The following is a 72089-nucleotide window of genomic DNA, read 5'->3' as shown; positions in this document are numbered from 1 at the left end:
AATGTTGCATTCTAGTATTGGAACCCTAATGTCCAAGCTACGCAAATTTGACAATAAATATAACATAAAGTTGTGTCGTATTCTTCAAGACTGCCTTAAGCTATAGACTATCTACGTAATGCTTAGGTTGGGCCATTATGTGTTTCATGCAAAACGTTATTGCTGCATGGAAACATGCATTCTATGTAATGATCTTGTTATATCACTATACATTTGTCTCAATTAGAGCGTTACATCTTGCATTAGAAAACATACAACATATGGATTACATGATACAGAAGTTCTCTTAGCTCGATATTGTAACACATCTCATTCTCCCTGTTGTTAATCCTGTTGAATGGTAGTATATGATGTTTGAGGAGACTTGTCAGTTGTGGAGTGCTTCTCGAAATGACTCCACGTGACAAATACATCAGATAGGCTATCTCTACATTTCGCAATGTTGCTAGAATCAAGATATATTACATGTTGGCGTTACTCATTATACTAGCACATCTTTTGTTATATACAATAACACTTACTCAATGGATACAAAGGTTTATACGCATTGTTTATACACAAGAATAATCGGTCAACATCTTTGAACATAGCAGCAATTCATCATAGAAATGTAAGAAAAGTAGGGGAGTTGATGAGACTTTCCATCACCTACCGCATAGGTCAATGTCTTGAAGAATAAAGCTAATTTTATGGAAAATAAAATATGAAGTGGCGTAAGCTCTTCCAACTGTGCAAAAGTTTGTTGAATCAAAATTTGAGTTAGTCCATGTGCCACCTTGTTCCATCAAATATTGTTAGACAAATTTCATCCTTTCACAATTATTTTTATTGTTTATTTCAATCAACAGCAGGTTAACCAATGTACTTGATGGTGAATAATATTGAAAGGGGGGCCTTGAATGCTAAAGGCTATAGAACCAAATAATATCTATGAAGATTTTACAGCTAATGCATTCATTTTCGTTTTGTTGCTACAATTCATTGCAACTGCTAGAGATAAGCATATGCAGTCTGCTATAGCTAGACTAATGAAGAGGTTTATAAAATATTGCTAAATTATTGCTACTATTTTTCTATATTCACATATATCTCGTATTCAATTCCTCCAAATAATACACATATATCTAACCAAACTACTATGTCATTGTTTTTCTACGATTCATTGCTTCTTCTTGTAGAGGCTGACATTTATGGTCTGCTATAGCCAGACTAATTGTTATTTTAATTGCTAAAAAGGACTATATAGATTGATGCCATTTAATAGAGATTGACATAAATAGTCTATTAGAGCTGTATAGACTGATGTCATTTAAGTGCTACACAAAAGGACAATCTAAAGAAAGAGAGCTGCATAGAGTAGTGCCAGTATTTATATGTGTTTTTAGCTGCAACATTTAGTTCATTTAAATAAATATACATATATATACAAAGATTTTGCAAATCAAAGCACCACATTTATTTTGTATCACTACTAGAGCTGGGTTTCTTCTACTTGACATAAATTGTCTATTAGAGTTGTATAGACTGATGTCATTTAAGTGCTACAAAAAAGGACAATCTAAAGAAAGAGAGCTGCGTAGAGTAGTTCCAGTATTTGTATGTGTTTTTAGCTGCAACATTTAGTTCATTTAAATAAATATACATATATATACAAAGATTTTGCAAATCAAAGCACCATATTTATTTTGTATCACTACAAGAGCTGGGTTTCTTACTGACAGGAATGGCTAAAAACCTATTAGGAATGTGATTCATGATCAATGGCCGGCTGTCAGGAAATAGCCAATAGGATCGGCTTGTCTGGAAAAGCAATTTACTCCTATCAGATGTTTGTCAGGAAATATTTCCTGATGGCATTTCCTGGCATTTAGATTGATAGGACGATCGACCTAAATGTATATCAATTTTTATCTATCTATCTATCTATAGTTCTATACTATAAAGGAGGGAGTGAATTGGGAAATAAATGTTACCTAAAACCATCTTACCCACCTTGGATTTACATCTAACTCATATAGATTTGGTTAATCTGTGGGCCCAGAACACTTCCTGACATCCTGACATATGGAACATGTGTGTTCCTCTCTTGCCACGCCTCCCTCATCTTGTTCTTTTTTACACAGACGATTCTATACCTGCCCGCGTGTACCCACACCCACCCCTCTCCCCCCGAGCACCCTTTTTCTTCGGTTCCCCAAGCGAGCGGCGCCCACGAGTACCCATCTAGGGCGCCTCGGCAGTTAGGACCATGAAGAGGCCAAGCGGAGACTCCCGCACGCCACCGCATGCTGGATCCTGCAGCGCCCCCGACCACGTGACATTCCCCCACACCGACGCGCGGCCATGGTGGTGGCCCTCCTCCACCCCTACGACAGCAGATTTCCTTTCTGCTGATGAAACTGAATCATGAGGAGGAGGATTAGGCTGCGACATGGAAGAGAGGCCTCCCTTCCCAAGGTTGCCGATAAGTTCATCTCCACTTTCTATGCGATTGTTTTTTTACATGTACTTCTTTCATGTATGTGCTTCAATAATAGATCTACATGTACTTCTTTCTATGTCGATAAGCATGAGGAAGATGTCAGTGATACTGTTGACTGGGGAAGAGATCTACATGTACTTCTTTCATGTATGTGCTTCAATAATAGAAAGCCTTCTTGGGCTCATCTGTTTCATTTTCACATATTATCTTAATGTGTGATCTATAAACATTGTCTTTTCATGTGTTCATGTGAAATTATGATTGCTTTTCTGATTGGCATACATATATAAGTCCTAATAATCTGATTTTTTTTAATTTATATGAAAGGTACTCTGCGACATCTTGTCTACTGGTGGACTTCCTGGGACTGAAAAAGGGGACCAACCTCCTTTGTATTTTGCAGTTGATGATCTTGAATACATGGTAAGATGATATATCAATAATGGATCTACAGGATGGGTGCCTGCAGGATAGCTTTGGAAAGCATCTTCCATCAGTATGTCATTTTTATATTTACAAGTATATTACCTGTGCTAACGCTACGTTGACAGACCACGTTGACATCTTAAAAGAAAGCACTAAAGCAGCACTATGTAAATAACAATATAGTCTCAGTTTAATTCCTAAAATATTTCCAAAAAGAATGCAAAAAATTCAATATCGATACAATTAAGATCTGATGCATCAGGTATGTGTCCGCGTAATGGATGAGTAATTTGCCACATTCCATATCTTGAATCCTACAATGTGTACATGTCAGGTCTTATATAATATGTGCAGGTGAAAAAGTTGTAGATTCTAGCAGTTCTAGAATTGATTGCCTCAGTAGCAGGCGTGTTGCCCCTGATCCATGTCCTCAATAACTGAAAATAGTAACCCGCTATGCAAAAAAAAAACAACGACGGTGACTAAACATGTTGCTGCAAGCGTTACAACCTCGAATATGATCCTCTTGGTGCCTACCTCCGATTGAAAACATGTGGATTTTTAACCTTGGCAATGGTTGCCCCACCCACTTGGCGTCACCTATAGGTGTGACAAAAGGGAAATCTTTAGTAGCATACTAACATCCCACAATTGAGGCATGGACTATCTAGCACAAATGAGAATCCCAAATCACAGAATCTCCACTACCAGGAAGGAGTTAAATGAAACAAAGTGATTACAGAACTGTGTGACGCTCTCATATTGCTGATTGTATAAATTTATTATCTAATAACACAAGCAAACAAGACTCAAATCAGACAACTTATTCAAAATCAGTTGAATACCCCCAGTGAGTTTGATGATCAGTAAAATCTCTAGAGGGGTTCCGTACTGTAACACCCAAAATTTTATTTCCAATAAATAGGATTTAATTTTGATTTATTTAAGTATTTTTGTGAGCATTTCATTTAGTAAATAAATAATTTTATTGAAATTAAAATTTATTGTAAGGTTAGAAACCTGTTTATGCATTCATGCTGGAGCATATTTCATTTTTTTTTTACTGTGTGCACTGTTTTAATTATAGTTGAATTCATTTTCTTCTTTGAAAACTTTGAAAAATAAGTTTGGAAAGAAAAAGAAAAGGGGAAGTCGCCTCCCTAGACTTTTGGCCAAAAGGCCTATCTTCCCCTCGTCGAAGCCCAACTTGGCGCTCAGCTCCCATCCCGGCCCAGACTGGCCCAACAGGCCATGGCGCGTGCGCCCCTCCCCTCTTCCATTTCAGTCAACGACCCAGGCCCGCGTGGCAGCGTCTTCCCCTTTTCTTCCCTGTGAGTTCGTGTCGGTCACGGTTCGGCAGGAACCAAGTTCCGATTTCCACGGGATCACGACCCTCCCCGCGTCGCCTTTTCACTATCACGCGCACTGGGAAACCCTAGAAGTCGTTTTCGTCGTGTTATTGGATCTCGCCGAGCGAAGCTCCTTCAGCTGCCGCTGCGAGGTCTCTTCGCATCTTCTCGGCCTAAGCAAAGCACCTTGGTTGGTTCGTAGTGAGCTTCTCCGTCCCCCGACGTTTTCCCCTGTATTCTAGTGCTCGGAATCGGCTCAGCACGAGTTCCGACGAGGTCCGTCAATGGCACCACTGTGGAGGATCCTGTTTCGGCCGCCGGCGGTCAACTCCCCACCCCGATCGTTTCTGCACCGTCCATCGTGAGATCTATGGTTGAAAACAAAAGATATTGTTTTGTTCGGCAAAATTGTTAGAGACCCTGACATTTTCTAGATTGAAACCCGCAGTCCAAAGCGCTAGTGAAGTTTATGTTTCCTCAGTTTCGGAAACGTAAATGTATTTTCGCTCGGGTTATTTTAAATACGTTTTCCAGTATTTACAAGTTTGCCACTGATTTTAAATTGCTTATAAAATGCTAATTTTAACTCCATTCAAATTGCTTTAGATTCGTCTTGTCGAGATCTACATGCTAGTATTACTGTTTCACCGGTTTACAACTTTTAAATTTTGTGGTATTATTTAATTAATTATATTTGTATAAGAAATCTTAGAAAATCCATAACTTCTATTTCCTAATTCCGATTTTAGTGATCTTTACATTTGTGTGATCATAGCGTTGCGTAGAATGTTTTTTATAAACTTTTATATTTGTTTTACTACTATTGGTGTATTGTTCTAATTATAGTGAAAGCATCTAGGCCTCTAATGAGTTTTGGTGATTAATGACAATGTTGATTACTATGACTAACGTGTGTTTTGCAGAGGCAAAGTTATTTGAGTTAGGTCATGGTAATGGTGATCGATGGACTATGTCGTTTATGTCGACTTAATGGCGAAAATTGTTTCAGTTTTCAAAGAATGGTTGGACATCGTCAAGACTAGACTAGGTCTAGGTGCCATATGGTGAAGAAGGGCACTTCGAATAGTTTAGGACTTTGTTTTTCCTTTGACCGTACTATTAAGGGGGGCATTGAGCGGGTAGCCTGACCTAGGCAAGGCTTTAGGTTTAGGTGTGGTGCACACTTGGTAAACCTACCACTAGGCAGCTTTGAGAAAGTCCTTAGATCGAGAGAACCAAACTTCGTTTTGGAAAGTTTCTGTTTCGATGAAGTTTGGGTGTGCTAAGACAGCACCAAACGCTGGCACCGGACGCTCTGTGAGCGCGTCCGGTGGCTGCTGACTTGTGTCACCCTGTCTGGGTGCCTAGGGTTAGGCACCGAACGCATGCACCGGACTCACCGGAGTGCCTCCGGTCCCATACCCAGAGAGGTATGCAACGTCTTTGCACCGGACGATGCACCGGACCCACTGGGGTGCGTCCGGTCCCTTACCCAAAGAGGTATGAAAGTTTGCCCTCTCACCGGACGCGATCCAAGTGAGTCACCAGACCCACTATTGGTGCGTCTGGTGTGTGGCAGGTGCAAGTACAATTAGCCGTTAATGGGGCACCAAACGCTCTGCGGAGCGCGTCCGGTGCAACATTGAGTGTGTCCGATGCTCCTATTTTCTGAGGAATTCAGGTGGTCGGCCCTTGGACTTGATGGGGAGTATTTATACTCCTCCACCTCATCCATGGGAGATCTCTTGCCCATTTGATCAGCTGAGAAACACCTTGTGGTGCAAGAGAGAAGCAAGAGCCTAGAGAGGATTGAGAATTGAGTGATTTCTTGAGTAAATCCTTCTCTAGTGAGTTCCATGAGTTTAAGTGTGCATCCACCACTCTCTAGAGCCTTGTTTGGATCAAGTGAGAGTTCTTTGCTTGTTACTCTTGGCGATCGCCATCACCAGGACGGTTCGGTGGTGATTTGAGGCACAAAGATCACTCGGAGTTCTTGTGGGTGGCTCGTGTCAAGCTTGTGAGCGGTTTTAGGCGATTCACCACGAGGCAGTGTCGAAGAATCAACCCGAAGAGAGCACTTGGTCCTTGCACAGACCAAGGGCGAGCAAAGCCCTTGCATGGGTGCTCCAACGAGGACTAGTGGAGAGTGGCAACTCTTCGATACCTCAGCAAAACATCATCGCATTCTTCTTGCTCTCATCATTTACATTCTAGCATTTACTTTGAGCACTTTACATTCCTAGAATTGTCATGCTATAATAGGATTGGAACTAGGTTGCAAAACTTTTATCCGGTAGCTCTCTAGGACACACTTAGGCACAATGGGCTGAATTAGATCTTATAGCTTGCTTAAATTTTTAGAGAAACCCAATTCACCCCCCTCTTGGGCATCTTGATCCTTTCATATAGCTTGTTTGCTTTGTTTATGATTATCTCCATTGGAATGCGTGTTGTTGATTGATGATCGATTTTAGATGGTGAACAGTATGTTGGTGAGCAAGGCCAAGCCTTTGACGACCAGCAAGAGTCTCAGGAGAGCTTTGATCAAGGCAAGTATAATTTGGAACCATCCTTGTTATCTATACACTTATAGTTATACATATATCATATGCATATGTCCACCTTGACAACCCTAGTGAAATCATGGATGATTGTTATCTTGGATTCCTTATTACCTATTTGATATGCATTTGGGGTAGTATTTGTTAGTGCTTGATATTAATCCATGATCTTGTAAGATAGTTAATGACTATGCAATTAACACTAAAAGATGACATATGACTATGAGATCTTGTCTGTAAGCGATCAGCGGGATGACAGAGCCATTATGACTAAGCTATAATGGCTCTGGCTTTAGCTCAGTATGAAGACCTTTTTTAGCTTGTTAGAGGTTACCCATAAGGGCGCTAGAGGGGGCTTGCCGACATGGGTATAGTGCGAGCCTCTGTCCTTATGGTATAGGCTGCGTGTCATTGTGCCATTTGGAAGGGGAGCTCTACATCTGCTCGCCAATTGGAAACCTTACGGCCCTAACTTGTTAGACAAACTTTTGAAAGGCTTCATAGTGATTCCTACCGACCTCTCTAGGAAGAAGGTTAAGAGACTTGCAACCTCGGGCTAAATGGTAAATCATGACTCATGGGTAAAGGTGTATAACCTCTGCAGAGTGTTAAAAACTAGTATAATAGCCATGCTCACAGTTATCATGTTCATTTATATTTTGTTTATGTTTAGTATTAGTTATGCCTACATTTGATCATGTGGTTATGGGATTTACTATGCTACCTTGACGTTTGTTATCTAAATATGAACATGCTCTATACATATAAAATCTAATTGCATTCAAACCAGTGTCAGCCAATTGAGCCTTATGAACTCCTGGTTATACTTGTTGAGTATGATATGTGCTCACTCTTGCTATTTCACAACACCTTAAGAGATGCTAATGAAGATGACTGGAATGAGGACTACCGTTATGAGTACTAGGTTTGGAGTCAACCAGTAAACAATTATCCCTATGTGGTGCTTCTGTCGAGAGTATTTTTAGTAGAACTATCTTATTATAAGACTATGTGATTATTATTGTTCCGCTATGTAATAAACAATGTAATGATACTATTTGAGATTTGTCTACTTATGCGTGTGACTATTTCTGGATCGCACATGAGTCTTTTATGCACTCTATTTTGTTCTTGAAATTTGGGTGTGACATGTACCTGGTGGTGGAAGACAACATATGCGATCCCAAAGATCACCAATATGAAAGGAAGCAAGAATGGTGTCACCACAGCATAATAAACAAGGCCACGCAAGAAGTATAGTTGTATTCTAGGTTCGCTTGAGTCAAAGCAGATACTGCTGGATCCATTGTCTCTTCATTGTCCTTTTCAATTTTGGCCAAGAAAAAGTTTTTCAGATGGAAGAATAGCAGTGACTTCAGTCTCAATATTTCACCAGCTATTCCAGCCAACCGTAACAATTACATATATTATATGAAAAAGTTACCTTCATTATTATAGTCACAAATGATCTTGGTATGCTGCAGAAATCATGACCACTATTTATAATTTCATTAAGAGAATGCAAGGAATAGATTATCAGAAACATATGTCAGCAAATGAGATTGTCCTGTGCCACCTGATCTACCGAGTAACAACATTATCCTATACTGTATTAGACGTCATGTTTCAGAGCAAGTCCTGCGATTACGTTCCCCAAAAATATTTTGGAGAGATCGCCTCTCCAGATATGACTGATAGCAATCCACAAAATTTAGACCTAAACACAGTATAGTTGGAAGCACTATAAGGAAGATCATCAAAGCAATACCAGGAAGAAACCTTTGGGTGAGCAAGGTTCTGGAGGCCATTCTTAGGAGTGAAAGGAAACAAAGGCTGCTGGCACAACTGATTTTGGATCCTTCATGACCTTTTTTACTTTCTTTAGCTTCCCTTGTATTGAAAATCTTCATTTTTTGTGATGATTGGAAACATTAATCTAAAGTTACAATGCTTGTTAATCATAAGCAAACAGTAATGAATTTTGGAAATGACGATATGGGATAGCTTACTGTTGACAATAATTAACTCCAATTATAAACTATCAACTAGTGCCCAAGAACCAACTAAAATGAACCAAAGTGCCTTTTCATTTGATTTAAACCTAATGAGTTCCACGAGTTTTGATATTCTCACTTGTTTTGCAGATAAATGGATATTCTATACATAAAAGCATCTCAAATGATGAATTAGAGAACACCATTGCAAGGAGCTCGTCGAGACGATCGATATATCATTCATTATAATTGAGGTCCCAATGAGAGAGTCCACGTTGGATACGTTTTGGAATGCTCTAGGAGACACCGGAACCATCACCAAGCAATAGTTTTAGGGACTAATCTAAATAATTCCACAGCTTTGGTGAATTGTGATTTTTTAGGGATTAAATCACAAACAAACAAGGAAGAGTAGGAGCCAAGGAATCAGATCAAATCACGTTGGAATTCCGCAAGAATTGACGGGAAGGTTCCATAGGACACCGGAAGGCACTAGAACAAAGGAGACGGAGACCTAGACCAGAGCCAGGCTGGCCGGTCTGCCAGGTGGGGCTGGCCGGTCTAGGGTGGCCCCACTTGTCATCTAGCTTTGCAAAACAGTTTCCAGTCGACCTCTACGACGCATCTTGACCATTATTTTAAGTCGGTTTGATCTAAAGGCTACGGTTCATCCCACTAGGCTATATAAGCAAGGGCATACCCCCCAGGCATCTTGAAGACTTCAATTCATTATCTCCAGACAAGATCAAGAGAGGGGTCCCTAGAACCTCTCTAGAGCCTAGCAATCAAGAAGAAGACTAGTACACCTCTAGTTAGGTCGAGATCTAGTCTTAGAATTAGAACTAGAAGAGAGAGAGAGAGAGAAAGAGAGAGAGAGAGAGGTAGAGGATCTAGAGGAAGCTCCAGGCCTATTAGTGCTCCTTCTTCAGCTTGTACCTGTGGATTCAAGTTCTTTAGGAGCTTGGATCAGAGATTTCTTCGGTCATCAACTTCTATTAGTCAGTAAGTTTATTGTTCTTCTGGTTTATGAGTTTCATTTTGAGTATTTTGATCTAGTGCACTAGGTTAGAATATAATTCGTAGTGTAAGCATGGTGCTTAGGCTCGAATTACTCACAGATGCGCCCTATAGGCTAGATCGATGGTAGATCGCGAAGGTGACATCTTTGTTGAGTCTTATATAGTCCACCTCCCCTCTGTAGGTGATATTCGTAGGAGACCTTTTGTTACATGGTAGATTCGTACTATATTTGTGACCTTCCATAGTAATTCCTTAGCAGATCAATAAGTACAAAAACTCTCTAAAACTAGAATTAGACCACCCTAGATCTCTCCCTCAACCTTCTAGAATCTCATCCTTGATTGTGCTCAAGGATTAAGCCAAGATCAAGATCCCTCCATCCGTTCTTTGGGTTCGATATTAAAACTGGGTCATCTAGGTGAAGTGCTACATCGGTATCTTATCTGTGCGCTTGCGGATAATCATAGATCTTAGTATGCATTAATAAATACCAACACTTACCGACGAGTTGGGATATGGCGAGGTCTAGGGCAATGGCTCTTCGATGTTCACCGTGGAGTGGGCCACTACACAAGGTCCAGAACTCCAAAGTCATCGTCGTTCGCCTTCCGTAGCCGCCACCGACCGTCCTCGCCTGGTTCTGTGCCGCCAGCCACCAGGATTTGGCTTGCCGCCCAAGTCACACCTACGAGTACGCCCCTGGTGGCCTACATGGACGTGTCTGGTGGCTGACGGCCTCACTGTAAATCCCGAGATCTAGCTGCTCATTGGATGCCGAGGACCCTAGCAAGGAGCTGTTGTCGCTCCCATGCGGTCGACGTCCCCCGCTGCCGTGTCTCCACCGGTGGCTACGCTTCGATGGCAGCGACCCCACGGATGCCACATTGACCGTGGGCACAACACGAGGGATGGAGACGGTGAGGCAGGCCGGTGGTGCCGGGATCAGATCAGAGACAGACCCCAGGCACCGTGGTTTCGGCAGAGCGTGGTGCGGCCATGGCCGCCGCTAGTGGAGGCGGCACCGGGTGCCGCTGCAGGTAGCACTCGCCCCGGTGCTGTCTCCCTCCCCAAATCTTGCTTATTTTCATTTTTTAAAAAAACTAAATCTCGTTTACATTTTTGGAAGAGAAAGAAAATGCGGGGATGGGAATCGAACCTTCGCTGGCTGCTGCAGGGTGGGCGTGAAGGAGAGATAAGGAGGACCATACACATAATAGTGTATGTTAGATTTGAGTGAGCAAGGAGAGGGAAGACTTAGGAATAATCTGAATGGTTGATTTCTATATAATTGTTTTTCTGGGTATATTTTTTAGGGTGTGCGGAGGAGGATCATCTCAGCAGGAGATGTTTTTTTGGTAGACGTAGCAAAGAAAAAGTTGGTGAATCAGTTGGGTAGATGATTATGAGATATTGTACTTCAAATTTATAAGCATGGATGTGCGGCCAGGTTAATCATTTTCTGCTTGCTTAAACAGCTAAGTTCAAACAAGTTTCCAACTGTATTACTGCTCTGCAGGCCATTGAGTCGAGGAGAAGATCTTCCTTCCCTATTGGTGCACGTTTACTTTGTCAAATTAGTCAAACATGTTCAAAAATTATATTTCTTTATCCGCACATCATGAACTTTTGCCTTGAGTTAAATAAGAAACTTGTCAGTGTACGCAGAGGGAGACTCTTCTTTGTCATCAAGAATCATGAAGGCAGCTAATGGAGAAATGTTGATCCATATATAATAATTGGTCCCATCTCCCAAATAGCATAGCATGATCAAGATCCCTTGCTCTACTCATTGGTTTATTATTACCACTAGAGGCACCAGAATTTTTCCATTGTGAGCCATCCATCGACATGCAAGTGCATGCAATAAATTTCCCAAGACAAAAAAGAAAGAAAATCAAAGTGGACAATGAGCAGATTGGATTTGATATATCAATGGAAGATGACAAGAGTAGGTAGATAGGGAAATATATATAGGTTAAAGAATTGTACTTATCAAATGAACGGTATTCTTCTCGAACATAAAATCAGTCCACATATTCTTTGTTGTACCTTGTTCATTTTTTTATATAATTTTAACATATAATCTTTTTTATACGAATCAATAATATTTATCATATATGGTAACTAGAATGTAATATCGACAAAGCATAATCACTGAAACAGAATTTGCAACCACCTATGTTGTATTTAATTAATAGGTTCAACTTTGCAAGATTGACGTGTAATTTAATAGACATACGTGTGTGGCGCAAGTGTATTTTCACTACTATTAATAAAAATGCATTCAATATATCACTATTCAACAGTTTTGAATAAAATAAATCCCATGTATCCAATGTATATCATATCCATAGTACATATTAAATCAAAAGGGCACATGTAATCGTCATATTGTTAGATAATTAGGCAATTTCCATATCATTTTAATTCCATAAATCAACATTATGATGATGACATATACAATATATAGTAAAATACACTGGCGGCCATTTAACTTGTCGCCCTATGCCACTTTGGTCTATGAACTTGCAAACGCGAAAAAGAGGCCCCTAAACTTGTCAGCATGTGCCACTTTGGCCCATAAACTTGCAAACGCGAAAAAGTGCCCCCTGAACTTGTCGATCCGTGCCACTTTGATCTATGAACATGCAAATACAAAACTAACACCGGCTGAATGGCACTGTTCTGCCATGTGGCCGCCTCTGGTAGGCCATGCATGGCACCGTTTATGGTGATGATGTCAGCACTTCTTTTTAAATTTACGAAATTTACGAAATTGATATATTTTTATTTGATATATTTCAATAAACTCTATGGAAGGAGAAATCTGCCCGTACCAGCTTGAGGAAGACGAACAACAGCGATGGATTGGGCACTCGTGATGACGCTCCTCAAAAACCTAATTGTCGATCCCTCATGCAAGGTCTCTAACGACAAGAGCTTTGAAGGCACCTGCCCTCTCGTTCCTCCATGCGCGCGGAGTAACGAGATGGGGATTCCTTCTTTGCTGCAGGATTGTGTTCTAAGTTGTGTGTTGTATTCTAAAGACCAGAGGCTCCTATCCTCTTTATATCCTTGCGGCAGGAGAGGGAGGAGAGGAAGGATGGCAGCTGAAGAGACATGCATCTGATGAGTTTAACTTGAAGTTGAAACTATTGTAGTTAGTGAGTGCTAAAAATTAACACACCACACCACGCCTGCTTGCCTCGCCACGCCCACCCGGCCTGGCCTGCAGCGGCAGCGGCGACGCGCACGCGTGTGGCATTCCTTTATCCTTTTCTTAACTTCTCAGTTTGAGTGGAATAATCCTCACCATATAAGTAAAGTCAAAGACCCTTGGAATTCCAATCCGGTATAACTCATATTGTCCATAATTACATACCATAGAGTTTAATGATTTATTAAATCTAATTGGGCCTAGCCCCAAATAAATCCAACAATCCCCACCAAACTTTAGGGTTTATAATGATGAAGTATTAGAACCACAATTCTTTAATATACTAGTGTTTTGATGGAGACTGCTAAGTTGAAGATCCATCTAGAACAAGAGTTTCACTCATTCACAACTAAACAATGGACTAAGTCTTGAATTGATAGCTTTGTGCAAGATGAGATCTGCTCCAGTCCTTAGCTGATACTAGGCTGCACAAGGCATCCCCGCTATTTGAAGCATATAAGTCACACTTCAGTGCCTTTCATGAGTATTATGGAATTACCCAAGTCCCATAGACTGTGACGAGCAGTCTGACTCATATAGGTGTATTCATCAAAGGATGTTCTATAGGACAACATTTCACCTTTGTAAGACTCTTGGAATACATTAAGGTAAATACCATCCTGCCTTACAGATAGGAAAGATGTGCATCAGAAATGAGTCAAGAAAGGGATCTTTCCTCTCGATCTACTACTAGCTTGTTTCACCACTCTACTTCATAGGATCTCCAATCACATAGAGCAGGTTACCACTACAGTAGATTGCATGTGGGTCTCATACCCATTTCTCTCAATGCACTTTCTATCACATTGCGTGACAGACCCTTAGTGAATTGATCTACCAGATTATTCGACGTGTGGACATAATCCCCGTTATAACTCTAGAGGTTTTCAGCTTTCTGACAGATTTTAATCTTTTTTCACATACCTTGTAGACTTCATGTTATTCCTAGAACTGTTGACCTTTGTAATCACAGTCTGGTTGTCACAGTTCATGGAGATAGCCGGTATCGATTTTTGAACTACCAGTAAATCCATCAAGAGTTCACAAAGCCACTCGGCCTCAGCCCCAACAGTGTCTAATGCTACGAGTTCTGCTTTCATTGTAGACTTCATTATGATAGTCTGCTTGCAAGACTTCTAGGAAACAGTGCCACCTCCAAGCAAGAACACATATCCGCTTGTAGCATAAAGCTCATCAGCATCAGAAGTCCAGGGCATCACAATAGCCTTTTAGCACTCTTGGGTTCACAGTATAATGAATACAATATGTCATAGTACCTTTTAGATAGTGCAACACTCTATTAAGAGCACACTAGTCATCATCCCTTGGTTTTGAAACAAATCGACTCAGCTGGCACACGGCATATGAGATGTCAGGCCTTGTTGCACTCGCAAGATACATGAGTGAACCAATGGTCTGGGAGTATGTCAATTGATCCCTTGCAATTCTCTGATTTTTCCTCAATATCATGCTAGGGTCATAAGGTGTAGGAGTAGGATCATAGTCACTAAAACCAAAGCGACTCAATACATTTTCCACATAATGGGATTGTAACAAAGTTACCCCACCATCACCTTCTCTGATAAGCTTGATGTTTAGAATGACATCAGCTTCTCCCAAATCTTTCATATCAAAATTACTCGATAGAAGCTTCTTCCTCAATCACATTGAGGTTTGATCCAAAGATCAGCATGTCATCAACATAAAGGCACAAAGTAATAGCCTCACCCCCACCATATCGATAGTACACACATGTGTCAGCTTCATTCACAACAAAGCCAGCAGCAGTGAGAGTATTATCAAACTTTTCATGTCATTGCCTAGGTGCTTGTTTTAGGCCGTATAATGATTTTAACAACATGCACACCTTGTTTTCTTGACCATCCACAATGAATCTTCTGGCTGATCCATATAAATCTCCTCATCCAACTCTCTATTAAGGAAAGTTTTCTTAACATCCATCTGATGAATGATAGAACCATAAGAGGCTGCCACAACTATTAATGTCTGAATTGTAGTCAATCGAGCCACTAGTGAATAGGTGTCAAAGAAATCTTCACCCTCCTTTTGGGTATATCCTTTGGCCATAAGCCTTGCCTTGTACCTCTCAATTGTACAATTAGGCCTAAGCTTTTTCTTAAAGATCCACTGGCACCCTATAGGTTGACAACCATAAGAACGGTCAACGACCTCCCAAGTTCCACTAGACATAATAGAATCCATCTCACTCCTTACTGCTTCTATAAGTCAGCATTAGGAGAGGAATATACCTCTCTAATGGTGGTTGGTGTGTCTTCCACAAGGTACACTATAAAGTCATCGCCAAAAGATTTTGCAATCCTTTGTCACTTGCTCTTTCGAGTGACTATAGTGTCATCCTCCTTAGGGATTTGCATGTGAGACTCCTCAGCATGATCTGTAGGAATAGACATTCTTGCTCATGGGGAATTATAGTCTCATGACTTGTTTTACTAGGTGTATTTTTCATAGGAAACTCATTCTCAAAAAATGTAGCGTCTCTTGACTCTATGATAGTATCAACATACATATCATGCACATCAGATTTTATAATTAAGAACCTATATCCAGTGACGTGGAAAGAATAGCCTAGGAAAACACAATCAACAGTTTTAGGCCCAAGTTTACGTTTTTTTGTTGATTGGCACATTCACCTTAGCCAAGCAACCCCAAGTGCACCATTATGAGATTTAATGTTCTCTTTTCCCATTCCTCAAATGATGTAATCTCTTTGTTCTTTGCTGGAACTCTGTTCAGGGCATGACACGCTGTCAAAATTGCCTCACCCCACCATTCCTTAGATAATCCTGCTATACTCAACGTGGCATTCATCAAATCAGTTAGAGTGTGGTTTTTTCTTTCAATAATACCATTGGATTGTGGTGAGAATGGAGGTGTCCTCTCATGAACAATCCCATGTTCCACGTAGAACTCATCAAAAACATTAGAGAAATGTTCTCCGCCTCGATCGGACCTTAACCATTTTATTTTCCTCTCAAGTTGGTTCTCAACTTCAGCTTTATCAGTCTTAAAATAATTAAACGCTTCATCTTTTATTTTCAAGAGATACACATAGCAAAAGCACGTGGAGTTATCTATAGAAGTGGGAAAGTCTCTTTTATCACCTTTTGTCAAAATTCCATTCATCTCACACAGATCAGAATGAACAAGTTCTAGAGGTGCCAAATTACTCGCCTCAGCAGCCTTGTGAGGCTTGCGGGGTTGTTTTGATTCAACACATACATGGCACTTAGACTTTTTGACCAAGTTGAATTTAGGAATTAAATTTAGATTTGCTAGCCGCATAAGACAACCAAAACTTGCATGATAAAAATGTGAATACCATAAATCTAACTCATCAGAAATATTAACAGAATTCACCATTTTATTACACTCATCATGCAAAGATAAGCGGAATAAGCCTCCACAATCATATCCTTTACCAACAAAGGTACCATGTTTTGACACAACATATTTATTTGACTCAAGAACAACTTTGTAGCCATCTCTGCATAATATAGATGCACTAATAAGATTCTTCTTTATGGAGGGCACATGCTGCACGCTTTTCAATGGCATTGTCTTCCTGGATGTAAACTTCAGAATAACCGTACCAACACCAAGAACATGAGCACGCGACCCATTTCCCATCAACAGGGCGTCAGATCTCCCAACCTGATAGGAAGAAAATAAAGACACATCAGCACACACATGGATGTTTGCACTGTCCATCCACCACTCAGGTGAATTACAAACTGAAAGAACAAATGGTAAAGAATTACCATACCTAGATGTTCCATCTCCAGTTTCAATAGTTACAACATTAGCTGATTTCTTGTCTTGTGTGACCTTGTGATTAGGGCACTCTCTAGCCCAATGTTGATCACTGTCACAGATAAAGCATTCTCTCTTTCCCTTGTTGTTGTTGCTCTTCTTTTTAAATGGTGTTGTTTGAACAGGCTTCGGTGTATTCTCTTGCTTGTTTTGGTTTTTCTTCTTGTTAAACTTATGGAATTTCTTCAACACCACATTAGCAGAAGATGTCTCAACACCTTTCCAAATGTCCTTTGCTCTAGCCCTCTCCTCAACATCAAGAGTACCAATGAGCTCCTCCACATTGAACTCATGTCTCTTATATTTGAGGGAGGTGGCAAAGTCCTTCCAAGAAGGTGGTAACTTGGCGATTATACCGCCAGCCACAAACTTATCAAGCAAAGGACAAAGAAAGTTCAAGTTCCTTAGCTAGTGACTGAAACTCATGAGCCTGTTCCACTACAGATCGGTTCTCAACCATCTTGTAGTCATACAGCTGCTCTATGAGATACAGCTCGCTACCAGCATCACTGACTCCAAACTTTCCAACAAGTGTATCCCACAACTCTTTTCCTATAGAGAGAATGATATAGCTTTTTTGGAATGTTTCAAGTATGCTAATCACTGCACCTCGAAAAACGTTGACTTAGCCTCATCCTCAGAAGACAACTTAGCAGGCTTGCTCTCAGCGGCATGATAACATGACATAGCAGTTAGCCACAATTCCATCTTAGCTTTCCAGATCAAGAAGTTTTTACCACCAAAAGGATTAGGTTTCAACACAACAGCAAAACCTCTGACAGAAAAATGCCTATAATTAGGTTTTTCGATTGTTAAATAATTAGACAATTTCCATATTTAATTCCATAAATCAACATTATGATGATGACATATATAATATAATTCATAATAGAAATTATGATATCATGTTCATAGTAATATGGAACATGTGATCAATTAACATGTAGAACATGTGATTATTAAAAATATGAAAGAATAATATATGAAATATAATAATAAGACAAGGCATATATATCAAAATAGCAATAAACAAGAGACAACATGTTAAACGACGAAACAGAACTACTAAAACATATGGTAAATAGTATATGAAACGATGTGACTGAGCCACTACTGAAACATATAGACAGCAGCATATGAAACGTTTTGACTTAACCAACAAAACAAGCAGAAATAGATCTTACAGCAAAAACATATAAAAGATAAAAACAGAAATGACATGGAAGAACATACGAAACATATCCAAGATAGTATGCGCAACAATATGAATAAACTACTGCAACATGTACGAACAAGAAAACGAAACGCAGCAGAAAGATGAACGGATCATACCCTCCCATGCGCTCTAACGATCCTGATCCTTGACCAACTTCTATGATGTAGAGGATGAAGATGATCTTTCCACCAGAAAGGAGAAATCCACCCATACCAGCTTGGGGAAGACGAACAGTGTCGGTGGATTGGGCAGTCGCAATGACGCTCCCCAAAAATCTTATTGTCGATCCCCCGTGCAAGGTCTCGAACGGCAAGAGCTTCAGAGGCATCTGCCCTCTCGTTCCTCCGTGCGCACCGAGTAACGAGATAGGGATTTCTTCTTTGTTGCAAGATTGTGTTCTGAGTTGTGTGTTGTGTTCCAAAGACCAGAGGCTCCTGTCCTCTTTATATCCTTGCGGCAGGAGAGCAAAGAAAGGAAGGAACGGTAGCTGATGAGTTTAACTTGGAGTTGAAACTCTTGTAGTTAGTGAGTGCTAAAAATTAACACACCACACCACGCCTGCCACACCCACCCGACCTGGCCGGCAGCAGCGGTGGCGCGCGCATGTGGTATTCCTTTGTCCTTTTTTTAACTTCTCAATTTGAGTGGAATAATTCCCACCATATAAGTTAAGTCTAAGACTCTTGGAATTCCAATCTGATATAACTCATATTATCCATAATTATATACCATAAAATTTATTGATTTATTAAATCTAAATGGGCCTATCCGAGAATAAGTCCAACACATATAAGCATGTCTACGCGTGAACAACTTTTTTGGTAGGGTGTGAACGGACTTTTACGCTCGCTGCCAAAGAATAGTTCCATCGGTTTTTAAGCCATGGTACATTTCTGTCAATTTATAGTGGTCAGCACGAATCTATGTCAGATTCCTCATGGGTCTGAGTAAATTCTTTACAATTTATGAAAGCCTTTAGGAATATTCTAGACCTATCCTATTTGCAGATTCGGAGACCTGTGGACGTTGGAGAGCAACATCTTGGGCCTTGTTTTAGTGAAAATTTTTGGATTTGGCTAATGTAGCAATTTCGTTTGTATTTAATAATTATTGTACAATTATAAACTAACTAGGTTTAAAAAATTTGTATAGCAAATTACGGGCAAACTGTGTAATTAATTATTTTTATCTATATTTAATGCTTTATGCATAAATTAAAATATTCAATGTGACGAAGAATCTTGAAAAATTTTAGAATTTTCTAGTGAACTAAACAAGGCCTTGGGCAACAGCACACTTGGGTGGTAGTGACAGCCTCACTACTAGAATCGTGTGCTTTGCCTAGTGACTACGGCACTCGGAAAACGGCAAAAAACACTCTACAAACCGTTTACCGAGTGCCACACTCGGCAAAGTCGAGACAGGAAAAAATTTAACAGCAAAGAAGGCTTTGCCGAGTGTCATTTATTAGGCACTCGGCAAAGCCTTTGTCGAGTGCTCGTTTGACACTCGGTAAACAAAAGTAGCCGTCACGGCCTAGCAGACGGCGTGCGGCGGTTTGCCGAGTGTCCTAGCAGAGACACTAGGCAAACCCAATTCGAGCGTCACTTTTAATCCAAATCTTACTGCTTCGTTCTCAACTCTAGGGTTCTTCTTTGAAGATGTGTAGTTTTATAAGTAGCGTATGTGACAAAGTGTGCAAAATATTCTAATTTTTTTTCTACAGCCTCGACATATGATATCATGGCATCTTGACAAATCTTATGATTTTCGAACTTCGTTTGCTCTTTTTAGAAATTTTTGAGTATTCGGCTACACGTTTGTGGTCATGTTGCGAGAACAAGATGATCAAAATCTCTGATCTATTCCTGGATATGGCCTCACATTAGACTGAACAACATCTATATCATTTTCCCATTCATTTAATTTCATTATTTGAATCACTTGCAATTCAAATTTTACTTATTCCCAAAAAATCCTTTAAATAAAATAAATTAACTAAATATAGCAAAAAGAAGAAAAAATGTACCAATTTTTTTCATGGACGATACTGTATGAGAAGAGAAGAAAAAGTTTGGGGCCAAATGGGAAAAAATAATTAGTTTGCCGTGTGTTAACCCAAAACTCTAGGCAAAGTGACCACTTTGCCGAGTGCCAACTGAAAACACTAGGCAAAGTGTCCAATTTGCTAAGTGTCAAATGTTGACACTCAGCAAAGAGTGTCTTTGCCTAGTGTTAACGGAGAACACTCGGCAAACTATTAACTGATGTTTATGGCCGTTGGCCACTATGCATGTTTGCCGAGTGTCGTGACATTGACACTCGGTAAATAGGATATTTGCCTAGAGTCCCTACGTGACACTCGGCAAACTAGAATTTGCCTAGTGCCTTAGCCGTGGTACTCGGTAAATACCCTCTTTGCTGAGTGTTTTTGTTTCCCACATGTGGTACTAGGCAAATAGACTCTCTGCCGAGTGTCCAATAAAATACACTCGGTCTGTTGCCGCTGGAGGTGGGTGCTGCAGGCACGCTCAGACTCAAGGGCGACGGGGCACAGTAGAGAAGGTAGGGTCACGGAAGTCCTAGACCCTTGATACCATGAAAGCAATAGGATTGCACGGGAATTTTGTAGATTGACTATGAAGCCAAGAGCCAGGGTTGGTTTATAGAAGTATGACTACAGTCGGATCTCCTGCCTATTATAAGAGTATAATCAATCTATAATAGCCATATATAATAAGCTAACAGCCCAGCAGCCTATACAGGCAGCTGATTGGCAGTCTAACAAAAGTAAGTAGTTGGAGCTAATTAACATGACGGCTGAATGCAGAATGGCTCAATGCAAGCAGGCTGGGCACATTTTTTTTTTTTTTGACTTCAGGCTGGGCACAGTATGCTGCATTGTTCCTCCCCGTTGCATCTTCGATCACTGTTGGGCTTACTGAACGGCGAAGAGAGATGAAATGAAGTCCGATAACATATGATGTCGCCATCTTCCCGAACAAAAACATTTTATGGTTCAAGATCACCGCGTATATGTAATCCCAAGCATATGCAGGTATTCCAATGCAAGGAGCACCTCTGCTACATAGAAACTGAAGCATCAAGATACCTAATCAGTGCCATAGTCACTAGCAACGGGGTGTAGTCGGTGTACATATTATTACACGGTCATTTGGACGATCTCAGTTTAGAGATTTATTAATAATCACATCATCGGCTAGGATTCATCTTGGAACTGGATTCGCTACTGTTCCTCGACGTTTGTTAGCCATTCTAACTTACATGAGCATGAGAGATTTAAAGATTTATTATCTAACGATCACATTGTATGTTCACATTCATTTTAGGATTGTATACTTCACACCGCATTATGGCTAGTTACATGTGCTGCTCTAACTTATACAGACATGGGAGAGAGTGACTTACAAATATAATATACACTACTACCGAAAGGCAATCCACCTTCACCAACGGTTTTGAGATAACCAGCGGCTTATGACCTCTGGACCCCTCCTGACCTTCACCATGCTTACATGATCTCTACCACCTACCCCGTGTACTTTGGAGTAAGTGCTGCTATACGAACTTATGTATAAACATAATAATAAACTAACTATATTAGATATATAATAAAAGTAGACTATGAACATTGCAACAAAGAACATGAATAAGATGGATACTAATATTGTCATAAATATTATAGCAAGCATATAAAAATTAATAATCGAGAGATACAACAAGAGAAGGCCAGAAGGGTACAAGAATTATACCAAACCACACTATTGACAATGTCGAGAATCCAAGCGAAGCCTACTTGCCTCCCTCTAGACCTAACCTAACTAGCTAATGCCCTAGAAAAGTAGAGGAGCTCTAAGGAGATTAGGGTTTCTAGCTCTAGATGATTTGATCTTCAAATGACTTATGCCTCAGAGGAGACTATGGTTTGTTTATATAGCCCAGAGCTTCCAACGTGTGAGCCCTTGGATCAAACCGACTTAAAGAACGGTGCAGATGCAATCCTAGGAGGCGGTGGAGGAACATTCTAGAAGCTGCTGATGAGTGGATCCCACAAGGGGCCGAGAGGCCAAGGGGTGGGGCTAAGGATGGCAACGGGTCGGGTTTGGATCGGGTGGAGTCTCCGTGCACCCAAAACCGAAACCGTTTTGGGTGGAAATTCAGCACCAAAACCAAACGAACGGATACCCGAAACCCGAATGGTTATCCGAAACCCGCGGATATATAGACACATATTCACATGTATAAACAAGATGCAACAAATAATAAATATTTTCATGAGTTAACTTTGAATAAATTTAATAATCTAAGTAAATAAATTATCATTATCATATTATAAAATATAAATTTTAATTCCAAATGATTTATTTCAGATATCCACTGGATATCCACGGATGGAAAACCAAATCTGAAACCAAACCCGATCGGTTTCGGGGCTCCGAACCCGAAAACCGTGGACGAAAAACTACCACCAAAACCAAAACCGCTGGACCCGAAACCCGCGGATATCCGAACCGAAACCGACCCGTTGCCATCCTTAGGTGGGGCCGGCCGGCCTCACCTGGCAGCCTCTCGGGCTCCGCCTCGGTTTGGTGCCATCTGATGTCCTCTAGAGTCTTCCCACGTATATACCACCGAATAATTCCACGGTTTCCTTTGACAAATATGTCCCTCTTAATGGTTTTCTGGAATAATCCTACAGAAATCACAGATTCACCAAAACTCATAAAATTTGTCAGTTTAGACCCTAAACCTTTGTTGGTGATCTCATATATGCCCTTATACATGTTTTATTGACGATTAAATATGGTTGTTGACTACCGTCAACAGCCTAACATCAAGAGTTTCTATGTAAACTAGGATGCGAGGGAATACTACTGCACAAGATCAGAGCAGTTTCGAAGCAATGACATAGAGGTTGCAAGCTAAGTTTTTCTAGCTCTATTAGTTTCATTGCTCTTTGTTTTTCCTTTTTTTTTCTTTTCTTTTTTTTTGCGCACCTCAGTTTTGAGGCTTAAAGTCTAAAGATTCTTCTAAAGTCAGTTTTGTGTACCTCGGTTTTGTGTGGATATAGAGGCCGAATCTGTATCCATTATCTATAAAAATATAAAGCCATGAACAAGTGATGAGAACAGTAGAGGTGACCAAGGAAACAAGCTTATCGCTCGATGATCATAGAACCCACTGCCTCGAGAGAGAAGATCATAAGTTGAATAATTAGCAAAAAAATGTAGCAGAAGGAAGCGACGACGATGACTCCCCCAAGAATGAACCGTAGTAAGCCTCAACGTGGATCCAATTCTTTATCTTATCCCACCTCCGGGCTTAGACGCGTGAAGGTGAAGATAGAGGAAGGAGCTCAAAAACCAGGACCAATAGCCTTTGGGTCTAGAGGTTATTGTTCTCAACTTACGTCCTACAACGCGTTAATTAATCCACCTCATATATAGTACTATAGTTAGTTCTGAACCACGGACGCGCAAACGACGATATCATAGGGCGGAAAAGCATCAGAAGATGCAGGGACAATATATACAAGGAATGACCCACGGGCTTTTCACTGCATTTTCAGACTGTAATCCTAGCACGAGACGAGCTCTGCTCTGCTGCACCCAGTATATATGCGCGTGCCATGGACAATGATCTTTTCCGCGATCCTATGCCGAGAGCTCTCTCTCTCTCCCTCTTCTTGGTGCTTTTTGGATGGTTGCTGTAGTGTGCCTTGCATGCAAATTATTTGTCCAAAACTGAGCCCAGCTCGGTCCTGGTCCAAATATATGTCCACAGATTTCGCTTGCTATCTTTCAAATTCACAGAGCTAGCCAAAACCCATGTTTTACACTGTCGTCGTATACATGGAACAAAGGTGTAGTTGTGCCACTTTGTAGCAATATATCAGCTTTATGTCTCGTAAAGACTATTTGTAAGGTTCCTTATTTTGTTTATTAAGCATGAGCTGCGCTTTTCATGTATCACATCAGCAAAATTTAATGGGCATAGATGTGATTTAGACTTCTGGAAGAAAAAAAAAGGGACTTATAAACTGCAACCATAGCGGACGGCCTGACCGCCTCTGATTTTCAGGAAAAAAAAAAGCAATTCTCAGGAATCAAAAACCTGTGATTCTACCAATACACTATAAATCCACTTGTGAGTTAATATAGTTTCCCTAGTATATATGGTATTTATTTGTATCAACATTTAGTGATCTTGTATTGAATATTTCAGCTAGCTTCAAAATGATCTCAAATAAAAAAATGGTGTATGATCTCAAAGTTTTGTAATTGTTGATGGTTGGTTCGCGTTCGCTGTGTGATAATCTACAACTTGATCCTGTGGTTAAAACCCGCGAGAGGAGGTTGCGGATAGTATCTCCATGGACCTCCCTTTGACCCAAGTGTTAGCACTGTGTTGGTCAAGTGGATGGCACGTAGCTCTAGCCCAGTGGCCAAGGTGAGGTTCCTGCAGCGGCTGTTGTCACAGAATTCATTATAGATTTTGAGATTTACTAGATCAAAATCTACCTCCAATTTAATGTAGAGATAGAGATAGAGATAGAGATGGAGATAGAGATAGAGATAGTGATAGAGATAGAGAGAATGACAAGAAGAAATAGAGATAGAGATAGAGATAGGGATAGAGAAAGAGAAAGGTAGAGATAGAAATAGACATACATAAGAAAAGATAGAGATATAGATAAAAATTAGAGATTATAGAGATAGTGATAGACAAAGAGAAAAGATAGGGGTACATTTAGACAAGAAAAGATATAGAGATAGATAGCAAAATCAATAAAATTGATGTCTTCTCATGTGGTGTTGGTCTGGGTATATATATGATATTTAACAACCCAAGGCATGATAGTGTAAGTACAGGGTCAGACCATTCACAGTCCAACATGAACATGAGTGACAAGTCCATAGCCTTGGTACTTACATTACTTCTCTTTGTATTCCTCGTGCAATGTAAGTGCCTCATCAGCAGCTACTCTTTATCTTTGAATTGGTTCTTGATTTGCATATATACACTATATCCTCATGAACACATAATCTATCAGGTCGTCCTCACGAGGATATCCATGTTGGAACTGCAAAGAGGCAAGATGCTTCTAGCCTCAGAGTATATGGAGAATGTGATCAAAGGAGGTTCCAAAATGGAAAAGTGGTCTACTGCTGCGATCCAAAGAACCTTTTTTTCTGTTATGACACGTTTAAGGAGTGTCGGGCCCATTGCCCATCCAGCCATTGATGCATAATATGTGCAATCCTCTCAATGCCATTTGAACTTAAATAATGTACTTCACAATGATTGGTAATATTAAGGAAAGTTCTATGCTTGTCCAACTATCTGCACTTGTTTTTGTTCCATGTTATGTACGTCACTGTTTGCTTTATCTTTTCCTTCTTTTACAGTTGTCATGCAGAAAAATATTTATGATGCTAATTGGAGACCTCTAACAGAGGTTCCATATTATTCCTCACGAGACGCACTAGGAAAAATATATATTCTAAAAAATTCTTACAATAATTAGAAAATTTTGACTTTAATTCGGTAGACAAATCATCATGATCCGAAAAAACATGTCTCCACCATTGTAAACATACATAAAGCGATCCCTAAATTTATATGTAAATTAAATTAACCATGTCTATCATTTGTCAGACTAATCATCATCTTTAGAAAAAAACATGCATCTCTACCATTGTGAACATACATAAAGTAGCCTCAAAATTTACATCTAAATAACCCATGTCTATGATTACAAAAGATACTTTAAAACAAACCCTTAAATAAGATTTATACTACCTACCTAAACACAATGAAAGATAATTTTACAATGCCTAAATTTGAACATAAACTACCTATATATCCCTGGTATTAATAAAAGATAATGCATATGAGTGAGGACACGAAAAATCATTCAAGGTCCAATAAGAATATGAGTGACAGGTGTTGAGCCTTGAAGCTCATATTGTTTCTTTTTTATTCGTAGTGGAGTCAAGTGTCTCATCATCAGCTACTCTATATCTTTGAATTGGTCCTATACATGCATATTGCATATGTACTACATCCTCATCAACACTCTAAGCATGGGTTTGGTTCTAGGGATGAAGGAGGATGGGACGGAGTAGTCCTCCTTTGGTGGGAGTTTGTCTCAGAGTGATTTTAGTGCATTTGCATTAGGTTCCTCCAACTAGTGGCACTAGTGATCGATTGAGATTCAATTTTCTTGTTACCCTTGGTGGTTACCACCACCTAGACGGCTTCGAGTAGCTTGGTGTTGTCGAGTAAGATTAGTGTTTGTTCTTTGCCTTTGACCAGTAGATATTGTGAGAAGTTTTGATCCCATCTTGTGGAGTGCAAAGGGATACTCCGGTGGAATGCATGTGGCTCCTTACTAGTATTGTACAATGGTATTGGGTGAAATAGAGCTAGATCAAGTAGTTGCTATTAGGGCTTCTTCTTATTGTAATAATCAACCTTTGGTCTAGTGTTTTTGGTTTGAAGAGAATTTTTATATGCTATTAACTCCCTATCCGTCTAGGTCCTTTCAACGGTGCACCATGAATGCTCACCTTCATGGCAGGCACCATGGACCAACTCTGAGGAACAACTCCATCAGCCTCATCTAGGACCTTAGAAGCACAAGAGTGCACAAATAGCCTCAGATGCTCCATGATGGTGATGCCACCGGTCGACTGAGGCAAGCCTGCGTGGGCATGGTGCGGGACCATCTTCCCACAAACAAGCCTACACAAATGAGGAGGGACTAGCAAAGTAGGTGCAGTCGCTACACCACAAACTTAAAACAATGACTGCTTTGGAGTTTCTAAAAGACATGTATAGCGATAGATAGTCAGTTGTTAAATCATTGTAGAGATGGAACCCTATTGTTGTGACAAAAGGCATCACTATAAGTAAATAGTTGTAACACCCCATGTCTAAAACTACTTAGATAGCCTAGCACCACATGTGGAATGGGCCTGCATACGCGTAGCACCTCGCTTACACTTTCATCCTCACTTACACTTTTGTCCACGCTTTGTGTAAAAGAGTTAACCTAGAGGTACTTTGTTTGGAATAACAAGGATTATCTCACCCTCCCAAACTTTCAAGGTGTGGTACTAAACCCACCAACTATAGCTCCACATATACCACATGGGTGAACTTCACAACAATTACAAGCTTCTAACGAGTTAGGGTGTTACAATAGCGACAGATCTATCATTTAGCAACAAATAGTTTGACTTTTAGTGACTAACAACATGTTAGAACTTGTTGATGGATTATGAGGATGTTGCACTAGCCAGAAAACAATAAATTTTGACCTCATAAAATAGGATCAACTGCCAGTTATAGATCACGGGATTACCACTAGACACGTAGGTGCAACGGAAGCGACTCGGTGTAGTCGTGCGCATAGTAGCAGTGTCGTGTAGTTGCGTGGTCATCCACCATGTTAATCCCTCTTGCGCGGTTTGTCCTTGTGCTCTAGATGCAGCACCTTTGAGGTATCCCACACGTGCGCGGAAGAAGCATTGCGCCTCCGGACTACTAGGTCCACGAGGAGCAATAGGTGTGAGCATGGGTGAGCGGTGGCGGCTGCCTAATGGTGTGAGATAACCCTGGCTGCACCCCCTCTCTCTTATATAGACGTCCTCCAATCAACCCTGAGTTGAAGGCCCAATTAGAAAACCCTAAGCCTTGTCTATTCGGGTCCAACCCGAATTAGGCTTCCAGCCCCTTAAGCGTGCGACCCTATGGGTTCACGTACATATAGACATGGGCTGAGTACTACTCGCCAAATAGTTGACAGTGGCCTCTAGCAAGGCATGACAACTCCTATACGCACACAAAGATCATATTAGATGAACCACTATATACACATACATGTTATTCCCTTGCCACACGATATTTGGTCCAACTCGTGGGTTTACACTTAACCCAAGCACGGCCATGCATTTGTTGATCCAATCACTTGAGTGATCTAGTGATATCTCTCTCACATAGAGAGGGGCAAGTTCCATCTTGATCATCTATGTCTCACATCATGTTTTTCGACAAACCCGAAGACCACCTTTATTACTACCCTGTTACGGAGTAGCGTTTAATAGTCCCTAAGTAGGTCGTTTCACATCTTGAGAACATACGACAATCTCAGGTCTAAGGACATAACATACATGACGTATAGAGATAATAAAAACATATCATGTTGGGATAGTCCAGCCCCATGTCACACATGTGCCCACATTATTAGTTTGACATCTCTATGTCTATGACTTGTGAAACATAGTCATCAACTAATACATGTGCTAACCTAATATTCATGTGTGTCCTCACACAAACTCTGATCAGGGACAACTTTAGAATAATCATACAACTAAAAGATTTTCACGAACAATTCACATAATTGTCAATCAATACAAGTTTGTCTATAATGGATATTCATCGAACTCATAATATATGTCATGGATACAATCGTAATATCATCATCTCTATGATTACCTCTAGGGCATATTCCCAATAGTCTCCCACTTGCACTAGAGTTAATCTCTAAGATATCTAATACCCATAGACCTCAAGTGTGCCTCATCCTTAGGCTGTGGAAGAGCCTTTGTCAAAGGATCTACAATATTCAAATATGTATGCATCTTGCACGTCTTAATTTCACCTCGCCTAACGAACTCTTGAATGTTTGTTCTTTTGGTGATTCCTAGGCTCCTTAGCCTGCGCAATCACCCCATTGCTATCACAATATAGATTCAATAGGATCGACACATTCAGAAACACACCAAGTTCAATGAGGAACCTCCTAATCCAAACACCTTCCTTCGCAGATTCAGAAGCTGCGATGTACTCGGCCTCTATTGTAGAATCGGTCACTGTCGTCTGCTTGGAATTTTTCCAGCTTACTGCACCACCATTTATCATAAACACAAAACCTAATTGAGATTATGAATCATCAGTTTCAATTTGGAAGCTAGCATCAGTGTAACCATTTACAACAAGCTCCTCCTCACCTCCATAGATTAGAAACACATCTTTAGCCCTTCTCAAGTACTTAAGAATAGTTTTAACAAGTGTCTAGTGACTTTCACCTAGATTAGTTTCATACCTGCTCGCAACACTTAGAGCATATGAGACATCTAGGTGAGTACATATCAGGGAATACATGATGGAACTAGTTTCCGAAGCATATGGAACCTTACTCATGCATTTGCGCTCTTCATCTGATGAAGGACACTACTTATCGCTAAAATTCATACCATGTGACATAGGAAAAACCCTCTTTTAGATTGTTCCATGTTGAACCATTTCAACACCTTGTCTATGTATGTATCTTGTCTTAATCCTATTAGCCTTTTTGGACCTATCACTATAGATCTTAATGCCCAAAATGTATGCTGCTTCTCCTAAATCCTTCATAGAAAAACTATTATTCAGTGAAGTCTTTACTGATTGCAACATTGGAATGTCATTCCCAATCAATAATATGTCATCCACATATAAGATTAGAAATACAATAGGGCTCCCACTTTCCTTCTTGTAAACACATGGTTCTTTTTCATTCTGACGAAAGCCAAATCCTTTGACCACTTCATCAAAATAAATATTCCAACTCTAAGATGCTTGCTTTAATCCATAAATGGATTTCTTAAGCTTGCATATTTTTCCAGCATTATTAGAATCAACAAAACCTTCAAGTTGTGTCATATACACGTCCTCTTCCAAATTTCCATTTAGAAAGGTTGTTTTAACATCCATCTGCCATATCTCATAATCAAAATATGCAGTGATTACTAGAATGATCCGGATAGATTTAAGCATCGCTACTGGTGAGAAAGTCTTATCGTAGTCAATTCCTTGAACTTATCTAAAACCCTTTGCGGCAAGTCGAGCTTTATAGATGTGAACATTTCCATCCATATCCTTTTTCTTCTTATAGATCCATTTGCACTCTATGAGTCTAACCCCATTAGGCGGATCAACCAAGTTACAAACTTGATTATTTCTTATGAATCTATCTCGGATCTCATGGCACTTTGTCATTTCTCGGAATCTAGGTCCATCATTGCTTCTGCATAATTTGCAGGTTCATCATCGTCAAACAATAACAATTCCCCATGCAATTCGTGAAGTCTTGCTGATCTTCATGGTTGTGGCGGTGTTTCTACTACCACAGGTGTCTCAACTTGTTCTACTATGTTAGCATCACTCGTAGAGTTATTCCCAACTGGCTCATCTTGAACTTCTTCAAGATAAACCTTCTGTCCATTTTTCTCTCTTTTGAGAAACTCTTTCTCTAAGAAAACACTATTTTGAGTAACAAACACTTTGCCCTCTATGCGGTTATAGACATAATAACCTAAAGTTTCCTTTGGGTATCCCATGAAAAAGCACTTGTCTGATCTGGGTGTTAGTTTATCTGATATGAGTCGTTTGACATAAACTTTACAACCCAAAATTTTAAGAAAAGACAAACTAGGACACTTACCAGTCCACATCTCATATGGTGTCTTAACTACAGACTTAGATGGTACCCTATTTAAAGTGAAAGCGGTTGTTTTTAGAGCGTATCCCCAAAATGATAAAGGTAGGTCTGACTGGCTCATCATAGATCGAACCATGTCTAACAAAGTTTGATTACGTCGCTTGGACACGCCATTCCTCTGAGGCGTTCTAGGTGGCGTAAGTTGTGGAACAATTCCACAACTCTTTAGATGATTGCTAAATTTGTGACTCAAATATTTGCCTCCACGATCGGATCGCAAAGCCTTAATTTTCTGGCCATGATGATTATCTACTTCATTCTAAAATTCTTTGAACTTTTCAAATGTTTAGACTTATGTTTCATTAAGTAGACATATCCATTTCTACTAAAATCATCAATAAAAGTTATGAAGTATTGGAACCCGCCTCTAGCTGTCGTGCTCATTGGTCCACACACATGAGTATGTATAAGTTCCAACAAGTCAGACGCTCTCTTAGGAAAACTATGAAAGGCGCCTTGGTCATCTTTCCTAGTAAGCAAGACTCACATGACTCGCATGATTCAAAATCAAACGAAGTTAAAAGCCCATCATCATGGAGCCTCTTCATGCGATTCTCACTTATATGACCCAAACGACAATGCCACATATAGGTAGGACTTAACTCATTAAGCTGAGGTCTTTTAGCACTAATATTACAGATAGGTGCATCATCAAGATTTAAAATAAATAACCCATTCACAATGGATGCAAAAGCCACAAATATGTCATTCTTAGAGATCACAAAACCATTATCTTTACTCGCAAATGAATAACCATCCTTCATCAAACATGAAGGTGACACAATGTTTCGACTTAAACTAGGAAAAAAATAACAATTATTCAATTCCAAAATAAATCCTGATGGTAGATGGAGTTGCATCGTCCCGACGTTCAATGCAGCAACTCCTGCATTATTGCCCATGCAGAAATCAACTTCTCTCTTTTCAACCCTTCTACTTCTTATCATTCTCTGCATCGTATTGCAAATATGAGCAACCGATCCGATATCAAATACCCAAGAATTAATATAAGAGTTAGCGAGGAAAATAACTGTAACATAAACAACAAGTGTATGAGCAGCGGGAGTACGTTTACTACCGCCATCTTTTTTCAAGGATGCCAAGTACAACTTGCAGTTCCTCTTCTAGTGACCTTTCCCCTTACAATGAAAGCACTCATCATCATCAGCTAGTCCAGCCTTGGGTGCAGGTGGGTTTGGCGTATGGATCTCATCCTTAGCCTTACCCTTTTTCTTCTTCCAAGTGTTGCCCTTCTTTCTCTTAAAGTTATGCTTGTTTTGGACAGCCAACACTTGGCTACTACCTGCACTTTTCTTGATGTCAGCCTTTCTTGTTTTCAGCATGCCACACAATTCATTCAAGCCCTTCTCCGCCCCATGCATATGGTAGTTCGAGATGAAGTTTCCATAACTGGACGGAAGAGACGAGAGATTGAAATTAGTAGCCAACTCTTGGCCAATTGGGAAGCCCAACTTCTCCAACCTCTGAGTGTAACCAACCATCTTGATTACATGTGGGCCAACTGTTGCACCCTCTGCTAGCTTGCATTCAACAAAAGCTTTTGAAACTTGAAACCTTTCAGTCCTAGCCTCAGCTTGGAACATATCATTAAGTGTTATGCTTATATCATATGCTGCATGATTATTTTCAAATTGCATCTACAGCTCAGGTTCCATACAAGTAAGCATGAGGCACTCACTTCAAGATCAGCATTACATGCTCTCTTATAAGTGTTCTTCTCTACAGTAGGTGCATTATCAGCAGGTGCTTCTAGTAATGGGGTGTCTAGAATCTCTTTCTTTTTCTCAGCCCTGAGAACAATTCTCAGGTTGTGGATTCAATCCGCATAGTTTGTTCCATTCAACTTATCTTTCTCAAGAATTGAGCACAAAGTAAATGTTTGATTGGTGGGCGCCATTAATCTACAAAAAAAGTAATGCAAAATACTAAGACAACGTATCCAAGACAAAGTAAATAATATTAAATAAAATCTACTCCCACTAAAATCAATATCCCTCGGTTGATACTTAGTGATTCAAGACCCACAACTAACAAGTGTAATAGTGAGCTTTAGCATCACTGCTAATAGACATGGTAGATCGGTAAGCAACTCCTTGCTAATCATATCATATATGACTCTTGTTGTTGGGGTGACATCTCTATACTTGTGTTGCCCAACTACTTATGCTCCAAGGCCCCTAACCATTAGGATGACCTTGTTCAAGAAACCAACCCTTCTGAAGTAAGTATCCGATACGAATCTTCCTAGCCAAGAAAAACCAGTGGCACCCTAATTTCATAGACCTACCACCGATTGTACAAGACACATGACAGTGCAAGGTTTAGGGGAGCATGTAACTTAAACATTGTTGAGGGATCGGTCTACTTCACTACCGCGCGCATGTAGACAAAACATCATCGCATACGAAAGTAGAACATAGTAAGAACGACATTAACACAGATATGACTTGGTATAGCCCATTATCACTTTGAGGATCTCTATCTCTATGTATTTGTTCATCATGGTGATCTCCATCTCCATGATCCATGTATGCCATCCTCTAGTAATGATTCCACCAAGAGTAGCTATCACTAACGCAAGGCAATGAATTAAAATTATATAGTCACGGGTAGGATCATCACAGATTAGCACGCAGGCCATTACCTCAGATGGACAATATCTATGTGGCTCCAGCCATATTGTCATTATCATAACATGCAAGCCATGAATTTATTACATACATGCATCACATACACATAAGGGCTATACAGTCATCAATCCCTGCAAAACAGAGTTAACCGATTCCGATGTCTAAACTTGTAAGGCTAAAAACTCTATTTTCCCGGCCTTTTTTCGCATTTCTAATTTCAACAAACACAGTTTCACCATGGAGAATCAAATGTAAATTTTTTTCTCTATGATTTTTGTTTAGATATCGTCTCAATCCGAGTTACAGATCAAAAGTTATGGCTATTTTACCGAACAACACTTTTTCTAGCAATCCGTCGCCTGGCAGTAGATCCCATCTACTACCGCCGTGCATCATATGCGCTCGACACTTGACCTAGGGTTCAATTAGATCAATATGATTGGTCTCTATCTCACCATTACTAGATTTACATGTATCACTTAACTCGAATGGCGGAATTCCGACCGGTACAAGTAGATTGTTGCAATACCAACACAGTAAGACCATAAACCAAGATCATAGACTCATCTAAAACTGCACATATCTCTATATATACCAAATTAAATCTATAACAATACAGTAACGGCTCTGATACCACTAATGGATTATGAGGACGCTACGCTAGCCAGAAAACAAAAAATTTCGACCTCATAAAACAGGATCAACTGCCAGTTATAGATCACGGGATTACCACTAGACACAAAGGTACAGCAGAAGCGACTCGATGTAGTTGTGCGCATAGTAGCAATGTCGTGCAGTTACATGGTCATCCACCACATCAATCCCTCTCGCGTGGTTCCTCCTTGTGCTCTAGATACAACACCTCTGAGATATCCCACACGTGCGAGGAAGAAGCGTTGCACCTCCAGACTGCTAGGTCCATGAGGAGCAATAGGCGCGAGCGTGGGTGAGCGGCGGCGGCTGCCTAATGGCGTGAGATAACCCTAGTTGTGCCCCTCCCTCTCTTATATAGGCGTCCTCCAATCAGCCCCAAGTTGAAGGCCCAATTAGAAAACCCTAAGCCTTGTCTAATTTGGGTCGAACCCAAATTAAGTTTCCAGCCCCTTAAGCGTGTGATCCTATGGGTTCACGTACATATAGACATAGGTCGAGTACTCCTACTCACCCAATAATTGACAATGGCCTCTAGCAAGGTGTGACAACTCCTATACGCACACAATGATCATATTAGACGAACCACTACATACACATACACGTTATTCCCTTACCACACGATATTTGGTCCAACTCGTAGGTTAACACTCAACCCAAGCACGGCCATGCATTTGTTGATCCAATCACTTGAGTGATCCAGTGATATATCTCTCACATAGAGAGGGGCAAGTTCCATCTTGATCATCTATGTCTCACAGCATGTTTCCCGACAAACCCAAAGACCACCTTTATAACTATCCTATTACGGAGGAGCGTCTAATAGTCCCTAAGTAGGTCGTTTCACATCTTGAGAACATACGACAATCTCAGGTTTAAGGACATAACATACATGATGTATAAAGAGATAATAAGAACATCTCATGTTGGGTCAGTCCAGCCCCATGTCATACATGTGCCCACGACATCTCTATGTCTATGACTTGTGAAACATAGTCATCAACTAATACATTTGCTAACCTAATATTCATGTGTGTCCTCACGCAAACTCTAATCAAGGACACCTTTAGAATAACCATACAAGTAAAAGAGTTTCACAAACAACTCATATAATTGTCAATCAATACAAGTTTGTCTACAATGGATATTCATCGAACTCATAATATATGTCATGGATACAATCGTAATATCATCATCTTTATGATTTCCTCTAGGACATATTCCCAACACTTGTAACGGCCGATAGTTCAACAATAAAGAACTTTTAGTGACTAACAATCCATCGAGTTCAATTAAATAGATAAAAAAATAAAATCATATAAATATATATAAACTATGTAAATTGGACCAAACATTCATGAGTAATATAATATTGGAATTATATGATTCAGATTTTGAATGACATAAACACAAATGGGCATAATAAGCATACTCCCATTGTTCTGACAGTTCATTGTATCAATCCGCCGCTCATTGAAATGAGCTTAATAGAGTCACCATATGGTCTGACACCTACCTATTGGTCTGATGCTCCCAGAATTGCAGCGGCTAGTTTCAATAGTAACCTGCATAAAGCATTGGACTCTGACATAATGGTCCGATGGTCCATCAAAAAAGTATGGTCCGACAGTCCACCGAAAGGGTGATATTGTCCCCAACGGTCATATCTTTGCTTAGGGCTATCAAATAGAACCTTAAATTGTCCAAATGAGGGGTGTTGCTACACCATTTTAGTGCTCTCCAATTGCATAATGCTTAGTGATGCACATGGTGATTTGTGTAGGTGCTTTGTGAAATGCTTAGACTAGTTATACCACGCTTATGCGCTTGCTCTAGGCTTAGGCTTAGTTCCTAATGAGGTTTGCATACCTCTTGATCAAAGGTGCTTGCGTGCACCATGTTTGTTCTCAGCAGGGCTTGTAGTCTTGTGAGACCACACCAACCATATTTGTGGTGTGGCTGCCAAAATGTACCAAAGGGAACAAGGCCCGCGCCATTTTGGCCGAAAGCTTGATAGTGAAGACGAAAGGCACATTAGAGACTCACTTGCATGTGGGGAAGGCCTAAGACTATCCACAGAGTTACCTGACCGAGAGCTTGGCCCTTTGTGAGGGCTTCATTGTGAGGGGCTCCAACAAGGACTAAAGGGAAAGTGTGAGATTCCTGATACCTTGGTAAGAATACCAAAGTCATCGACAGGAATTTGCATCTCTACCTCATCTTTGCATTCTATATTTTTATTGCTACCTTGGCCATATGTTTTAGTTTCCTAGCTTAGCTGATAGACTAGTCGATAGGATTGAAACCTAGGTTGTATAACTCATTTTGCGGTAGAGATAGCAACACACCTAGCAAAATCGTAGTTGCACGTTAGATAGATTACCTTCTTGCATAGGTTTTGCTAAGGTGAAAATTAGAGGCCATAGTTAGAATTAGCTTTTAAGTTGCCTAATTCACACCCCCACTTTTAGTCGTCATGGTCCTTTCACTGCAATGCACTTATTTGAGTGTTTTGGTGTTCGGTTAATCTTTTACGCTAACACATAATCAAGTTTGGATGAATCTCTTCCTCAACATGTGGACATCAGTTGGGATACAGATGCACATTTCTTTCTCCCATCGCATCTCCTCCCTCCTGCCACTTCTTCTTTTCCCACCGCCGCCTCCCACCGCCACTCCATGGTTGGTGGCATCAACACCGCCCACCGAGCCACCTACCTCCAACCCTCGCCGTTTCTATCATGCCCTTCCTAACTCTGACATCCCTTGCTCCCATGTCACACCCATATTTTAAAAACAAAATAGGATGCATAAAAGACTCATATGTGCCCCAGAAACAGTCGCACATATAAGTAGACAAATCTCAAATGTACCATTGCAATGTTTATTACATAACGGAATATAATATATCGCATAGTCTCATACAAAGATGATATCATAAAGTAAACAACGCTCTCGATGGAAGCTCCACACAGGGACACTGTTGACTGGTTGACTCCAAACCTAATACTTATAACGGTAGTCCTCATTCTAGTCATCTTCATTATCATATCCTGAGGTGTTAGGGAATTGCAAGAGTGAGCACATATCGTACTCAACAAGTATAACCAGGGGTTCATGAGGCTCAAATAGCTGACACTGGTTTGACTGCGTTTAGCTTTTATTAGTGGATAGCATGTTCATAATTAATGAGCAATTGTCAAGGTAGCATAAGTAATCCATTAACCACATGATCAAGTGTAAGCATAATTAATTCATAGCATAAACGATAATCAAATGATCATAATAACATAATAAGCTCATTATCTTAATGTAGATGTCCCCAAGGCCGCTCCTGACTGTGAGCTCGGCTAGTATACCAGTTTTACACTCTGCAGAGGTTGTACATCTTTACCCATGAGTCATGATTTATCACGTACAGACAAGATCTCATACAGTTATTTGTCATTCTTTTATGTTCATTGCATAGCTATTAATCATCTTACAAGATCATAGATTATATCAAGCACTAGCACATCTACACCAAATGCATATCAAATAGGTAGCAAGGAATCCAGGTAACAATCATCTATGATTTTGCTAAGGTCGACAAGGTGATAGCATGCATATGACATATTTGTGTAGTTAATAGTGAATAGGTAACAAGGATGATCCCAAGTTATACTTGCCTTACTCAAAGCTCTCCTGAGCCTGCTGGTCCTCAAAGGCTTGGTCTTGATCACCAACGTACGGCTCACCGTCTATTCCCAAACATCAATCAACAACACGCAATCCAATGTAGACAATCATACACGAAGCAAACAAACTATAATTAGAACATTACACCAAACAGTAGTAAAACAAATATAAAAGTTTACCAAAAAATTCTACGCAGCACTACGATCACAGAAACGTAAAGTTCATGGAAATCGGAATTAAAACGGTAAAGTTATGAATTTTCTAAGATTTCCTATAGAGAAATAATTAATTAAATGCTACTGCAGAAATAAAAGGTTTCAAAATAGTGAATAAATACTACTAACATGTAGAGCTCGTAAATACAAATCTAACAAAATTTGAATGGACGAAAATGGAGTTAAAATAAATATTTTATGAGCAAAATAAACCCAATGGCAAAACTGTAAATAATGAAAAGCGCATTTAGGTTTCAGCCGGCAGGAATACGTTTTCAAAATTGGAAAACGGAATCTGTCTCAGGCGCCAAGGACTGCGGAGCAATTTGCGAAACTTCCAGGGACTCTTAAGAGAAAGACGCAGGGCGAAACGGTATCTTCTGTTTTGAACCCTCGGATCTCGATCGGATGGTTCCCAGGACACCAGGGAGGGGCCAGGCGGCGGCCGGGCGGCTTCCTCTGCCCCGACGCGGTGGCGCGCCATGGGCGCCACCCAGAGCTCACCGGAGCTCTTCGACTCCCTGTTTCCGACCACCAAAACTTGAAAGAAAAACTCCGGGAGGGCGAGAAGCTCACCGCGAACTCAAGGAGGTGCTCTATTGGGGCCGAAGAGTGACGGGAAAGGCTTGCGGCGCACGGCGATGGATTTGACTCTCGGCGAGATCCAAACACGGCATTGTGGCGACTAGGGCTTAGAAACAACGCTCGGGTGGGTGAAAAGAGGTGCGGGGGAAGGTCCCTGGCCTTTAAAGGAAGCTTGGCGCTCGCGTTGGCGAAGAAATCCCGAGTTTCCGGGCGGGATTGATCCCCGGCCGAGTCCTGCTCGGTGACGTCGCGGAGAAGAAAAACAGGGCACTGCCACGCGGGCCCGGGGTGTCAGTGGGAGGAAGAGGGGAAGCGCGCCTGCGCTGCTGGCTGGCCGCCGGTGGGCCGCGGGGGGGGGGGGATTCTGGGCCGCGCGCGCAGGGGGAAAAAGAAATGAGGGCGCTGGGCTGGCCGAAAGCCACCAGGTCAGTCTTCTCCCTTTTTGTTTTTTTTTTGTTTTCTTTTCCAAAACACTTTTCCAAATAGAATTTTGTGCACAAAAATAAATTCTAACCAGAATCAGCGAGCATAAAATAAAATATGCTCCAGCATGAATGCACAATCGAGTTGACTAAACTTATGATAAATTTTATTTTTCACCAAAAATTACTTATTTTCTAGATTAAATGCTCACAAAAATCCTTTAAATAAATCAATTAAATTCCTATAACTTGAAAACCAGATTTTGGGTGTTACATCCCACCATCAACCTTGCCCACCAGTTATATCCTTCACCACCCAATCGGTGACTCCGTCACCACCTTACCTCAATGCCTAACAATTTTCCTGTGCCTTTAGGCTAGCCGCTGTCCCTAGCCAACCCTCTGGGGCTAGGGACATTGGAGAACCCAAAAGCTCAAAGCCAAACTCTAATCCTAAGCATCCTCGACGGCCGCCCATAGCTGGCGGTGAGAATGTTGTTGTGTCGTCTGCCCACACCCCGCCTGTCCTGCAGGCCCACCATCCTCCCCTATGGCATAGGTCTGCCATGGAAGACGATGGTCACCACTCACAACTCGACTCGACGCATGTTTGTGCGTCGCTTCCTCTTCTCACGCACGCGCTCCAAATAAGGATTTAGAAATGTGGTGGTTGGAAAGGAAGACATGAAGACAACTTATATAGGGGACACAACCTGTTAACCCGTCTCTGTATATTTGAGCACCTCAATGGCAACAAAAAAAGATAACAAAAAGGTATATAACTTCCCACTTAGGCTGTAGCAAAAGGAGGCTACAACGACGATGACTGCGAAATAACCAGCATTAGTAAATGATTGAAGCGTGCGGTCTCAACGCATGAAGATGAGAGGAAGGGGGCCAAGACTAAAGACCAAAGACCTAGGTTTATACAGGTTTATTGTCACACGACGCGTTGGTTTATCTTATAGTCCTATATAACTTTGTCTGAAATGATACAGAAATTTTATTTACTAAGTTTATAAAAAAACATTATTAATATTTATGACTATAAGTATAAAAAATATTAGTGCTTCTTTTATATATTTAATCAAATTTAAAACTTTTAACTTGAATTGCATTGTTTTAAGTACTAGCTAATTGTGAACTATGAACACCCGAATAACACAAAAACCTTTTCAATTCCTTGTCGTAGAGGCAAGGAAAAATCCGAGAAGATGTATGGGTGATACCGTGGTAAGGCAGAGTCTTTTGGCTGCATTTTCGTGCTGTCATCCTTGCAGCTTCTGTGCAAACACATACGACGATGATTGTCATTTATCAAGTCTCTTTCTTTTGACCTTTTTTCTGTCTGTGTTCAGACTCTGTCAGCAGGGTTAATTTTTCTCTGACACGGCTTCATCAACTTGTCTTTTGCAAACAGGAACTTCGTGCTGCATTTCCTATTAGACTACCGGCAACTCCTCGCGGATCGATCTTCGTGACTGCCGTCTCTGACCAGCCTGAAAATTGTTTCTCCACAGCTCGGTATATATGCCTGTGTACATGGTGCTTCAAATTCTCTTGAGGGTGATCTCTTCGTCCCCTCCCTCCTGCCAGCGCCATCTTGGTTCTCTATTCTCTCTATGCTGGGTATCTTTTGGTGCTGGGAACTGGAGTTTGTGCCTTGCCCATTTTGTCATAATAAAATGCTAGGGATATATATGCTTCCTTTCTTAAGGTCCCCCAAACCATTGCCAATGTTCGGCCTACATGTCGTGTACCAATCTTTCATAGAAGATAGAACTAACCTCTCACCTCCAACGTATATAAGACGGGCATGGATCCCTAGACCGTGGCATCCCTTAGATTCATTTGAGTCTCCTCCAACATAGCCTCATTAGGCCAGTCTCAATGCATGTTTCATGAGAATGTCATGCACATTAAATAGGATGCCACATAAGCAAATTTGCTGACTTGGCAGGGTCATTAAATGAAGGAGTTTCATCATATGAGAGAGAAGTTTTATCTCTATGAAACTCATATGGCACGGTTACCTAATTTATAGTCTTGGTAACTGTGTCATGAAACTATACATTGAGACTGGCCTTAGACAACATCTCTTCTCTTGGCATTGCTCTGTTAGATTTATTTTGGGCTAGGCTCAATTAGATTTAAGAAATCAAATAAACTTTATGGTATGTAATTGTGAATAATATGAGTTGTACCGGATTGGAATTCCAAGAGTCCTTGACGCCGTCGCCGCTGGTCGGGCCGGGCGGGGCGTGGGGTGGGCATGGCGAGGCGAGGGGAGCCAGGCAGGCAGGCATATGGTATAGTGGTGTGGTGTGTTAAGTTTTAGCACTCACTAATTACAGGAGTTTCAACTCCATGTTAAACTCATCAGCCATCCCTTCCTGTCCTCCCTCTCTTGCCACAAGGCTATAAAGAGGACATGAGCCTTTGGTCTTGGACACACACAACGCACAACTCAGAACACAATCCTGTTGCAAAGAAGGAATCCCCATCTCGTAACTCTGCGTGCACGGAGGAGCGAGAGGGCAGGTGCCTCCGAAGCCCTTACCGTTCGAGACCTTGCATGAGGGATCGACAATTAGGTTTTTGGGGAACGTTCATGCGACTGCCTAATTCACCGCCACTGTTCGTCTTCCTCAAGCTGGTTCGGGCGAATTTCTCCTTCCTGATGGAAAGATCGCCTTCATCCTCTACATCATGGAAGTTGGTCAAGAATCGGGATCATCGGAGCGCATGGGAGGGTATGATCCGTTCATCTTCCTGTTGTGTTTCATCTTCTTGTCCGTACATGTTGCAGTAGTGTATTCATGTTGTTGTACATACTATTCTAGATATGTTTCGTATGTTCTATCATATCTTTTTTTCTATCTTATATACTTATATGTGTCTGCTGTAAGATCTATGTTATGTCTGCTTGTTTCGTTGGTTAAGTCAAAACGTTTCATATGCTATTATCTATATGTTTCAGCAGTTGTTCTGTCACGTCGTTTGATATACTGTTTTCCATATGTTTCAGTAGTTCTATTTCATCGTTTAACATGCACTCTCTTGTTTATTGCTGTTTTGAGATATATGTTTTGCCTTGTTATTATGTTTCATATATTATGCTTTTATATTTTTAATAACCACATGTTCTACATGTTTATAGATCACAAGTTCCATATTGCTATGAACATGTTTCATATCATGATTTCTATGATTAATTATATTATATATGTCATCATCATAATGTTGATTTATGGAATTAAAATGATATGGAAATTGCCTAATTATCTAACATGCTCAGGGTCCCACATCAAGCCTCACCAAGCAACATCAACAAATACATGAACTCTCTCCGAGGACACCATACACCCATGTATCAATACAATCCCTAAACAACAGGACTAGGGTATTACCTCACTAGGATGACATGAACCTATATAAATGTGTGTTTTGTGTTAGCATCGAGCTCTCGGTCCAGTGCATAGCCCCATCATCATTGGGCCTATACAATCCCATAACCATTGTCAGTGACAAAAAACACCCAGAAGGAGGCTATCCACACTATCCAAGTTCCAATGACGGTTATCCTATTGTAACACACCCAGCCCATTAGTAGCCTGTAATAGTTGTGAAGTTGGACCGTGTGACCCAAGTGGCACATGTGTGTGGTTGTGGTTGGTGGGTTTAATACCACCTTGGAAGTTTAGGAGGCTGAGAACCCACTTATAATCCTTGTTGTTCTAAATGTAGCACCTCCGGATTAACCCTTTTACACGAAGTGAGGATGAAAGTGTAAGAGATGTGCTATATGTATGCAAGCCTGTCCCACATATAAAGCTACTGGGCTATATAAGCAGTTTTTTGTTACACCCATAGTCAAGTGTTGCAATTCCTTGGCCACCCAAGGACTACTTTTGCACAGAACTTTAGTGAGCAACCAATATTAATGTATTAGAGTTTTCCCATCATGCCCTATTCTTGTTCACTATGGTGCAAATGGCCATGCAAAATAAATGACTATGTGAGACTACAAATAATCAAACAAGTTCTTCATCATGAAGAACAAAGATGCATCAACCTCATTAGTGATTACCTCACAAGTTTCATCATATATACCATCAATGTACAAGCCACGAGATGCTTCACCAATACATTTGACTATAATCCATAGTTTTGGCATGTGTTGATATACCCTAATATTTGTATACCAAGAGGTCATAATATATATGATTGACTATCATAGTCGCATCTAGAATTATGTTTATGAATATGCTTTAAATGTTGAAAGTCAAAATATTTTAGTTGATTAAAGTCGGCATGCATTGTCATACTTGCTAGAATTTCATTTCTTCTATGTTAATATGCTTTTATAGAATACATGAACTAAACATGCTAGCTGATGTTAAGTTTATCATCACCATAAGTAATATGAGTATTATTTTTCTCACATGCAAGATTTGCCAAAAGTAGGAGGCATGTACTACACTTAAATTCAATAGACTTAGTATTCTCACTTATTATTCCACAAGTTTGGTATGTTGACATGTGTTTACATCCTGTGAACATATAATCTAGAGGTTTTGATTTAATTTTATTGAGGATACAAAGAAGTACTTGTACTTACAATAATATATTGGTCGAATTTCATATTGGAGATTGCCATGACATATCCCTTGTCAAAATAATCCAAATGAGCATACGAATCCCTTGATTTGGAGTACGAATGTGAAACTCTAGTAATTGCAACATGACCACATCCACAAACTGCAAAAACTAAACTATCTAGTTTTGTTTATTTTCAAATCAAAACATTTCATTTATCCTAAAACATATTTATTGAGTTGTTTTGATGTGTGGATTACAAGATTTTTGACTCATGACCAAGAAGAATCCCCCTCATCTTGTACTTTATAATCTTTTCTCTCCACCCTACTTTCATAAATCATATGTGTTGTTCTTCTCCCATCTGATAAGGTGGTCTAATGAGCCTGCCGATACTAGGGAAACCTAAGATGTACTTGATTTGATGGTTCTCTCTTGGACAATCGTTTTACTTAGTCAACCCAACGAGAATGAAAGAACCGCATTTCTAAAATTGGGAGTCTTCAGTTTCTGCCGAATGAATTACTGCAAGGTGTGCTCTATGGATTGTATGTGATGTGCTCATATGTCCCAACATGAACATGGAGACTATTTACGTATCTATGACTAGTATTAAAGTCTAGTGTTTCCTTGGTTCATCACTCTCTCCCGTACCCATACAAGTATAGCTCAGGCACAATGCAGAATCTGATGCTAAGACAAATTAAAATGCATGACATGATCATTAGATAAATGACTAAGCCCTCTATTATTATAAGAGTTAGAGTAGCACAAGTCCATATGTGGTACATAATTTGATTCCAAGACAAATTAGAACGTATGGCACAATTATTGAGTACAGCTCCAAGCGTCAAGTCATTCAAATGATCATGCGACAAGTTATACATTCTATTACAATGCACTATCATATTTCCTAGTACAATGAAAATATATTAATTAAGTAAAAGTACTCCATAAACTAATATAATACCAATATACGTTAATCTAGGGCCGGCGTCCATGTTGGTTGCAGGCAATAGAATTCAGTTAACATTTTAAAGTTTAACCCTGATATATATGTGTGTGTGCGTCTTATAAAAGAATATGGTGGGAGTAACAGTATCACACTTTAACTGTATTTGAATCAAGTTCGTTTTGGTTTTTTTAATATATATATATCTTTGTTATGCACTTAGATATACATATTATGTCTAAATACACATAATAAAAGGAATGCATCTATAAGCTAAGATGTCATATAATTTGGAATGGATGGAGTACTTATTATTCTCATTATTAGTCACTATATTGTTGATGTTTTACATGGACATCCTTGCATTACGGAACTAATAGTTGGTAGAGCTCCCATCCCAGCTCTTTGGAGTGCATTTTGTGGATCTCTATCAAATGCTTATTAAAATACAACTTGATTTTGGTGGTACGCTGACGAGAACAATTTCTCTATTTACACTACAAGCCGAGAGAAAAAAAAAATCCACTACCCATCGCTCTCACCAGCTCTTCACCATAGTCCCCACCAAAAATCACTCCATTGGAGCATGAATAAGTAAAGCTCAAAAATCAAGAAGGGGATCTCTATCCAAACTGACATTATATGTCACCTATAGAAAGCGATGTACATTCATGTCATCTATGAGGACAAAATCTTAGGAAAAAAACTAAAAAGAAAGGAAGAAAAGGGAAAAGGAGGACAGGAGATGAATAATTCCTTGTTATTACAAATTACAATAAGGATATACCACCTGTCTGATATGTTGTTGTTAGTGATTGTGGAGGGTTCCATGTGTCATAAACACCGCATTGAGTGAGAGGGATAAATTCCAAATAAGTTCTCCATGATTGGCAGAGCAAAAAAATAAATTCCAAACATGAAGTACTTGGTGTCACACTCACACACGTCGTCGGCTTATCTCTATCCTTTCTTTCTCTCTTTCTCTTTTTGGCAGAAAAAAACGTCCTTTGTCCTTTCCATGGCCAGTCTGCGAGGGAGAGCATGCGCAAATCTGCTGACCTCGCCGCGGCCGCGGCCGGGATGGTGGCGCCCACGCGCTTTTGAGCTGACGCGTGGCCCGAATCCGCCCTTCCCGTTCCGCCTCGCCGCGGCGACACTGTTACTCAGCTGCCTCCGAGTGCCGCCTCCTCGATCCATCTATAAAACAACGGGAATCATCGACGGCCTGACGCAGCGACGCTTGTCTGTACTCCGCTGCAGTACCACTTGGCACTTGCCCCCACGAAGCAGGGGAGGGAGATGGAGAGGGGGATGGGGATGGGGAGGGAGATGGAGAGGGAGAGGGAGAGGGGGCTGGTTCCGCAGCCGCCGGCGAAGCGCATGAAGCTGGCGCCGGTGGTGCCGACCCGCGGCGGCGGCGGTGGCCAGGTGCCGTCACCGAGGTGGCGGAGGCTGCGGCAGACCTTGCTCGTGGTGCTGTTCCTGGTGCGAGCGTGAGTGCTCCCATCCCACCCACTTCCTGTTTCTTGAATCCCCTGTGCTGGCCTGGGTGCGCTTCGTCATCTTGCTCTCTGTGCGCGCAGGAGGACCACGGTGACGGCCAGCATCTCCCAAATCGGTCGCATGGTCAGCTACTCCTCCGACCCATCCTTGCAACAATTACTAGTATTTCTTGTCTGATCTGATCACTTGCCACCTATGCTGAAATTCGGGTTCACAATTATACTGAGCACCTCCTTAAATTGACCAAACTGAACCCGTTTTGTGGAAAGATGCTAGTACGTTATATAGTACTCAATCCATCCCAAATAAGTCGTTTGACTTTTTTAATATCAAGTTTGACCACTCGTCTTATTCAAAGTTTTATACAAAATATTACTTTTTTTTTTGTTGTGTATTGGTTTATTAATAAAAGTTCTTCAAGAATGACTTAAAATTTGACTATATTTGCACAAATTTTTTGAATAAAACGAGTGGTCAAACTTGGGGTAAAAAAAGTCAAACGACTTACAATTTGGGATGGAGGGAGTGTCTACATTTAGCCAAAGATCATATTCAGATATATTTTTGTCATTATTGTCCTCCGCCCCTTTTCCTTTTTTAGAAAATGGAAAAACTCCGGCCATACTTTTAGAGCTTTTAGCATAGCAGTAGCTCCTCGGCCAGACTCTCTTACTAGCATTTTGTCTCCCCTGATTTCATTGCTCCTGTGATTTCACAGCTTCAGAGATATGTGGACCGCACCTTCCAGAAGTATCATGGGATGATTTCCAGGTACAGTTTTTCTTCTCTTGTTGCAAGTCCCTACCTTTCTTATAACCATACGATTCAGTCCCTACCTTTATCTCTTAGAGCAGTAGCCCTATGGTTAGCACAACAATTGTGTGTAGGATTTTTTGTGAGAGCCCAAAATTTTTGTGTAGGTCCTTACCAGCGCTTATCAAGAAAGAGATATTGAAACGATTGGTAGGTGAGCCGTGAGTGCCTATTTTTTTATTATTATTAGATTTTTTTTTTCTCTGACATGTACTTTATGGTGCAATCAACCAGGATTAGGTTCAAAAATTAGTTATTTATGTGTTTCTAACATTCAATAGTTCCTATATTACACTTAATTCATTTTCTCTTATTAAGTTTCGCTACTCATTAGTAGGGATGAAAACGGATCGGATACGGACGGATATCATCGATATCATATTTGTTTTCATATTTCTAGTCGGATTCGGATTCGAATACGGATAATGTCAATTATGACGGATAAGATACGTTTGGATGTCGACATCATAAATATACGATTTAAGTATTCGGATACGGATACGGAATCGGATGTTGAATATTCGGACTCGGATACGGATAGATCTGAATCCCTCTAAACGAATTCGGTCTCGAATACGGTCGGAAAATATCCATACCGTTTTCATCTCTACTCATTAGAAATCTGCAAATCTTTTTATCCCTAAAATAAAAAGGTCTGTAACTTTTGTAATTATTCTACTGCCACTGCTTCCTGCAACTAGGGACAGGTTCAGTAACATACATTTTATAGAATTCATCCGTTCAACACAAGTTTTATTTCACATCAAAGCACATTTATTTACATTTGTTTCCATTATCACTATTTTTAATGTTCATCCTTTCTCTTCTCTTTGGCTGTAGCAAGCTGGAGAGTTTTCAGGAGCAGATCGAGGGTCTCCGCCACGAAGTGGTCAGATAATCTTATCTTAATACCTTCCATACATGATATCTGTAAATCCCTGTTTATGGAATCCAGTTTATGTTCATATAAACTCATGATAAAACTCTATATAAAAATTATGACAGAAACAATTGTCACGTCTGTGTTCCAATCGTCATGCTGATCAGCACATAAGGTAACAAACCCATAAATTTGTTTCTACCTGAACTGTACTATGCATGTTCTGTTTTGCTTGTTACCAGGTTGCAATTTCCATATATTACTTCCATTGCATCCAGTTTAACAACAAACATCAATTTCTTGTTGCTATGTGATGAAATGAAGTATGTGCATGCTGAATTTAAAAAATGCCAGGTGAATATGTTACTTGATTTTGGGCTTATCACACTTTCATTCATTGCTGGTGTTTCAGACTAGAGGCAAATCAGGAGCATATTGCTGCTAATGGATCAAACAAAAACATGCGACTGTATTTCATGAATGGTTTGGAGCCACCTGTTTACACGGATGAGAATTTAACATCTCAGAACCATGCAGCTATCAAAGTTGCCATGCTTGAAGGTGACAAGATAGTAATGTCTGGTGCGCTTTCAAAAGCGAAAATTGAGATCTTGGTTCTCCGTGGAGATTTCTCCAACAAATGTCAGGACAATTGGACTGAAGATGAGTTTGATAAGCATATACTGCAAGGTCGGGACGGGCATGATCTTGTGCTGGGGAGTGTATGGTTAACCAATGGAATGGCTGAACTTAGCCAGATCCGTTTCAGGGAAGGATCATCCAGGAAAAACGTCATCATGGCAGCAAGAGTTTGCAAGAACAAAAACACTTCTGGTCGGGTTCAGGAAGCCATCATGAAGCCTGTGAAAGTTCTCGACCGCAGAAACAAACGTATGAACCTGGTTTTTCATATTGTCAGGTTTATTGCTGTTTCTGAATTTGTGTTTAGTCTAGTCTGATCATTTATTTATTTTTTCAGCAAATGAGAAGAGGCACCCTCCAAGACTAGATGATGACCTATATCGCTTAGAGGAGATTGCCAGGGATGGAGCTTACCACAAGAGGCTTACGGAGGTGAAAATCCATAACGTGGAGGGCTTCTTGAAAGCTTTGAATGAGGACTCCAACAAGCTTCGTGCGGTAAAGAATTCTAAATGCATTTTCCTGTATGCCCCTGTTTTGCAGCATCTGTTTGATTCACATGATGTTGTTTTAAAATCATGCAGATCCTCAAGATGGAAAAACAGCAAAATGCTTGGTCAAAACTGACTGGGCATGCTAGGCAGTGTGTTCTCGATGATCGGCAAGAACTCAAACAGTACCACAGTAAAGAGGGCAATGTTGTGCTTTTCTTTAATTGTGTGCATGAGCTTGTCGGAGCAGCATTCCCACATGAGTATGTTGCATGCCAAAGATTTAACACAGCTCAGAAGGTACATGCTGAACCCATGATCACCATATTACCAATATTAGTATCGTGGCCATGTTCAACAACTTCTGAACTTTCGATAATAAAGAGGTATGGTGTTCTGGTTGCAGGCTTTAGTGAACAAATGGAGACAGAATGCATATGAAAAACTGAAGGAGCCGATCTCTTCAAGCACAGATGTTGCTGCTGCACCTTCTGTTCTAGCAGTGGATGCATCACAACAAGTTTTCTCTGCTAATCAGCTTGCTCCATATCAAGGTTACTCCAATACCACTTTCTAAATTCTGACTGCTCTTACATTCCTTGGCACGACCGATTGTCTGAGGCTGGAGTTTCTATTTAGACCTCCAAGGGACTGGAGCAGCTGAATATTTGGCCCACAATGAACATGTGATGGGATCAATTTCCCAAATTGCACAATGTGGTCCCAGCATTCCTAATTGTCCAAATACAGGCTATTACCAAGGTACTCTAATTTTAAAAGATGACTGTTCTCTTCTCTCACATTATTTTCGTGATTGGCTCCTCCCTATTATACTTTTTGGAAACATTTTCCTCTTATATCTTTCATTTCCATGTGTTTTCTGCATGAGTTTTTCTGATACAGTGATTTCTGTACTTACCAGGAACTGGAACGGCTGAAAACGTGCCCCAGGATGAGCATGGGACACTTTACCAAATTGCAGATTGTGGTCCCATTGTTGCCGATCCTGATTATATAAACACAGGCTATTCCCAAGGTACTTCACTTCCGAAAATGAATTGCTCACTCTTCAAAAACATTACCAGGGCACTGATTGTTCCCTGAGGGATTCTCATATCTCTTTTTTTCTAAACATTTACCTCGCTATATGTTTTCTGCCTGAGTTGTTCTGATATGATGAATTTAAACATTATACAGCTATCCTGATGAAATGATTTCGAAACTTTGCAGACCAAGGAATTCCACTGCATGGTCAGCAGGAAGTAATTTCACCTTGGCCACAAAATCCCCAAGATCTGATGGACTTTGGTTACCCATTTGAGGTGATGCAGATAACCAAGACTCCTTTTTTTTTTCTTGCATATCCATTGCTTCCAGGATACTTTGCTCACATTCCTGGACGGCTGGGCATTACTTTTTACAGCCGGTGGCAATGAACTTCAACATGTATGAGGACTCAGGTGCATCGACCTCTGCTCAACTCAACTTTGGGCCGCATCACCACCCTCAACCTGGATCAACCAGCCTTGCTGCTGCACCGCCATGGATGGAGCATGATCAGGGACCCAGCTGCTCTGGATATCCATGATCAGGTCACCCCAACGACTTCCAGTAAGCACAGAAGCCCTGGAAAATATTTCCTGGTTGTGTGAACTGTTTGTTGTGGTACCAGTATGTTTGTGTGTCATGTGCATAGCCATTGTTTGTACCAGCTTGCATGGTGTACAGATGTATGTTTTTTTGTGTTTGGCTGTTCGCAATTGTAGGTCATGGGTTTGCTAATCTAAACAAGACTATGTGTATTGAATGACTTTTTTTTCAGTATAAATGCCACTGAGTTTTCCCCAGGAATATAATATTGACTGCATCTTTTCATGTGCTTTGAGAACCCATACAGTAAAATGGAAAACAGCATGACATAGCCCTTTCTAATATAAGCATTTTAAGTCAAAACCGAGCCCTCCAATACGTGTGGAGTTCACAGCATAAGGTCAGCTTCATCATGTGTAAATTAAAGATTAGCAGACTTGACTAATGGCAACTCCAAGGCATTCAATTTAGAAGCTCACTTAGGATGAAAAAAAAGAGCTACAGATTTGAACACGCGGTTTCCCAAACACGTTTATGCGGACTTGCCAGATTATACGCGGTGACGACTTCACTGTGACAGTCTTGTAGTCCAGTCCAGTGGTCATCACTGCAATTTGATACTTCCTCCTACTCATAAAGGAAATTATTTTGGACAAGGTTTGAGTCAAATATTGTGAATATAGATCATGAATATTTCCTAAAGTTTAAAACAACGGGCTATTGAAAATAACAGCAACTTTTTTCAGGAGCTATACAGCTATAGCAGCGCTATGACAGATAGCGTTTTTATAAAAAATACATAAAAACACGAGTAATTGATGAAAAAGACATGTTAAATATGAATTTGATAAATAAAAATATTTTTTCATAAGTTTAGGTAACATTACAAAATAATAATATGACATTACAACATGGTTCATGAAAGCTTCATTGTCCAAAATATTAAATTAGTTGTAAAGAATAAATGATAATCTAGTCTAAGACAGAGTTTTGAGAGTCAAACAGAGAAGATTTATCATAGCGGCGCTATAGCGCATAATAGCGGTGAAATTTGTTGTAACAAATGCAACTTAGCGGTGAAAGTTGTGATAGCGGAAAAAATGGAAAAAGTCTACATAATCCCCCAAACTACCTAGGGTGGACTACTTCACCCTCCGAACTATGAAACCGGATATTCTACCCCCAAACTTTTAAAACCGGTCAAATAATCCCCTCGAGTGGTTTTGGAGGGTGGTTTTGTCTTTTTCTTTTTTATTTATTTCCGCTAAATCTTTGAAAAATCATAATAAATCATAAAAAAATCATAAAATGAAAATTTTAATTTTGTTGGACTTCTGATGAGTCGATCTACACAGTGAATATATAATATGGTATACTTTAGTATAAAGTTTTACTGTAGCTTTAAATCTATGTTTTTCTGTAATTAATTTGAATAATTCATATATGCATTTCTTGTGGTCCAATTGTGGTAAACTTTTTACTGTGGGCTCATTATTATATGCTTGAACTATGGTAAAAATTTTATACTCATTGGATCACGTATAACTTAGTTATAGATAAAGCATAGATTTAACAAGAATAAAGCTAAATAAATTGATAACTAAGTTATACCTGATCGACTAGGTATGAAACTTTTACCATAGTTCAAGCTTACAGAAATGAGCTCACCATAAAAATTTCACCACAATTGGATCATAGAAACTGCATATATCAATTATTCGATTTAATTACAGAAAAACATAGATTTAAAGCTACAACAAAAACTTTATACTAAAGTATACCATATTATATATTCACTATGTAGATCTACTCATCAGAAGTCCAACAAAAATTAAATTTTCATTTTATGACTTTTCTATGATTTATTATGATTTTTCAAAGATTTAGCAGAAATAAATAAATAAAAAAGACAAAACCACCATCCAAAACCACTCTAGGGGGTTATTTGACCGGTTTTGAAAGTTCAGGGGGTAGAATATCCGGTTTTATAGTTCGGGGGGTGAAGTAGTCCACCATTAATAGTTTGGGGGGTTATGTAGACTTTTTTCCGGAAAAAATACAAATAGCTTAGCGGCAAGCCTGTCCAGCTATAGCGCCGCTATAGCTCGCTATTTTTTTCTTTGATACTCCCTCTGTCCCAGTATATAAGCCTTAACCACTTCTCGTACAAAGATCAAGAACTCATTTAATTCTCTCTCAGCACTAGTACTACTGCATTAATATTTATGAAAGAGTATGCCTTATATTATGTAACAGACACCTTTAATTCCTTTTGTTTTGTAATAAAAAATCTACTAGTAAAGATACATACAAAAGAAATTTAGTAATCAAATATATAAAGAGCATCCCTAGCTACAAATGAACGAGCCCGGAAAATAGATAAATTGCACTTATACTGATAGCGTGCTAAGAATGCCTTTATCCAATCCATCAAGTGTGAAGAGGTCAAACCAGTCCTTAAATCCCAATGTGCAATACCCGAATGGTTCAGTGCACCAGAAATGCTCTTTCTTATACTTAGCACAAGGACCTTTAGTCCTCCCCTCTTCGCATTCTTTCATGTATCAAGCATGAAGAACAACACACCGAGGTCCCGCCTTCTCAAGCTGTGTTTTTGATAGAAGTGGCACTCCACAAACGTAATCAAGGTTGGCCTTCTCCCATATACTACGACGCCTAGGATCACTCCTAGTCGATGATCTAGTGGGTCTCTCCAACTTATGTCGCTGTAGTTTACTGTCACTCAAGACTGGCAGGGTGTTTCATTGGGCGAGCTATAGGTGTGGACTTTACCTTCTTCGCCTTTGCCTTCTTTGTTTGGTCACCTAGACTAGTTGGGGACTGATTAGCCTGCTCCGGAGTTGCATCGGTCGTCTTCTTACCGAGTATCACAAAGTCCTTTAGATGCCTTTTGGAGCCCACAGTCTATGGAAGTTTTGATGACTTCATAATCTGCAACCTCCTCCATTGGACCAACTTGAACTTAGCCTGTCTAAGATACCTGAGGTCAGTACTTGGACAGCTAAACGGCAACTTCCTCGCCGACGGATGTACATACTCATGTGCAACGATATAATCTTCGAGTACTTGATGCTGATGTAGTTGATTCTTGTGTGGAAATAAGGTACCCCTTGCTACCTCATCCTAAAAACCTTGAGGACTATTCATTAGTAGGGTACATTGTGTGCCCTCTGTGGGACCATGCACATTAGCTTCATCTGGAGTTGCCTCATGACCATCATGTTTGTCTTTGTTGCCGACTGCCTCATCGGCTGAGGCACATATTTACATCCACTCCCTGCTGGCTCTTGAGCTTGAGGTCCTTTTATGACTTCTTCTGTAATTTTTGGTAACAAGTCATGTTTAAGTTGTTCTTTGATGGCTTCCACATCCATATCAGCATGTGTTGGTTGCTACCTCTTTCTGTACATGTTGGTGCAGTCCGACCAATGCTTCCAACAATTGTAACTTGACACACCATGCACGCCTGTTCTAGGGTGCCCAAGACTTCTGTGAGCACATCCTTGTCTGTAACCGAAGTTATCCCTGAATACTGAAGGGTTTCATGCTTCTCAAAAATTTGTGTAGATAAAGTCTCAATTGCAGGTTTTGACCATTGAATCTGAGCACTTCCTTCTGACTTAACCAAATAACTCCGTGCGCACAGATAACTCTTTGGGCAGCCAGCTGGATACTTGTCCCTAGGATTACAGACACCTTCCATGGCTAACTTTCTATCCTCTACCTCCCACTTTTTTGGCTTTCCCTGCATACTCTTTCGTCCCAGGCAGTGGTCAAGCTTGTTCCTCGCCCAAAGTTTCTTGTACTTGTCACGTTTATCCAACCCTTTATCCACCAAGTTGCGTGTAAGGTCGCTTTTGTGGGTTCTCCAACTCTTTGATATCAAATGCATTATCTTCTTACACACAACAGCCTTTAATTCTTCAAAAAACGCCAACCAAGGTTGGACACATTCCTCAAACAAAGTCATTTTGTCTTATTCAGTTAGTGTATTGAATCCATCCAGGGCCAAGGGGATCCTTTGTCTAGCAATCAGACCAATTGTCATCTTCATTCTTGTCTTGGCCCTCTGCTCCACGAGAAGCCCAACCGCCGTGAGCGCCATGACGGTTATCTTGTCTTCTGGCCACCGAGTGACTGTCATATTTCTTCTTCAGATCTGATGATGATGTCTAGATGGTTGCACCTCTGCATTAGCATCTCTCCCTTCTTCATCTACAATACCACCATCTCCCTCTTGGTCACCTACATCCACATTCCACTCTTCCTCCTCTTCATGAGCTTCTCTCTGTTGTGTTCCTCGACCAAGAGAAATGTTATTAGTGAAGATGATAGCTAGAGCACTGCCATCAATGTTTTAAATAGCGGGCTAAGACGTTTAGCGGTTCATGTCTAAAACAGCTAATAGCGGAGCTAAATCGGGCTATAGCGAAATATAGCGGCTAAATTGTACATGAACACAAATAGCGGCACTCTGCCTCAAAAGGCTATAGCGGGCTATAGCGGCAGCTATAGTGGGATATTTAAAACTATGACTGCCATGCAGCAGTAACTAGTGTAGACAAAAAAGCTGCATCTTACCATTCTAATATGTGCAACAACAGTCAATAGCTACCAGTGCAGAAACCTTGCAGCACCGCAGATCCATGTTTAAGAAAGATATGCCGTCAAAACAATAGCAACAAATATCATGAGACGATGTACAATTCATAGTAGGAAATACTGAGAAGCAAATGATCGACCTTAGTGCAAAAAATAGTTCTAGCAAATTCTCGTGTATACATTTCAAGGCTAACAAATTACAGAGAAAAGCTACACGTAATGGATTGTTAATAAACTGAACTAAAAAAGTTAACTGAAATATGGTACTTGGCGTGGCATCGACCTGGCCGCCGTAGTGGTGGCAACAGTACTGGTGCTAGCGTTGGTGACTAGCAGCGGCAGACCTCGAGTATGTTGGTGAAGAGGTCTCCATCGGATGGGCAGATGGTGGTCAGATGCAGCAGCAGAGGAAACTATAGAACGTAAAAACAAAGATGGCAGGGTGGCGCCGGTGTCAGATGCGGTAGCGAAGGAAATCCTGGAACACAGGGGCAAATATGGCGTAGGCGCTCGGATGCACTGGCGGTGGTCGGATGTAGTGGATGCGCGAGCAGCAGTGGTCAGATGCGGTGGATGTGGATGTGGCACGACAAGCGAGAGGAACCCTACAGGACGGATGCGGGCAAAGTGAAACGACGGATGTTGGCTAAATGAATGGTGGGAAAGATGAAAGACGACTTCAAAACAGATGGCGGGCAGAGTGTAACTTGTTACGACAAACATGCGTAAGTAACAAGAGTATGTAGCAATTCAAAAACCACAACAAAATTTGTCTAGGAATCAAACCCGACCTCTTGAGTGCAAACGTAATAGTCTTTCCATTGTGCTATATAACGAGTTTGAACATTGTGTAGTTCGAATACATTAAAACACTGAATTCGGATATATCCATTTAGTTACTACATTAGAAAAGTATACAAATACAGATATCCATATTACAGGTTTTAGCGGATACGGATATCAGATAATGCGGATATCCATTTCCATTTTCCTGTCCACTCGTCAGCTAATACCAAGTGGACGGTATACGGCCCCCTAGTGGCAGTGACCGCTGTGAGTGTGTTTGATTCTTTTCTCCTTCAAGCCTGGCTAGCAAAAACAAACCAGGCCAATCCAAGTCTGGCTTCTCCGGTACAAGATATTGTTATTTGGTTCACATTTCTTAGCTAATCATGTTTGGTTGCCTGACTAGCTCAAATATAATCGCCTCCTCCATGTTTCGATAATATTACCCTTTTTAGGCATTGCGTCGAACAGTTGGTTGGTGAGAGAAGAAGAAGAAGACAGCGGAGGAGCTCGCACAGGTCCTGGAGCAGCGGCTGTTGCGCGGTGACTCCATGGAGCACACACCGCATTTGGCTCCGGAGCATCGATGAACAGGGCCGCATCTGGAGCAGCGTGCGCCCGCCACGGCAGCGGCTGGGAGCAGCATGCCCAGCCTGGCGGCCACGGGGAGCAGCGCGAGCCCATCCCGGCGGCGGCAGGGAGCAGAGCACGCTCGCCCTGGCGGCGGCGTGGGAGAGCACGAGCCCATCCTGGCGGCGGCATGGGGGAGCAGCTCGCCCACCCTGGCGGCGGTGGGCTCGCCTGGCCTGGAAACCAAACAGCACAAAGGTGACCGAACCAAGCCAAAAAATAGCTTGGGAGCCCAACCAAACACACCATATGTAAGAGCAACTCCAGCTCAACATGTAAATTGGGCCTCTATATTTTCTATTTACATGCTGGCCTGCAGGGACCCAAAATCAAATACAACTCGAGCCCAACACCCAAAATCCATTTGTTGCGTACCTGTCCTCGTCCTCGGTCCACGGCACCCTGCGGCGGCGCTCCTCTCCTGCCTCCGTCCATCTCTCTCTCGCGCGCGCTTGGCCTGAGCAAAAGGAATCTGGCTGGAGCAAGGGCAACTAGCCGCAAGGGCATCCGCGCGCGCGGCAGCGAGGGATTTCCGTGGGCGCCCCGGTCTACCTCGCCGCCGTCCTCGAGTACCTCGCCGCCGAGGTGCTGGAGCTGGCCGGGAACGCGGCCAGGGACAACAAGAAGACCCGCATCATCCCGCGCCACGTGCTCCTGGCCATCCGCAACGACGAGGAGCTCGGCAAGCTGCTGGCCGGCGTCACCATCGCCCACGGCGGCGTCCTCCCCAACATCCACACTGTGCTCCTGCCCAAGAAGGTCGCCGAGAAGGCCGCGGCCGTGGCCAAGGAGCCCAAGTCGCTCAAGAAGGCATAGGTCTGTCGATGGAAGGTGATTTCAGAAATCAAACTTGCAAAATGTTCTTCGATTTCAGCTGAGATATCCAGCCATCCAGCGTCCCAGCAAGCAACGCTAACAATGGCCGGAGGGGACGGTCCAGCTCCAGCTCCAGCCCGCGGCCGCTCGCGTCGTGCTGTGCCCATTGCCGTTCCAGGGCCACCTCAGCCCGATGCTGCACCTCGCCGGCGCGCTCCACGCGCGGGGGCTCGTTGTCACCGTCCTCCACACGGCGTTCAACGCGCCGGACCCCGCGCGCCACCAGGCCGGGATCACCTTCGTCGCCGTGCCGAACGTGATTCCGAAGGTCGTGGCCGCGACGAACAACGGCATCGCCAAGCTCCTCGCCCTGAATGCCGCTATGGAGGCGTCGGGTGCGTGCGGACGGGAGAGAGAGAGGGGGATAGGGGTATGCTAGATTTGGAGACTTGAAATTATAATTTGAGAGGGCATGAAAAATGGGAGTCCAAATAGGAGGTGGGCTGGAGTTGATTTTTTTAAGATCAAGTCCTTAGATTTGGAATAGGAGCTTGTTTAGGAGGTGGGCTGGAGTTGCTCTAATAGAAATAGTACTTAAGGAGTGTGTGAGGAGGAGAGAGGGATCATCAAACAACAAACAGCTAAACTGAATACAATATTTCCTCTGCCGTATTCTTTCTGTCTACCTCTGTTCTTCCTCTGGCGCGTCTGGTTTCTCCTCGATTCCTATCTCTATATCTGCTCGGCTGCTTACAAATACATATCTAAATGCGTAGCAAAAGCTTCTAGAAAAGTCATAAAGTCTTATAATTTGTAATTTGGAACGGAGGGAGCAATAACCAACTTACATCGAGTTACATTGCATCGTACTATGTATTTATTTTTACTCTGACCACCCAAACCAATAATATCTGATGATCACGACGGATCCAGGTCTGCTTCCACGACGAGGATGAAGGCGTTCACTGAAACGATGAGGCCGCAGTAGGAGTCGATGCTACTTCGCAGGTCACGCGACCGCGTGGCCATGCGGCTGCCTCCCCAGAGACGCGCGAACAGCGTGCTCCCGTTGTAGGACTCCACGAGGTGGTGTGCCTCCCTGAGTGCGTCGGTCAGCAGATGCCCCTGCTCACTGCCGGCCCTAAGGGAAGGGCAGGAGGTGCGACGGCCGAGGGCCCTCGCAAGATAGGGGCTCAATCCTAAGTATATAACACCACATATTCTTTAGCTATAGTCCTTGTTTATTAGTACATGTATATATACGATACAGCAGGCCTATCACTAAAAAAAGTTGTGAACCAAGGAGCCGAGGCACCAATACCCGTACACACGCTACCACACATAGCGATCACGAGTCACGACTTTTAGACTTCTGGTGAGACGGCGAGACCGTGAGGAGAGACGTAGCGACATCGGCGACACGATCACTAGTTCACAACGCGATCACTAGCTGCAGTGGATAAGACCGAAACCACCTTTGTGTTGGATAATACTGAAACCTTTGCTTCTGAGTTTTAGTCTTCCAAAATCCAAACGACAACGGCGATGACCAGATGGTAGGGCTCGACGAGGGCTATGACATGTGAACTGGTTCCTTCCTTCTACCCTTTTATTTTTTGTGATTTGTGAATCTTGATTCTGATTCTGAATCAGTTCATGTCTCAATTGTTTAGGAACTAGTTTTTTTTTCTTGTTTAATTTTTGTCTAGTACTTTGTACTCATATAGTCATATGTTAGAATTTTAGAGTGTTACCTAAGAAACATTTGTCAGGGACTTTGAAAAAATAAAAAGACAAGAAGTGCAGTTTATTTATATATGATTGGATTTACTTTCCTCTTATGAACAAAATTAGCTTATATTATTATAAGATTTTATAGTTTAGAGGAGTCGTCACGATAAATTTGCCAGAGAGCCCTTAAATTTATAGGACCGGCACTGCCCCTGCTGCTGCTGCTGCATGACCCAGTAGCCGCCTGGCGAGTGCAGGAGCAGGCGGAGCATCCGGGCGCGCTCCTCGAGCTTCCTGCATTCCTTGCTCACCTCATGAAACCGGAGGAAGCTCGTGGCGATGGCGATGAGGGTGGCGGCGTCCAGTCCGAATAGCTGGAACAGGTTGGCCGCTTTTCCGATGATGTCCCAAAACGCCGCCATTTTATTTGCTGCTGTATTGTGTACTTGGTGGTCACTGGTGACCAGGCTCTTCTGCTCGCACCGATAGATGATCGAACCAGCAAGAGTGACACAGTAGTAAATATATAATGCCTACTGCATCTGCATGCAGGCGGCATCTCTCTCTCTCTATATATAGTTTCAGACAGTAGTGAACTAGCTAATTTTCGTCTGTGGATAAGAGATGGATCGGAGTTGCTCTGAAGCCTGACCGGTATGGTTTCGGAGGTTGACCAAGGTTTCAGCATAAGTTACTACTACTTACTACTCTGTGGCGCCATGGGCGTCAGGCGGAGTATCTATGGACGCCTTGTGTAGTTGTGTTTGACTGCTGCTCCCACCTGGCCACTTCAGATGCCCTCCGACATGGCAAAGGGTTTGTTTCTTCAGAGCTGCATGGGAGTCATCACAGGGAGCAAGCGAACCTCCGAGCAGGGCAGCTTCGGTTCCGTTCTCTTAGCAGAGAACTGCTACTACTTGTCTTGCTGACTGGCTGTTCACACCCCGCCCCGGGAGTTGAGATGGATGTCTCAGGGACTCCACCGGACTTCCCAGCTTCCGTTCCAACTCATACAATGTGGACCAGACCTTGCCTCTGAGGCCCTGACTATTATATATTCTCTATTCCAACACGATGTAGCAAGCAGGGCATTTTTCGTTGAAATGACGCCAACGTTCACTCGCAATGAAAAAAAAAAAAACCCAACTAATTGTAAAGAGCTCGATCAAAATAAATATATTGTTTGTTTAGATCTTACTCCCTCTGTCTCAAAAAGAGTGTCGTTTTAGGTTTTCGTGCCACAAGTTTGACTTGATTTGTAGAAAATACGTGCAATATTTATATCTCTAAATAAATTTGTTAAAAAATTAGACTTAAAGATCTTTCCAATAATATTAATTATGTATTATAAATATTAATATCTTTTATTATATATTTAATTTAAGTTATTTCTCGGAAAGCGAAAACGACACTTATTTTGGGACGGAGAGAGTATTTAAGATTCTCCATCACATCGAATATTATGACACATGTATGAAGTATTAAATATAGATAAAAATAAAATTTAATTATACAATTTGTCTGTAAATCGTGAGACGAATCTTTTAAATATAATTGGACAATGAGCCTTGCATACCGGGGCAGCGGAAAAAGTAGCAAGGTGGGGCCCTGAATGGACCATCACGTCAGGTCGTCAGGTGCACAGCGCATGCCACGCCACAAGGCAGAGCATACTGCAGAAAGGACACACCAAAAAACTGGTTACGGTTCAACTATTTTTTATTGCTCTGATTGCATGATTAGTCTTTTTATAAGTGAAACAAACTTGAGGATGTATGGGGTGTTTGGTTCCCGCCACAGCCTGCTGCCTCAGGTTCGGCTTGCCACCCACACATGGCAGCTGTTTGGTTCAGAGCTCAAATATGGCAGCCATAGATTTTCTCTGTTATAAATCTCGTCACGGCCAAGGCGCTGGTTTCAACCACCACAGCTTAGGCGCCGCCACACTTGCCATGAAATGTGTGGCCGTGAACCAAACGTCCCCATCATATTTAAAATAGATATTTATTATAGTATAAAGAGAAGAATTATTTGGCTAAGCGATATATCGAGTGTCATTGGTAACTTTGTTTATGTATATGCATTTAAAACCTAGTGAACTAACTTAACTTTTTTGAAGAAAATATTTGAGAAAAGCTAACGTCCATGCACATGATGGTGTTGACACATTTGGCATTTTTTGTGGAAATAAAATACCTATTTTCCACTACATCGGAGGCGGACTTGAAAGCGTGGTGAAGTTGTGGGAGTGTTGCTCACTGGGAAATACACACCAGACGCAGCAGGCCTAAGCACTGGACGCTCTGCATGTGCGTCCGGTCAGTACTGACTTGCAACACGTAGAGAGTATTACCTAGGGTTGAGCACCAGACGTAGGGACCTACACGTCCGGTCATTTCTTGAGAGCATCGGACGCTGCTAACCAGATGCTAGGTGAACACTGTTCACTATCCAGTCAGGCCAATGTGGCGTGAGTCTGGCGAGTGGTGTTGCATCGGACGCTGGGGTGCATCTGTCAGCATGCACCGAACGCATCCGGTGTGAGTTTGAGCACTTTGGAACCTCTCTGAGTAGTGACCGGACGTTAAGTACCGAGTCTGGTCGGTGCGTCTGGTGTGAACTTAACCGTTGAGATCTAACGCATGATGTTCAAAGACAGAGGACACATGGCAGTCATATAAGCATAGGACGCTGGGGTCTACGTTCGATCGTTCTGACCGAAGCGTCTGGTGGCCTCGATTTCTATGAGAACAGAGAGACAACGACTCTATTTGTTTGAGGGGCTCTATTGGTTCAGAAGTTCTCTAATTCATATTCAGGGCACCAAGGTAGCAGATCCAATGACAGTTCCTACATGTCTAAGACTCGACGTGCAAGAAGCTACAACTAAAATGCAGTAGAGGTTGTTTTGATGATCAAGTTCGGATGTGAACATATTATGTTGAACTTGGCCTGAAACAGCCTCAGCTGCTCCCTCATGTCCAGAATGATCTCAGCTGAACTAAGGGTAGAGTGAACACCTGCCCTCAATCTAGCAATAACCGCAAATTGTTGTTGTGCTTCTAAAGATAAAACATCACTTAGATAATCTTTGGAAACAAAGTTGCCACACAAGATAATATAATTGAATAAACAAAATCTAACCCTATAGGAAATTATGCTTTCAAGGAGCATGCAGAAGGCAAGAAATAAACTAAAAAGTCCAAACATGGTCCAGTTGGTCCTCCCCTAGCCCCTAGAGCACCCAAGAGTGACAACAAATAGGACCAACATATGGGTGTCAAGCAACATTAGCAGGAGGTAGGACCTAACTCCAAGTTCAAGTTTGGAAAGCTAATGTTATCAGCAAAAGAAGTTGAGAAGGCAGGACCTAGGTGTGTTGCTCTTCATGCCTACTAAATGTTGTTTGACCTCCTCACACTTGACGCATTGGATGTAGGACTTCTTCGCGTGATCACATTGTACATACAATTATACCTTAGTGGCCTTAGCCATGAAGCATGATGGAGTGTCAAAAATAGAGCTTTTCTCTTAGATTGCAATGCTAGCATGCTCCTTCTTCTTGTTATACTCATCATCATCACTTGAGGAATCATCAGTGTTGACGGTCCTTAAGTACTAAAATTAATAATCAAATAAACATGGAAAAGGATCAATATGGACCAAACATCTAAAATTAGGGTTTTACCTGATAGAATTCCACGAGCTTTGGTGTTTATCTATTTCTGCAGGGGGTTATCAGAGAATATGGAGAGAAGGCCCACATGTCATGTTTACAACGAGATAATTACGTGCCGCGCAATTTTCCTCAATCTAGAAGAGTCCAGAAGCCACGAGAACGAACGAGAAGAGGATCGGGCTCGGGGGCAGGGCGGCCGCCCACCCCCCTTGGGCGTCCGCCCAGGGTTGGAGTCCAATCAGGACTCTCTTTCGGGACTACGCTCCACCGACCTAAAGGATCAATCTAAACCATACAATCAATGTCGGTTTGATCCAACGGCCCAAATTCACTTGAAAGGCCTCTCCACCCCTGGAGGAGAGAGGAGAAGAGGAGAAATCATTATTCAGAGGTAGCCATCAAAGTTAGGGTTTAGAGCTTCTCTCCCACAGAGAATTAGAATTAGCTACTCCCTAATCCTTCAAGTTTAGAGGATTGATTAGATAGCAATTAGAGAAGTAGAGCACTACGCTCTGGATTCGGATCTTCGGTAATAAAGATTGGTATTATTCATATCTTTCTCTAATACTTTGTTCTAATTGCATTATGTCTCTAATTATTATGTTCTTAGTTTGCTCTAGTTCTATATTTGATATAGTTATGATTGATAATGAGTTTATGTATAAGTTTGCAAAACGAGGGAGTTAGGTGATAGATCACATGTGAGCGTGGTGCTTAGATGTTATTTATCTGCAAATGTATCCTATTGGCCGGGTCGTGTGGTAGTTCGCGATAGTGACAGCTTCGTTGATTCTTATATAGTCCACCCTCCGTTGATAGGACAGGCAGAACTTGTATTGCGGAGTAAGTCTTGCGATGCTCTGATTTACTTTAGCAACGGTCCTTATACATGAATGAAGAGTCTTTTATGCTATACATGATCTTGTAGATAACTAGAGTAGATTATGACTTAGTAGATAGTTGATAACTTAGAATCCATTCTCTAGCTAATCCGACATCACCTACATATATGAGGAGTAGTCTATTTTTTAATCGCTGTGTTATTTACCCTTGAACTTATAATTCATTATCATTATCTTTATGGTTTACCCCCTGCTAAAGTAAGTGACTGTGTGACGAGTTTCTCATTAGTAATCATGTTCTTGCAAGTTTATCTCTAGTCTATGACTTGATAGATTTTGTCCTTATTTTAATTTCACCTTTTTTGTTCTCTTAAGCAAAATTATAAATAATGATACCTAGAATACTTATCCTGGTGAAATGCTACAATGAGGTGTTTTATCTGTGCGCTTGCGGATAGAATAGATTATTTTTTAGAGAGCCTTTACATTTATAAATACCTTTGTACACTCTGGGACCATGCTGGGGATGACAACCTAGTATCTAAGTGGTGTTAGCTAGTGTCAACAAGCATTTCTGGCGCCGTTGCCGGGGAACAAAAGGGTAATACATAGGAACGGTAAGGAAAGTCAGGAAATCAGTCAAGGTTATTCATATAAAACATTAGAGTAGACTATAGAGAAATAATTGCATAAAACAGCTACTAAGTGAGAAATCATATCAAGGCACCTCTACTTTGGCAGGTTCACCCTGTTGTTTTTCTATGTTTATATTTTTATACAGGGTATATCAGGATTGACTTTGGGTACATTCAACTCTTCATCATCAGAACCAAAGCAATCAAGAGAAGAAGAAGCTAGCTACCAATTGCTGAAGCTATGGCACAAAAGACCTTGCAAGAATTCTCTGCTCCAAACCTTGAGAACATTCCAACTGGTCCAAGATTTGCCGTAGAAGAAGGAGTACCCGAGTTTGAGCTCAAGTCAAGCCTCATCAATTTGGTGCAAGCTACACAATTCCATGGAAAGGCACATGAAGATGCTAGTACACACTTGCAGAATTTCTTAGAGATTGGAAGCACAATCCACATCAATGGAGTCGACAAAGACGTCATACTGCTTCGCCTTTTTCCATTCTCACTAGAAGGGAAAGAGAGGAAGTGGTTCTACACTCATCAAGATAACATCAACAACTGGACGAACTTGTCAGATGCCTTTCTATCAAAGTTTTTTCCAATAGGCAAAACAACTGCCTTAAGAGGAAATATTGTCAGTTTCCAACAGCAGAAGACAGAAACCATTTCAGAAGCATGGGAGCGTTTTCAAGGATACATATCAGATTGTCCTCACCATGGAATGGCCACATGGTTACTTATGTAGACCTTCTACCATGGATTAACCCAGAAGGCTCGTGAGTGCCTAGATGCATCTGCTAAAGGATCATTCTTGGAGCTTACAATTAGAAAAGCAGAGATACTTTTGGATAAGATAGCAGAAAACCAAAGCTGGTTCCAAGATGATGCTCAACAATGTCATCAAACTGAAGAAATACCAGAAGAAGTAAATGCATTATCAACCAAGATGGAAAATTTGCTCCATTGGATTGACCAGAGGGCCAAGTTCAAAGAAGATCGAAGGGCCATTGAGATAGCATACAAATATCAACCAACCTCTAGCCAACCCAATAGTAAAGGTATGAATTCAGGTAATACTTTCAAGCAACTTTCACTAAAAGAGATAATTGCTCAACGAACCAAAATTAATGATGAAGTTAAACAAAGGCTAGATACAAATGAATCATCTCTAAAAGATATACACAATAAAATGGATTTTCTATTAACTGCCTTTGATGAGCAAAACACTCTTAATAAAAGGGTAGAGCTTAAATTAATAAAGCTAGCTGCTGCACTGCCTGTTGCTACTAACATTGAGCAGGTAAAGAATATAACTACTAGAGGAGGCAAAGCCACCAGAGATCCTCCATACCCAAAAGAGAAACAAAGAACATCAGCACCAGTGCAACCAGCAGTGATAGAAGAAGAAAGCCCAGTTGAAGCAGAAGATCTGCTGCAACCACCAAGAACTGGAGAAATGAGGAAAGATTTTTACGACACCAATTATTTGCCATTTCCTAGAAGAAACAGAGGACTGCAGTCGGATGAGCAGTTTGGTACCTACATATGCAAAGTACATCAGAGATATTCTTAACAAGAAGAGACCACTGCCCACCACTGAGGTTATCAAGCTGACAGAAGAATGTAGTGCGGCCATCCTCAATAGACCACCAAAGAAGAAAGAAGATCCCGGATGTCCCACTATTGACTGCTCGATCGGAAACCAACACTTCAACAATGCACTTTGTGATCTCGGAGCAAGTGTCAGTGTGATGCCAGCATCAGTCTACAAAAAGCTTGAGTATACGACCCTAGAGCCAACATCAATGTGCCTACAACTAGCAGATCAATCGGTTCGACACCCGTTGGGCATCGCCGAAAACATTCCAGTCAAGATCAGAGATTTCCTAGTGCCAGTAGACTTCATGGTACTGGATATGAGTCCTGACTCCAAAGTATCCATCATTCTTGGAAGGCCATTTTTGAGCACTGCCAATGCCCACATTGATGTCGGGAAAGGAGAAATCAAGTTCAACATAAACGGACAAGAAGAACACTTCACATTCAAACCCAGACCAGAGAGAGACTCCACCGTGAAGGAAGTTCATGAAGAAGAACCATTAGAGACACCATCTCCGGAGGAAGGAAATTCAGAAGATTAAAAGATTTGGAGGTCCAGCTTGGGGGACCTAAAAATCCCAAACCCTCACCGGGAGGTAAATTGGTATTTATCCGCATCATTAATTCTCGCATAATTAATTCTTGCATTAGTCATATTTATTCATAGCATTATTATAATAATCAAAAGCCCCATATAAATAATATTCATGGTGTGTAACAACCCATATTTATTAATTATTGTGGAGGCACAAAAATATTTTCCATTATCATTTCAACTAAGTTTTAATTCTCATAGATTTTCCTGCATTATATTTAATTATAGCAACCTTCTAGAAGCATGACCCACACTCTTTGGGTCCCATATGTCATACACCACACCCCACATACATCCCATCACATTATTTGATCCACCAACATATCTCCACTAACCAGCACTTTTCCACCGGCCAACCACCACCCATGATCCATTATTTTGCGTGAGAATTAAGCAGAGAAAGGAGTGGAGAAAGGGCAGCCAGGATGGGCACCACAAGTGGGCACCCGCCCACCTACCAAGAGCGCCCGCCCTGCCCCCTCTTCCTCCTATAAATAGCCACCTTCTACCTCCATCCTCTCCACACAAGCACTCCAGAAAACCACACAAGTTTCAGTTTCCAGAGAAGGAGCTCTTGTAGTGGAGTGAGAATGGAGTAGAGAAGAAGAGTGGAAAAGAAGTTGGTAGTGTTTGAGTGAGAGAGTGAGCTTCACCTACTAAGTAGTGATCCCGCTGTCCAAGCGGAAGTAAAAGTTGTTTAAGGGGAGGCGCTGCCAAGATAAAACTTGTCTTGAACGACTAACCCCTGGACTACTGACATTCCGGACAGCTAACCACTAACATTTTCTCTCACATTTTCCACTAGTGTCTTTGCCAACTTTTGTTTATAAGATGTTTAAGAAGGTGAAGAACGCAGGGAAGGCTCTCAAGAACATTGGTACAAGGAGTTCATCCCGACACTCCTCACACCCATCAGAGATGAGCGTCGACCCGACACCCACACAAGCTCCGTCATCTTCATCTAATCAGCAAGTCAAGGTCCTTCTCAAGATAGGAGACCTTGGACTGAAGACCCGAAGGGAGAAGGAAGTCTATCAGCAATTGAAGAACAAAGATTTCATTCATACCCCTACTCTCGATCCAATCTTACTACAAGAAACAGGTATGGACACCGAATTTGACTTAATTTTCCAGATGATAGGTTGGACAAATTTTTAGAATATAACTGAGTTGGGTTCTCGTCTTCTCACCCTCGAATTTCTTTGCACCTTACAATATTATGAGGGGGGAATTGCTTTTCGGATGTTCAAACAAGAGATTATGTTATCTTGGAGGGAACTGAGCGACCATCTTGGTTTCTCTTCAAGATGCATCCTGAACATTAACTCCGACTTACCCAATTTTGAGAGACACCAGTTTTGGAGAGAAATATCTAGAGATAATTTTTATAGTCAAGCCCGAACCAGTGACATGGAACACCCCACTCTTAGGATGTTTCACAAATGGCTTGGGTACAATCTTTTCTATCGTGGTGATATTAGGAAAGTAAGAGTAGGAGATTTACAACTTTTATATGCTGCTATTAATAAAGTACCCACTTCACCTGTCACACTTTTAGTTTCTCATTGGCTTAGTATACCTAGTCTTCAGGGACCAGTAGGATGTACTTCACTTATCACTCGTCTAGCCTCTAATCTTCACTTGCTAGAAAACTCGTCGTTGGACTTTATAGATGAGTTAAGAATTTATCATGGCTATGACACATTTAGACAAGCTCGGATGTTAAAGAAAGAGGGGAATATAATGTATATGCTATATGATGATATAGGCAAGATTCGGTTACCTAACCCGAACCTTGGCCTCTACGTTGTTCAAAATTTTTTGATTGAGATTGCATCAACACCGGTGAATCAGAGAGCTCCACAGCGAGTGGCATCTGAAAGGATGACCACCCATCGAGAACGCACCTGGTATGGAGCTGATCCCGGGCCAGAAGAAGCAGCGCACCTGCATTATCGCGATTACAACCCCTGAGTCCTTCGAGACCCATGGGTTCGTCATGCGCAACCACAAGAGCCAACAGAGGAGACATGGCCGGAGAGCCAAGATCACTAGTGGACAAACCCGCCTTTCCAAACGGGCAGGTACTCCACTGATCCATATGGAGCTTCAGGATCCAGACATCCGCCCCAATTTGATGCAGGACGATACTCCGACGCCTCCTACGCTTTCACGAATGACTACTACCAAGAGGCCGGTGCTTTCTTCACCCGCACCGACAACATTCTCCTCGACATCCAAAACACACAAGCAGAACATGGACGACTCCTAGAAGAGCAACAAAAATAGAACCAGGACCACGCCACTGCAGTACAAGAGCTGAGACAAGATACAACAACAATGAACGACAACATCACAACCATGATGCGGTTGTGGAACATCGGGTAAGACCGACATCAAAATCCAGCTTGGGGGAGTTCCTCCCCAATTTATCAAGTAAGTTTTTATTTGCTCTTCTTATTTATTCTTTTCTATTTTAGTATTTTATCTTAAAAAAACTTAGAAAACCCAATAAATATTTTCTTGCTTTATTTTACTGCATTCTATAAACATGAAAACAAAATAAAAAGAGTGTGTAGATAAGTGTGCTTTATTTATCTGCTAAGTTTAATCTCTAGAAAAATAAAAAGACCAAAAAGATGTATGATGGAAATGATGAATAGTTGCTCTGTTTGCTTACTTTCAAGTACGTAGCTTTTATATTAGAGTTCTTTCAGAAATTACTAAAACTGAGTTTACTATCTATGGGAAGCATAAAACTAAAGTCTAAGTAAGAGAAAAGGCATAATATAAAGTTTGAGCTGTTGTTTATCTTGTTCCTACTACACTAAGTTCTGGAGATTGATTTTGGAAACTTACAAATCACATGATGAGTTTCTAGCATTACAAACTACCTACTACAACCATACTTGCTATAACATCTTTTACTACACTTACATTGAGTTTGATCGAGCTGTGTAGAACCTTAGGAGCTTTTCATGTGGTTAAATTAAGATATTCACTTGCACACATCTACTACACCATCCATCACTATTCATTAAAATTGCTAAAAAATATTATCACTCACTGTCCCAAGTGTTGTTATTCTCTCTCTCTCTGAAAATATTTAATGCAGAAGAGGCATGGGTTATTCAAAAAAATATGCGAGGAAATAAAAAGGGGCAAGTTCCCGGAACCTCGAAAAAAAGAAAGAAAAAGAGTGAGACGAGAGGTAAAAATGGACAAGTATCCGGAGTAGAATTAGGGGTACAAAGATGCCCACTTGAGCGGAAAAAATGGACAAGTGTCCGACAGTAGAATTAGGGGTATCTACTACCCATCTAAAAAAATAAAGAAAAAAGATAGCCCATGTTCTCCCAAAGCAAAGATCAAAGAAGAGAAGAGATAGCACTATGAGGAGCAATGAGAACTAAGTTTTATTATCACCATTACTATCATTTACTCCACCACACATGCACATCTTGATTTAATTTTATGCTGAGTTCCTTTGGATCCATGGCTCGATTAGACAACATATGTATGAGCTGTTTTTCACTCCTATGAGCTCCACTTAAACATTCCATTAGCTATAGGTAAGTGACATTGTGGTAAGGATCCACAAATACCACATATAGAGAGACTTGAGAGATCATTGCTGGGAAATCTGAGTTTTATTTTGAAAACTTATGAAAAAACTCTGGAACAAAGGTGAAGTATAGACAGGAGGAATAGTGCTTGACTTAATTATTTTGTCTTTCAATTACTTAAGACTTAAGTGCAGGTACTAAGCTTCATAACACTTCACTCTAATCTGGAAGAATTTTTATATAAAAGCATGTGTGTCTGTCAGGAAAGAAAACATCGAAGCAACTCCTGATCCATCTGAGTTTAGCTGTTTGCTCAGGGATGAGCAAAGGGTAAGCTTGGGGGAGTTTGTTGATGGTCCTTAAGTACTAAAATTAATAATCAAATAAACATGGAAAAGGATCAATATGGACCAAACATCTAGAATTAGGTTTTATCTGACAGAATTCCACGAGCTTTGGTGTTTATCTATTTCTGCAGGAGGTTATCAGAGAATATGGAGAGAAGGCCCACATGTCATGTTTACAACGAGATAATTACGTGCCGCACAATTTTCCTCAATCTAGAAGAGTCCAGAAGCCACGGGAACGAACGAGAAGAGGATCGGGCTCGGGGGCAGGGCGGCCGCCCACCCCCCTTGGGCGTCCGCCCAGGGTTGGAGTCCAATCAGGACTCTCTTTCGGGACTACGCTCCACCGACCTAAAGGATCAATCTAAACCATACAATCAATGTCGGTTTGATCCAACGGCCCAAATTCACTTGAAAGGCCTCTCCACCCCTGGAGGAGAGAGGAGAAGAGGAGAAATCATTATTCAGAGGTAGCCATCAAAGTTAGGGTTTAGAGCTTCTCTCCCACAGAGAATTAGAATTAGCTACTCCCTAATCCTTCAAGTTTAGAGGATTGATTAGATAGCAATTAGAGAAGTAGAGCACTACGCTCTGGATTCGGATCTTCGGTAATAAAGATTGGTATTATTCATATCTTTCTCTAATACTTTGTTCTAATTGCATTATGTGTCTAATTATTATGTTCTTAGTTTGCTCTAGTTCTATATTTGATATAGTTATGATTGATAATGAGTTTATGTATAAGTTTGCAAAGCGCTTAGCTCTTGACGTGAGGGAGTTAAGTGATAGATCACATGTGAGCGTGGTGCTTAGATGTTATTTATCTGCAAATGTATCCTATTGGCCGGGTCGTGTGGTAGTTCGCGATAGTGACAGCTTCGTTGATTCTTATATAGTCCACCCTCCGTTGATAGGACAGGCAGAACTTGTATTGTGGAGTAAGTCTTGCGATGCTCTGATTTACTTTAGCAATGTTCCTTATACATGAATGAAGAGTCTTTTATGCTATACATGATCTTGTAGATAACTAGAGTAGATTATGACTTAGTAGATAGTTGATAACTTAGAATCCATTCTCTAGCTAATCCGACGTCACCTACATATATGAGGAGTACTCTATTTTCTAATCGCTGTGTTATTTACCCTTGAACTTATAATTCATTATCATTATCTTTATGGTTTACCCCCTGCTAAAGTAAGTGACTGTGTGACGAGTTTCTCATTAGTAATCATGTTCTTGCAAGTTTATCTCTAGTCTATACCTTGATAGATTTTGTCCTTATTTTAATTTCACCTTTTTTGTTCTCTTAAGCAAAATTATAAATAACGATACGTGGAATACTTATCCTGGTGAAATGCTACAATGAGGTGTTTTATCTGTGCGCTTGCGGATAGAATAGATTATTTTCTAGAGAGCCTTTACATTTATAAATACCTTTGTACACTCTGGCACCATGCTGGGGATGACAACCTAGTATCTAAGTGGTGTTAGCTAGTGTCAACAATCACTATCCCATGTAACAACATGGGCATCAACTTTCTTCTTGTGAGACCCCTCCTTGTCTTGCTTCTTCTTTTGCTTTTTTCTTTCCTTCTTGATAACATCTTCATCATCATTATTATAAGCACCTCATAGCATAATCATTTCTTCTTAGATGAGTTATTCTTCTTCTTGTCCAATAGCCCTTCTTCATGAACTTGCCAAATTGCTTGACAAAGAGAGCCATCTTCTCATCAACATCATCTCCATCACAAGAGCTTGAGTCTTCATCACTTTATGATTCTATCTTGGCTTTGCCCTTAGATGTAGAGGCCTTGAATGCCACATTCTTCTTCTTCTCATTATCCTTCTCCCCTTCCTTCTTGTTCTTCTTCTTCTTGAG

The 72089-nt window shown here is 41.1% G+C and overlaps 1 protein-coding gene and 1 pseudogene across 1 annotated transcript; both read left to right on the top strand.

Moving 5' to 3' along the window:
- On the top strand, positions 45474 to 50634 carry LOC8068824. Its single transcript, XM_021465943.1, has 13 exons — positions 45474 to 45934; positions 46025 to 46067; positions 46663 to 46715; positions 47598 to 47646; positions 47763 to 47812; positions 48050 to 48528; positions 48617 to 48777; positions 48864 to 49070; positions 49177 to 49324; positions 49410 to 49532; positions 49693 to 49806; positions 50001 to 50092; positions 50194 to 50634. The coding sequence occupies exons 1-13, from the start codon at positions 45741 to 45743 to the stop codon at positions 50356 to 50358; spliced, it is 1878 nt and encodes a 625-aa protein (XP_021321618.1). The 5' UTR covers positions 45474 to 45740; the 3' UTR covers positions 50359 to 50634.
- LOC8068823 lies at positions 56414 to 57887 on the top strand (annotated as a pseudogene).

This window comes from Sorghum bicolor, chromosome 8 (genome assembly GCF_000003195.3).
Source record: "Sorghum bicolor cultivar BTx623 chromosome 8, Sorghum_bicolor_NCBIv3, whole genome shotgun sequence".
In the NCBI taxonomy this organism is placed as follows: Eukaryota; Viridiplantae; Streptophyta; class Magnoliopsida; order Poales; family Poaceae; genus Sorghum; species Sorghum bicolor.
The sequence above is the reverse complement of the archived record's forward strand: the minus strand, read 5'-3'. Positions and strand labels throughout refer to the sequence as shown.

Excerpts from the sequence above, each read along its gene's own strand:
- LOC8068824 (XM_021465943.1), top strand. The coding sequence starts at position 45,741 with ATGGAGAGGGGGATGGGGATGGGGAGGGAGATGGAGAGGGAGAGGGAG. Across the intron at positions 49,071-49,176 it reads GATTTAACACAGCTCAGAAG|GCTTTAGTGAACAAATGGAG; the intron begins GTACATGCTGAA and ends TTCTGGTTGCAG. Across the intron at positions 49,807-50,000 it reads AAACACAGGCTATTCCCAAG|ACCAAGGAATTCCACTGCAT; the intron begins GTACTTCACTTC and ends GAAACTTTGCAG.